At 40.5% G+C, this 72,089-nt stretch overlaps 1 protein-coding gene across 4 annotated transcripts; it reads left to right on the top strand.

The window, feature by feature from the left end:
* The first annotated feature begins 23,714 nt into the window (after nucleotides 1–23,714).
* rhoh (ras homolog family member H) lies at nucleotides 23,715–53,222 on the top strand. 4 transcript variants are annotated; one of them, XM_060831139.1, is made up of 2 exons: nucleotides 23,715–23,995; nucleotides 51,936–53,222. In XM_060831139.1, the coding sequence occupies exon 2, from the start codon at nucleotides 52,100–52,102 to the stop codon at nucleotides 52,664–52,666; it is 567 nt and encodes a 188-aa protein (XP_060687122.1). In that variant the 5' UTR covers nucleotides 23,715–23,995; nucleotides 51,936–52,099; the 3' UTR covers nucleotides 52,667–53,222. The 4 variants fall into 4 exon arrangements, with proteins under 4 accessions (XP_060687122.1, XP_060687145.1, XP_060687130.1 ...); XM_060831162.1 differs by lacking the exon at nucleotides 23,715–23,995 and adding an exon at nucleotides 27,989–28,049; XM_060831147.1 differs by lacking the exon at nucleotides 23,715–23,995 and adding an exon at nucleotides 51,352–51,445.
* Nucleotides 53,223–72,089: the final 18,867 nt, after the last annotated feature.

Below are 72,089 nucleotides of genomic sequence, written 5' to 3'. Positions count from 1 at the left end.
CACACTCTTCTCTGATTCTTTAACTCAGAAAATTATCTTGCAATTACCACTTTAAACAGCCCTGATGAAAAGTCATCGATCTGAAATTTAAACACAATTACCGCCAAATCTGGTTTTATTTCAAATGACCAAAATCTGCAATATTTGCTTTCCTAATAAGTGTGTTTACTCACACACCAGATGGTGCTGCACTTCATGCGAGATTATAATTGATATTTCATATTCTTGTCATGTAAGAGAAGAGAACTTAATGTCAATAGAAGGCCAACAGTATTGCAAGATCAAGTTGTTGGCTGTCAGAAAGTTTATTAACATGTTTCCAGTTATTGCTGGGTAACTGCCTGGTTGATCTAATTGAGGTTATCTCTTCATTCTCCTGGTGATCAGCATATGCCAAAATGATGAAAGTAACGGTAACAATTCTGTAAATTTTCACATTTTACGAACCTACTCACCACAGGATGAAAGTTTATTGTGAATTAGATGTTAAAAATACGCAGAATGATAAACAATCGCATATTTAAAATAGACACAAAAGCAGTGACACAAAATAAGTAAAAGGATCTACAGGAATTTTAAAAGAGTGAAAACAGGCAGCAGGAGGTGACCGGTGGTGAGAGTGGGAGCAGGCAGCGCAGGGTGGGCAGCAGGAGGTGACTGGTGGTGAGAGTGGGAGCAGGCAACCCAGGGTGGGCAGCAGGGGTGAGGTCAAGCCCTGTGAAACGTGTGAGCCCAGTTTGGCCAGGCACTTACGGACTGTGATGTTGAACTGTTAACTGTGTTCCTTTGTTTTTCTATTTTTGTTCGTTAGAAGGACTGTGATGTTTAACCTGTTTTCTGCTTTGTGCCAAGATTCTGTACCTAGGTACCTTTGTACGAAAGATGGTGCCATAAGTGGTGACCTGTAAACTTTTCACTGTACTCATTTCACAATAAACCAAACTCAATTTGCAAATTTAGCTCCAATACCAAGTAAAGTTTAATCAGAGGAAATCAATGAAATAACCATACAAATACAAACATTAACAAACTAATAAAAGGCATAATTGACAGTGCTATCAAATGACACTTACTCAACAATGACCTGCTGACTACGTTCAGCTTCGCTTCCAACAAGCCCACTCAGCTCCTGACCTCACGACAATCTTGGTCCATATATGGTCAAAAGAGCTGAATTCAGGAAGGGAAAAGAGGGTGTGGCGAGTGATAGTCATGCCACACAATTGTCAGATTTCGCTGCTCCACGGATGCTGCCTGAAACGCTGTGCTCTTCCAGCACCACTAATCCAGAATCTGGTTTCCAACATCTGCAGTCATTGTTTTTACCTAGACAATACCACCTTCAGTAAGAGAGAATCTAATCATCCCTTGATACTCAATGGCATTAACATCACTGATACCCATTAGAATGTTATAAACTATAACAACTACTTTTGTTTTTACAATGATACACATCAGAAAGTTGATGGGGAGTGTGGTGGGGTGTAGAATTCATTGACTGGAAACTCAGTTGGACTAGTAATATTGGTATATTGGCTACTAGAACAACTCCAAGGCTTAGAATTATGAAGCGAGTAACTCACCTGTTGGATCTCCAATGCATGTGTACCATTTATAAGGCACAAACCTGCAGTATGATAGAATACTCTTGTCTCGATGGTTACAACTTCACCGTGCACAAGAATCCCAACATTGTCCAACACAAAGCTGCCTGCCTAATTGTCATCACTCCACTGTCTTTAACATCCACGGCCTTTACCATTGACACTCAGTGGAAAGAACATGTACATCAACAAGATGCTCCACAACAACCTGCAAAGGATCCTTAGACAGTATCTTCCAAAGTCATGACCTCTACCTTTTAGAAGGGCAAGGGTAGCAGATGCACAGGAATATCACCACCTAAACGTTTCTCTCCAAGTCATACACCATTTTGACTTGAAATTATATTGCTCTTCCTTCAGTGTCATTGGGCCAAACTACTTTAAATCTTGCCTAAACGTGTGATGGGTGCATCTACAACTTTTAGACTGCAATGGTTCAAGAATGCAGTTCACCAACACTACTCAACAGCAGTTAGTGATGGATAATAAATACTGGCCCAGCCAGCACCCCTGAGAATTAATAAGAGAAATGAGCATAATTCAGTGATATATTTTAATAAAAATAAAAGTAGTGGGTATATTTAGAATGAAGGAAGGCTGAATACCGTGAAACAGTAGAGAGTTCAGAAAAAAAAGGTTGTAAAAGTAGCATCTGAAGTGAATGATGCCATTCAATATATAAATAGAACATTGAGTACAATGGGAATTCTCCAGTAACTATCCGATCATTGGAACTCCACTGGAATAACATAGATGTTCAGAGAAATTCTGCTACAAGATGCTTAGATCAATTGTCAGAAAGCTAGAAAGCCAAAGAATCATGGATGCTGGAAATCAGAAACAGAAATGGCTGGGAAAGACCAGCAGGTCTGGCAGAATCTATGGAAAGAAAGTGGAGTTAATCTATGGAGAGAAAGTAGAGTTAATGCTTCAGGTTCAGTGACCATTCTTCGGAACTGAGAAAAGATTGTTCTAAAAAAGGGCCACTGCACCCAAAACATCAATTCTGCTTTTTCTGCATAAATTCTGCCAGAGCTGCTGAGTTTTCCCAGCAGTTTCTGTCTTTTTTCAGAAAGCTAGTTTTCTTTGTTGTATTTAGTTCTGGTAATTAGTTGCTGATGACATAATTAATTGGTCTGACTAGGAATAATTGATGAGCACAAATCAATAAGCATTAAAAATTAGGACACCAATTCCTTTAGAGATTGTGTCATTTTGGCTATGTTTATCAATTGAGCTTTTTTCATACTATTTTGCAATGAGTACGTTCAACGGGTAAGTTCCCCATATTTTGCGTCAGTACTTACTATTTTAGAAAAATATTAAATACATTTATAGGAAAACAAAAGAAAATAATGTTCAAATTAATCTTACTCTTCCTAGCTGTATTTTTGGGAGAAGGTTGATCTGTCAGTCTTACCTTGCTAAAGGTTGGAGTAAAGATAAAAATCATACATGTTAGCATTCCCAAACATACATAAAATGTTTAAATATGCCATATAATTAAAATATGAAGTAAATGCCTTGTTGTGATTCAAAAAGGTATAATTAGTACTCCTACCAAATGGACAAATTAATGTTAAAGTAGTTACAAGGCTAACAACCAATGGTTGATGCATTATTTTTGTCAACTGAATGAAGCTTTGAGTTTTTAATTGCCCAATCTAGCTGTGGTAAACAGATATGTCATTTCTTGTAAATAGTCCAATTTTTTTCTTACATCAAGTTCTGAAGCCATTCCCAAAATGTGTCATTTTGCAAAACCAATGTCTAGACTTGATATCAACATTTCATTCATCATTGCAAACTTGTGAAGCTTCGTAAACATTTCAAAAACCTATTTGGCAGGTAAAAAAGAAGCAATGGCCAACGTAATTTTCTTTTTCTCACTGGTTTCACAGATAACTACTTCAAAACATAACAGGTAAAGCAGCGAATTCAACCAATACACATAGCAAGGTATTTTTGGAGATGGCAGTCAGCTGTGTGATATTGCTGCAATGCTTCAAATCCTCATGTGTCATGGAGGTGTTATACTATAGGACTGCTTATCGTCAGGGCATTTTCAGTCTGGTTTGCCATTCCTGATAGTGGAATAGGAAGAGGGCACTATACTTCTATTTTCTTGTTTGCAATTCCAAGTAAAGTATAAAATGCTAGCAGCAGACAAAGGAGACATGTGATGATGTGACAGGGGAAGTTTTTCAGTGGTGAAACTCACCATCAGCTGAGAAAGCTGCAGTTATGGATGGGCAATCAAAGAACCTCCCAGACAAACTTGAAGGTTCTACATCACTACAACTTTTCTCCTCAACTCTACTGTCATTACCAGAACACTTCTCAGCTCAAAAGTGGCATAAATGTTTTTTTAAATTTAAATTTCAGCTATAAATATTTCACATGACACTGGTTTCACTATATTCATATGTTCATCATCTTATTTGTTGCATAATGGCATACCTTATAGTTGTCATATGTTGATAATTACAGGATAGGGACATTTATTGTGGAAGAAATTATGAAGAAATTACCTTTGCATTCACACTCTGCCGAATACTCTTGTTAGTGTCCAGTGTTATACTCATCATTCTGTGAGCAGAACTTGCTGCCTTAGCTAACCCTACCTTCTGTGCATTACAACAGATCGAGGGATAACTTATATCACTGTAGCTGAACTTAAAAGCCTACAAAGATTCTGTCAGCAAACACAATAAAATGGACCCACATGTGGATAATATTGTCCTTTAACCTCTCGTTTTAGGCTCATTTTCTTACTTTGATTGACTCATCCCACCCATACCCAGGAAACCAGCTGCTTCTCTCTTCCACTTTTCCATACCCCCAATCCAACACTTCATCCTCCCTTGAATCCCTCTTTTCATTCTCCCATTCCTAACCCTATTCCACACTCTTGTTGGTCCAGAGCCTCCATGTCAGCTGCCACTTTCCTGCTCCCTTCCGAGCTTTATAGTTTAACAAGGTAAACTGCTGACCTCACACATAACTACACAAAGCTGACTGCTGTATGCCACAATTAAATCATTGAAATCATAGAATCAAAAATGTTTACACTATAGAAGGAGGCTATTCAGCCCATTGTGTCTGTACCGGCTGCAGAAAGAGTAACACAGTTAATCTCACTCGCCAGCCTTTTCTCTACAGCCCTTGAGATTCATCACATTCAAATATGTATTCAGCTCTCTTTTGAAATCTCCTATTGAATCCACCTCCACCTCTATACCAGGCAGTGTATTCCAAATCCTAACAACTCTCTGAGTCAAGAGGTTTCTCCTTGTATGAATATGAATCAGTTACCATGGGGATTCCCAAAACCTACAGACTTTATCTTGAAGGCAGGACATAATTAAAAAATATTGTTACATTGATGAGAATTTGTTGCATGAAAATACACCCTGAGTGAGGCCCTGTTGCAGACAGCATGTTGTTGACTTAATCACTCCGCTGTCAGGAAATTGAAATGTTAGCTTTCACCTAACTCAGACAACACACAAACCACATTTCCTGCTCTTGTAGGTTCCGAAAAATCCCTCACTGTGAGCGTAGTGTCGCTTCAAACTAATCTGTCTACAAAGGGGTTTGTACATTTTTCCTGATGGGGAATTGTGTAGTTGTGACGATATGTAGTTGTGCTACTAATCTTGCAGTAGCTTGTACTTCCAAAATAATGTAATTTAAGATTATAGAGTCAAAATACAGAACGTCTACTAGCACTAACTAGCATTACATATTTAAAGGAGTCTATGTTTAATACATACATCACTAGACTAATACTCCTGGTAACCTAGCTAATGTGTTCAAAGTTTTCTTTTTCTCTCTTCCTCAGAATTGTCAGTGTCATGTATCATGTCACGGACATTGTCTCTCCATTTTGGACAGTTCAGATACTGATCTTTTGCGTCACAATTGAAACGCATGTTAACTATTCCTTCGAATTCAAAAATATGAACTGAGATCAGGAGTGGGCCACTTGACCCATCTAGATTCTGCTCCACCATTTGCTAAGTTCATGGCAGACCTGATTGTGGTCCCTGATACTCTTTGACAGCCTTGCTAGTCAAGAATCTATCTAACTCAGTCATAAAATTTTCAATGACCCAGCCTCCACTTATTTCTGCTTAAGAGAATTCCACAACTCACGACCCACTGAGAGAAACATTTTTCTCATCTCTCTCTTAAATACTGCCTGTTTGTAATCCTTCCACTGTATCAATGTCTGTGTCCAGTACATGGACCCATTTCAAAATCTGGTAATCATTGACTGCTTTATTCTTGGCATAGCTATAAAATGTCACAGTTTTCCCATGAAGGCTGAAGGAAATGTTCAAAGCAGCAGCATCGTTCTTCTTTCAGAACTGACCATCTGCTAAGAACCAGTGGCCTGTCCACAAGAGACACCTTAGCACAGATGAGTAACTTAACTGCTAATACTGATCCAGAATCCTCAAGTTAAATTAATCAATCTTTTCCACTATATTTTTGGTGTTAAAGTCTGCGATGGGTTCTTTCATGCGTTTACCATCCATTTCGCAATTTATTCTAGTCTGACCATGCCCCAAAGCCATTAAACAAATCAAATTTCTTGTAGATTTCATACAATCACATTAAGAAGAGATCCAAATCTTCATTATTATCCAACTGACATATTACACAAAACATTTCTCAATCTATTGTCGATCTTGGATTTTAAATCAACTTGACATATAAGATGAATATTCAATATAGTACTTCAATGGAAAATTGCATTTTCTCCATGCTGAAAATTCCCTGCCTTTCATGTAAAATTTGCTCAACCTTTTCTTAGTAATAAGAAGTCTATTTACTTCAGTTGTTTCAACATTTTCGAGTAGTTGCCTGGTTGGGTAATTTCCATGACTTGAAATGATGTAATCATATAAATAATGGCTGGTTTAGCTTCAAACTGAATAAAAAGGCTACTTAAATATTCAGAATGGTTCAATATGGTCACTAACCATAAAAATAAACATCAATTTTATTTATAATGCAACATTTGGTTAAGATGGGCATGTTCGGTTGCTCAGACACCCACCATGCTGCACGAGAAATCTAAATTAATGTTCTCAATCTTTTCCATATCTCACAAACTGGAATTGTAAATGCATTTTAGTGTTCTGATGTAGACTTAACCCACAAGTGAGGTCACAAGACAGAGAGCATCTCAAAATCCTCAACAAGGAAAGGAGAATTGGGAGAGTGCAGAGCAAGGAGCTGGGGTTTGCTCACAATGAGATGCAAATGTTTGGAAATAAGGTAGTGAGGTTCTATATGCAGAAGTTAAACCTTAAGGAGAAAATCAGAAATCATTTTCTTGATGTTAAGGTTCTGATTTTTTTTCATTTATGTCCAATTTTTCCACATTTCTCATTTCCACTGCCAAACTGTTGTAGTTAGTTTGGTCATCTTCCCTACAACCCCCACTCTCATCCACACTGACAGCAAAAATCTCAAACCTCTTAGACAAATGCAAGGGCTGAAGCTCCTTCACCACTCCCTCCTGAATTCCTTTACCTGTGTTGCTCATAGTCACACCCTTCTGTCACTAGTTAAAAATCACATGGCACCAGATTATAGTCCACTATTAGTTTTCAGGTGGTTGTGGGTCCTTCTGTCCCTGACCACCAACCAAATTCAAAGTAGTTAATCTAAGGGGTATGACTGTCTGTTGAAATATTAGAAAATTCAGACTCCACCTTATCAACTCTGAGCCAGATTTCCTCAAGAAGATAACAGTTGGTACAGATGTAGTCACTATGAACCATAACAGTGATCCATCAGCTCTACTTTACAGAGTTACAACACATTGCCTAACTTGGCATCTCTATTTTAATAACTTAATTCTTAATTGGATTTTTAAAGATTTCATACTGGTCTTTGAGAAGACCAACAATAGCTTTGCTTACTCTCTTCCAAGTACATACTTTTGGAAACTTTTACTGTCTGCTTATATTACTGGAGAGCTTTCTCCTATATGACGATTTTCTCCCTCTTCATTGATTTGTTTTTGGGTTTTTTTTTGTTGGTTAAGCCAATATGACCAATCTTCTGACTTATTCGTAATCTTTGAAGATTGTACAGCACTTCTTTCAATTTTATAATATCGTAAATTTCCTTATTCAGCTGTGGGTGCTGCATCCTTCTTAAAGAGTCTTTTTTTTCTCACTGGGATATATCTTTGCTGAGAATTATTTAATTATCTCCTTAAAATTTTGTTTACGCATCTCTACTGTCTCGCCTTTTAAATGAGTTCTCCAAAATGCTTTGGCGAGCACTGACTTCATATTCTTATAATTATCATTATTCAGATTCAGAACATGACTCTTAGACCCACTCTTCTCTCTTTCAAACTGAACATAAAATCCCATCATGCTAAGATTGCTATTGCCTTGAGGCTACCTTATCATACTGTTATTCATTAATCTTGTTGTTTTGCTCATTGCCAGGTCTCGAATATCATGCACCTTAGTTGGTTCTAGAATGTAGTAGAAAGTGAGGTCTGCAGATGCTGGAGATCAGAGCTGGAAAATGTGTTGCTGGAAAAGTGCAGCAGGTCAGGCAGCATCCAAAGAGCAGGAGAATCAACGTTTCGAACATAAGCCCTTCTTCAGGAATGAGGAAGGTGTGCCAAGCAGGCTGAGATAAAAGGTAGGGAGGAGGACTTGGGGGAGGGGCATTGGGAATGCGATCGGTGGAAGGAGGTTAAGGTGAGGATGATAGGCCGGAGAGGAGGTGGGGGCGGAGAGGTCGGGAAGAGGATTGCAGGTCGACAAGGCAGTGCTGAGTCTAAGGGTTGGGACCGAGATAAGGTGGGGGGAGGGGAAATGAGGAAGCTGGAGAAATATGCATTCATCCCTTGTGGTTGAAGGGTTCCTAGGCGGAAGATGAGGCGCTCTTCCTCCAGGCGTCATGTTGCCATGGTCTGGCGATGGAGGAGGCCAAGGACCTGCATGTCCTTGGCTGAGTGGGAAGGGGAGTTAAAGTGTTCAGTCATGGGGCGGTTGGGTTGGTTGGTGCGGGTGTCCCAGAGATGTTCTCTGAAACGTTCCGCAAGTGGGCGGCCTGCCTCCCCAATGTAGAGGAGGACACCTGGAGGAAGAGCGCCTCATCTTCCACCTGGAACCCTCCAACCACAAGGGATGAATGCAGATTTCTCCAGCTTCCTCATTTCTCCTCCCCTCACATTATCTCAGTCCCAACCCTCGGACTCTGCACTGCCTTCTTGACCTGAAGTCTTCTTCCTGACCTCCCCCCCACCCTGTCTCCGGCCTATCACCCTCACCTTATCCTCCTTCCAGCTATCGCATTCCCAATGCCCCTCCCCCAAGTCCCTCCTCCCTACCTTTTATCTTAGCCTGCTTGGCACACTTTCCTCATTCCTGAAGAAGGGCCTATGCCTGAAACATCGATTCTCCTGGTCCTTGGATGCTGCCTGATCTGCTGCGCTTTTCCAGCAACACATTTTTCAGCTCTAGAGTGTAGTACTCTAAGAAATAGCTTCAAACACACTTTAAGGGCTTATTTTCCAGGATATCTTTGCCAATCTGATTTGTCCAATTTGCATATGAATTAAAGTCATCCACAATTTTTTTTCATATAGCTTCCATTTACTTCTTACTGTACATCTGTCCAACAGCATAAATACAATTAGGTGTAAGATCATAAGACATAGGAGAAGAAGTAGGCCAGTCAGCCCATTGGGACACCTTTCAACAAGATTATGGTTGAGCTGATAAACTTCAACTCCACTTTTCTGACTTTCTTTCATCATCGTCAATTCCCTTCCTGATCAAAAATGGATCTATCTCAGCCTTGAATACACTTAACTACCCAACTTTACAGCTTTCTGTCATAGAGTTCCACAGATTCACTACCCTCTGAAAGAAGAAATTCTTCCTCACTTTTGCTTTACATGGGTGACTTCTAACTTTGAGATTATGCACTCTGGTCATGGGCTCATTTACAAGATGAAATAACCTTTTTGCATTTACCCTGTCAAGTCCACTAAGAATCTAGTATGCTTCAATAAGGGTGCTTCTCAGTCTTCTAAATTCCAATGAGTGCATATACCCAACCTTCTCAACCTCTCCTCATAAGATTATCTCTCCACATCCAGTCTCAACCTTGTGAACATTCTCTGGACTGCCTCCAATGTCAGTATATATTTTCTTCAATATGGGGACAAATATGTTGATGTTATTTCAAGTGTGGTGTAACTGATGTGTTGTACAGTTTTAGCAAGACCCTCATCCTGATTTTTATACTCCAATCCCTTTGAGATAACGGCCAACATTTCACTTGCCTTCCTTATTACATGCCGAACTTGAATATTAGCTTTTTGTGATTTATGCACAACGTCAACCAAATCCGTCTGTGTTGAACTAATAAGTATGTCTTGGCTGAGGAAAGTGAATGTTTTATCACCAAGTTTGTAGATGATACAAAAATAAATGGAAAGGCAAGTAGGAGGACACAAAGAATCTGCAGAGGAATATCAATAAGTGAATGGGTGAAAACTTGGAAGGTAGCCTTTAATGTGGGAAAATATGAGGTTATACATTTTGGCAGGAAGAATAGAGTAGCTTAATATTATTTAACCAGAGAATGATGGTAGAAAGCTACAGCACCAAGGGATTTAGGAGTCCTTGCTCCCTAAAAACCATTCCCACAAGTGACCTTGTTCCTTTCCTATTTCTTATCTCCATCTAAACTGATTCTACATCTTGCTCTGACCACACAGCAGTTACATAATTAACAAGCTGACTCACTAGCAAATTATGAGTTACAAAATTAATATATTAAAAAATACTCCTATCTTCTACTAACCCTACTCAGAAGATAGCTGTCATCAGGACCCGGCTCTCCACTTTGGCATTTGGAATTTCTTATACTATTTTATTTGTGTCTTATCTTGTTCGTATATTATTTTAAATCTAACTAATATGGAAGATGGACCGCTCATGAGATTTAACCAAGGAGTTTCCTCTGAGTCTGTCATTTGCAGACTATTTGTCTGACTTGTGGGTTATTAACATATCTTATCAAGGGTTTCTTTGCCTGCTGGAATGATCTACAAGGATACTTAGCCTTTTTAAAACAGAAAATATTTAATTTACTTGCACAAGTAATCTGGTCTATCTCTCACACTGAAGGCAAACTGAGAACAATTTCTATACTGCAGCAACTAACTTCATCAGCTGTGAAAGTTCCAGGTTGAGAGTCTCATGTGGGCCTTAAATCATGTCCATAAATTATATCCTGTACCATTATTTGTCCATCTAATCAACTGTGATGGGAAACAGTGCAAATATCCAACAAAATTGTGATGAGTGTTAATGGTGATAGTGTAAATATTGAGCATGGTGACAGGGTTGCCAATGAATTGAATTAGTTTGTCTGAATTTTGTTGAGCTTCTCATGTGTTTACGTGGCTTCATTATTCAAGTGAGTATTCTACCTCATTCTGAACTTCAGCATAATAGATTTTATTTGATAATGCCTCTATGCAGCATGTTAGCTAAATGTTTTACAGCTGTCATTTAAATACAAGTGGTTGTTGCAGCTGCTGGAGAAGCTTTTATGTGTCAGGAAACTAGTTCTTATTTGCAGAATATTTCATGTCTTGTAGTCATGGTTTCGATAAGGGGTGGTTGATTAAAGTTCATAGACAGTCATGACTCCAAGACATACATGGAGGGAACAATGGTGGTATTGAAGACCAAATGGAGATGGTTACACTTTCACTTATTTATGTGGTAATTGTTGGCAACTATCTGGTACACATGTCATGTGCCCCTCATTAGCCTAATTCTGAATGCTATGACAGCTGAGATGGTATATACTGCTTCATTATCACAGGAGTTGGAAATGGATTTTGACACCTATAGATTGGTTGTTGAGAAACTGTATTCCTGACAGTATGAAAGAGAGAAGATTACAATGAATTAGAGGTGGATGAGCTGAGGATACTTCTTCAATTTAATAATATCCCACTGTTGATGTCTGATTTGTTTCACAAATCCAGACAACACAAGTTTTCTGTACAACAACAGTAGCTTTATTTTCGGACAGCCGGCGAGAGATTCAAAATGTCCCCAAAGTAGCCGTGTGCCTGCTTCTTCACAAATCTCTGCCCTACGCACAGAGACAGTATAGATTAATGTTGGTAATTATGAATTTACAAAGCCTGATGAATGTTGATATACCGTGATAACATGTGAATAGATTACAGAAAATGATTATCGTATTATTCATGATTATGTGTTGATGGGAAGAGATTAAGGCAGAAGGGTTTTGCCTGCTGTAAATGGGGGATTCACATACCTGTGCTAATATGGAGGGGAAGTAAGACAATGGGAGCAGGAGGCAGTTTAACAGGGTTGTGGCCAAGGCTATCAATCTTGTCTGGAAAGGGAAATACCTCTGTCTGAGGCTACAGGGGAATCTGCAGGTGTGGCTCCACTAGGCTCCATTTCTAAGATCCAGTTAGCCTCCCCCCTACTGAGACATTCTGTCTGTATTGTAAGAGGGCAGGCTTTCAGTTGATACTGCAGTAAGTCCTTTGGTAGCGGAATGTTTAAACCTTGAGTCCCCAACGTGTCCTGAAAGAGACGTAAAGCATGGAACTGAGCCCTCTGTGGCATTTTAACTTCAGCATTCCATGCTTTTGATCACTTGATGATCAACCAGGTCTCCTCAGAGCCTATTGTGAAAACATTCGGCAACAGTGGCCAGAAGCACTGGAGCACTTGAATGCAGGAGATCACAATTGGTATTACAACTCCAATATATGCCAGCAGGCCTCCCAATCCTGCAGGAATACCCCCTAGTGACCATCCTCCCATGCCATAGCTGAACCCCTGTCGATAGTTTGGAGAGTCTGGATTTCTGCGTGATGTGTTTAGAGAGATCAGTGATGTTAGTGGACTTTTCAGGGATGTAGGTGCATCATTCTACCCCAATGATAGCACAGGTACCACCCTCCTTGGCCAGTAGGAAGTCCAAAGATACTGGAGGGCCACAGTTCTAACTGCAAGTAATTCTGCATTAATTTCAGTTAGGGCACTAGCTGTATCATGGGCGACCCTTTCCCATACAGTCCTGAGCTGGCTACGTTCTTGTGAATGTAAATAGATTCCTGTTGAGAGGGAGAACATTCCCACCCAGGGAGGAACCTGACGAGGGACCTCCTGGATCTCGAGGGTGAGGGCAGGTTGCTCAAAACCTGAATTCAAGGTGCAACGTTCCCCAAGTAGCACAACCCCTCCCAATCTGAGGGAAGCAAGAGGTAGGCTTTCAACCCGCAAATGAAGTATGTGTCATTGTAAGCTGTCAGGGTGGAAAAGTCACATCCTCCCAACCCCCCACAGCCTGTTGGGGACTGTATAAAGTACCGATATTCTGTTAAGTTCTGAATAGGTTCAGCCAGGGGATGGTAGAGGAGCATTTACTCATTTCCACGTAAGTGCCTTTGGTGGACTTCCCTTGCCGCCGGAAACAAATGGTGTAGTCAATGGTGTTACTGAGAACTACAAGGGAGAGGATAACATGCAATTGGTTATAATTAAGGTGATACCAGCCCCTGAATGAGGTCAGGTTATACCCTGCCAACTGCCACTCTCGTGCATCATCAGTGTTAGCAAGATCACTGGGAAGGTTTTGATGCAGTAGCCATTCGGTCAGTTCATGCCAGCGAAAAGGTACGGGCCACAAAGGGATTTCCCCCCACATATGGGCACATACCCAGCAGTGGGTATCCCTCTCCATTATGCAGGCTGTCTGATAGGCTCGGTGCAAAAAAGTATTATGCTGTGGGCGGTCATTTTGGGATCCATCTATTCTCAAAGCCCCCTCTCCCAAAGTCACCAGGTCACAAGTATGGACAACATTGTCCCTAGTGGTTGTCTGCTTCCATGCTGACTTTTTTGTAGTTGGTTCTGTGTATCCACCCGGGATGGCCTTATACTTTCACAGCCGTGGGAGTGGCTAGTAACACCTGGAATGGTCCTTTCCATCTTTGTCCCAGCTTCTTTTATTCCCAGTCCTTTATCAGGACGAAATTCCCTGGCTCGACAGCAGGATCGTCCCCTTCAGACAGATTGTCGCTTTCTCTGTATGCCTGGCCTACCTGTGAATGCAAACTTTGGAGAGTATTGGTTCACCCCTGTAGGAACATCACCATCTCCTCTCCCAGGGTGTTCATATCTAGTCTCTCAGGGAAGGGTTGTTTTTGGACTATTCCAGGTCCCCGTGGAGTCCTCAAAGGCTTCCCGTAAAGCAGGAGACAGACCGGTCTTGCTAGAAGGGGTAACCCTCATGTGGAACAGGGCTAGAGGAAGGACCTTCAACCACCTTGAGCCTGTTTCCTGTTTTGGCTTCACCAACTTGTTTTTTAGGATACCGTTTGCCCGTTCCACCATTCCAGGTGCCTTTGGGTGGTGGGTACAGTGGAATTGTTGTTTAATCGCTAGTTCCCTGCAAATCCCTGGTTAAGTTTGGCTACGAAGTGTAGCCCATTATCTGAGCTAATAGTCTCCAGGAGTCCATATCGGGGAACTATTTCCCTCAGCAGTATTTTCACTCGTGTTGCAGACATGTTGTCTGTCGTTGGGATTCCCTCAATCCATCAACAGCTTGTGTTCGTTCTCAGCTGTCTTCTGGAAGTTGGCATGTCACCAAGTCTGTAACAAAGTGCTGACCATCCCCTCATTGCCTAGGTGTGTACAGTTATGAACATAGTCTATAGGACACTGTCCCACAGAGATCATCCAAAGTTTGGTATGGGCATCAATGGTGCACCCCATCTGTGACCACAGTCTATGTTCCTCTGTAGGGGCGTCCCACTGTAAGTTATGTATCTCACGCAGATCTGCCATACCCATCCTCATGCTTTTTGTAACCGGATATAGCTACGGGCCCAAAGGAACTAGGAGAGTGGGGTATAACGTTACCTGTTTGGTGGCGGCATCTACTTGTGCGTTGCCCTTAGACACTCTGTCAGTTGCACCAGTGTGGGCTGATTTGACCACTTCTAGGCTGGAAGGTAACTGTAAGGCTTGTAAGAGATTGTATACAAAAACAGCGTTACTAATGGGTTGCCCCATGGAGGTTAAAATCCCCTATGTTCCCATAGGGCGCTGTAGTCGTGGGTGACGGCAAAAGCGTAGTAAGAATCTCTGTAAATACTGGCCGAACACTCGCCTGCCAGGATGCAAGCCCGAGTGAGGCCAAACAACTCAGCTTTTTGTGCTGATAGTGGAGTTTTGAAGTCTGCGCATTCAAACACCTCATCATCAGTAGCAATTGCATATCTAGAGTATTGCTGACTGGCAGGTGAAATATAGGAGCTGCCATCCACGTAGAAGGTGAAGCCTGATGTTTAGGGGGCAGGTCAGCTAAATCGCTACGAGCAGAGGTGAAAAGGTAATTCCTTAGCAGGCAATCATGTTCGGGAGATGAGAGGTGTTGTGGGGTTCCATCAGGAAGGTGGCCGGATTCAGGGTGGTGCGATGAGAGAAGGTCAGTAGCGGGTTGTTGAATAGGACTACTCTGTATTTGTTCCGGCCTGTGCATGTGTTAAATGTTGAGTCTGACAGGAGGTGAGAAGGTCAACAACAGAGTGTGTGGTTAAAACCCCCACTGGTTGGTGCAGGGTGATGTTTGAGGCAGCTGATACAAGGACATGTATAGCAGGAAGTACCTGCGAGCAGGACGGAAAGCCGGCTCCAGTTTGGTTGAAATGTATGCTTCCTGTCTCCGTGAGTTTGGTTGAGGACAATTGTGGCACATTCATCCTTAATGGTGACAAATGGTTGGAACGGTTGATTGTACAGGGGTCGGCCTCGGGCTGGGGCTTGTAGAAGGCTGTTCTTTAATTTGATGAATGCCGTCAGCTGTTCGGTTGTAAAGGTGAGGTTGGCTGGCCGGGGGGAGGCATTGGTTGATGCCACTGGAGTCAGTAGGTGAGTATAAAGGGCGACATTAGGAATTCATTTCCTACAGAAATTTAGAAGGCCGAGGAAGGCCCATGTTTGTTTAAGTGTTGTGGGCGGTAGGGTTTCTGCAAAGGGCCGAATGCGTTCTTCTGTCAATTTCCGTTCCCCTCTGGACAGAAGAAGGCCCAAAAATGTCACCTCCTTTTGACAGCGCTTGACCTTTTGGGGCAGAACCACATACCCAAAGGGAGTATAAAAAAGTTCTGTAATGCTGTGGCATCCATCTCGCAAGTAGACAGGCTGTTACTGGTGGCAAGCATATTGGACAACAGTCGATCCTTGTGGGAGTTTCAGGGTCCATAACTGACTGTGGAGGGTTTGTGAGAATAGGGTGAGTGAGTGGACAAATCCCTGGGGAGGCGGGTCCAAGTATATTGCTGGCCCCAGTAGGTAAAGGCAAATAAATACTGAGAGTCTGGATGTAGTGGAACGGAAAAGAAGGCCTGCTGTAGATCAATGAAGGTAAAAGTGCTGGCATCGGCAGGTATGCAGCTTAATATGGTAGCTGGGTTTGGGATGAGGGGTGTAACGGTGCCACAAACGCATTGATCTTCTTCAGATCCTGCACCAACTTCCAGTCCCGTCGGCCTGGTTTGTGCACTGGGAAGATTGGGATGTTGCTCAGTGATTTATACGGGATACCTTGTGCCAGAACAGAGTCAATGAGGGTCTGGATTCCCCGTTCTGCCTCTGGTTTAATGGGACACTGTGGGATTGAAGGCAGGCTCTGGTTCACTTTTGGTTGTATCTGCATGGGAGGGCAAGAGGTGCAGCTGACTTCATTGTTAGAGGCAGCCCCCTGCTGGGGTTCAACGTCCCTGGTTGGGTTCTTAGAGGGTGCGTGGCAGGTCAGGATGCCAACCTTCTGTTGTGGGAATTTCCAGTATTTTCAACAGCCATCTGTGAAGTGTTGCCATGGTCCCCTGGTGTCAGAAGTGAGTTGTGTCATGTCAGGGTGTAGGCAAGGTGGCCCACATCTTTAGGTTTAACCGTGGGCTGACGTTTCGGGTGATGTGTGGGGCTACCAACCCCGTTTGCTGCCACAGGTAGTATGGGATTTGAAAAAGATAAGCAGAGCCTTCCTTATCTTCAACCTCACCGATAATCAAAACGGAGGATTCTATGCCCTCAAGCGGCGTGTAATACCGGCTATGTTCTGTGGAGCATCCAGTGGAGTCATAGCAACTGTCTCATGGTGGGGTCCGGGGTTGGAACAGCGGTATGAAGGCAGATTGTTCAATGCTGAGCCCCCACCACTAGCGGACCGCTAACTGGGGAGATTGCGCCTGGCCGTGTATTCCTATGATGCAATGCCCTCATCCGTACAGGCGATCTCGATCCCTAGGGGACAAAGCAGATCCCTGCCTGCCAGGGTTCCATCTGATCTTAGCTGTCACTGTAAAGGAAATCAAGCAGGCTCATCCGCAGACCTCAGCTTTCACCGGAACAGCTTTAGGATAAACACCACTAGTCCCTTGAAACCCAGCAAGTGCCACAGTCTCACCTGATGGCTAGAATCCCTTATCCCTCACAATTTTCTAATTGAGGGTGGAATTAATTGCCCCCACATCTATCAGAAATAGGATTGCTATTCCAGCTATCCAGAGGATAATGTTGGGTTCCGGCTGAGGGAATGTGCTGATAACTCAGAGGTTACTGTTTGGGAATCAGGTGAATGGATTGTTTGAGGTGAATCGAGTCCGAGTGGCCGATCCTGGGGGAAGGGGGCATTCAGCCTTCCAGTGACCGGGCCTCCCACAGTTGAAACACTGGCCTGGCTGCCCCACTGGGAGTCAACCCTGTCCCCCTCTTATCCAGAGTGCATCAGTGAACTCCCCTGGTGGCCCCTCCAGGGTCCCCGTGGGGAGAGGTGGTTTGGTCGGTGTCGTTGGATCGGCATCTGGGGGAGAGTTTGTGCCCAGGGGATATCCCGATTCCAGGGGAATTTGTTAGTACTGACTGGGGGTGCGCGGCACTGGGGGGAGCAGCTGAACAAACTGTGTTATTGGGTGAGATTTGGAGCGTGGTTTGAGGTCATTCTGGCCTCCCCAGTAATACATAAGGGCTCTTCTCATCTTCTCACCTGGTGTTTTCAGACCAGTCCATGTTATTCGTGGATATCATGTCAGCAAGACGTGAGGAGACACATCGTGGAACCATTGACTTAAATAATGTTGAGTCCTTCCCAGAGTTAAAAACTTGATCCCCAGCAAGGGCCCCATAGCTGTCAACAACGCTCTCCCAGAGGTCTCCCCTGGACTCCCCCACCATGGGTCTGCAGTCTAGGACCTCGTTAATGTTAACAGGCTGTTGCAGGGCGCATTCTAATGACTGGACAATTTGATTCACTTGAGTGTCGTCTTTGAATCTGTCATTTAAATTCTCGTAGGTGAGGACTGGGCCGTTTCCATCACTCTCACCTATCTGTTACTGCCATTTAGTTCTTTCTTCCGGTGACAAAGTCAAGCAGCAAAGGGCAAACAGATTGTGGGGTGTTGCATTGTACATTTGAATGGTGCTCCGGATGTACTGAGCACATCGGGCAGGCTTATCTTTACGGTCTGGCACCTGACTCATAATCATGATTATCTTTTGGGTTTCCACAGGACATAAACCCTGATGGTGGGCGGCTCATCTTCCTCATCTGCTTTGGGATTCAGCAACTGCCTGATGCCTGATGGGTGACATAGGTCTGGGGGTGACGTGGGCATGGTAACCTCCAGTGCAGAGATCACAGAGTGCCACGGATTTCCTAGCACGTGTTTTAACCCTGTTGGCTATGACAGGGTTATCGTACTCGGGTGTGGCAGTAGGGAAGGGTGGGGGGTGTTTCAACTGGTGGTCTCGGCACACAGGGATAGCATCCCCATTCCTCCTCTATCTCTGTGTCATTCCCTCCCTCCTCAAACAGAGTCGGTATGCCAGACCTGAGCTCAGGATCCCAAGAAGTGCTTTCATACTCCTGGCAGTAGTGCCACTTTAACCCCTCCAGTTTATCTTCCCCAGCTTTAGCCTCTTTGCGCTGTTTGTCCTGTTCCCTTTTTTGCCACCATCCACCCATTCACATTCTGCCTTTAACGCCTCCCAGCCCTTCGGAGTCCCATCTGCTGTTAATACTTCTATCTCCCTGTCGCAGGCATTATTTCTCCAACTGGCTGGTAAGGTGTCCTGCCATTTGTTATCAGCCCTCTCCTTCGGATTTCCACTTTTTCTCACAGTTTCTGTTCCAGATCAAGTTCACTGCTTGCTCACAGGCACCCACGTCCCAAGACCCTCCAGAGGCCAAATCTTGTGCCTTAGTCGTTTGTTCATAACTGCACTTAATTTTTGGATGTCTTTTTCCTGATGAGGCCCCCTTCTTGACCACATCAAGTGATTGTCCCATTTTAATGTTCAGATCTACTATGAACAAATTTCCACCGGGCGCATTGTAAAACGGGATGAGAAATTTACTGAGCCTGCTCTCTTCTCTATAAATCAATTTCCATCGGCCATATTCAAAAGAGGCAGCTCCCAAACCAGAATTTGCACAATATAGAGTAGCCAATGTCAACCTGCAGTAATTTAGAGCATTTGGACAATTTTCCTACCTTACAAGCAGATCCGGGTGGTGTGTGTGTGACCTCAGGATGATGGAGAGGTTGGCTATCGTGGTGCCACTATTTAAGAAAGGTGATAAGGATAGGCCAGGGAACTGTAGACCAGTGAACCTGACGTTGGTGGTGGGCAAGTTGTTGGAGGGAATCCCGAGAGGTACAGTTGGTAAGTTTGCAGATGACACCAAAATTGTAGGTATAGTGGACTGCGAAAAGGGTTACCTCAGATTACAACAGGATATGACCAGATGGCCCAATGGGATGAGAAGTGGCAGATGGAGTTTAATTCACATAAATGCGAAGTGCTGCATTTTGGGAAAGCAAATCTTAGCAGGACTTATACACTTAATGGTAAGGTCTTCGGGAGTGTTGCTGAACAAAGAGACCTTGGAGTGCAGGTTCATAGCTCCTTGAAAGTAGAGTCGCAGGTAGATAGGATAGTGAAGAAGGTGTTTGGAATGCTTTCCTTTATTGGTCAGAATATTGAGTACAGGAGCTGGGAGGTCATATTGCAGCTGTACAGGACATTGGTTAGGCCACTGTTGGAATATTGCATGCAATTCTGGTCTCCTTCCTATCGGAAAGATGTTGTGAGACTTGAAAGGGTTCAAAAGGATTTACAAGGATGTTGCCAGGGTTGGAGGATTTGAGTTATAGGGAGAGGCTGAACAGGCTGGGGCTGTTTTCCCTGGAGTGTCGGAGGCTGAGGGGTGACCTTATAGAGGTTTACAAAATTATGAGGGGCATGGATAAGGTAAATAGACAAAGTATTTTCCCTGGGTTCGGGGAGTCCAGAACTGCGGGCGGCACGGTGGCACAGTGGTTAGCACTGCTGCCTCACAGCGCTTGAAGACCCGGGTTCAATTCCCGACTCAGGCGACTGACTGTGTGGAGTTTGCACGTTCTCCCCGTGTCAGCGTGGGTTTCCTCCGGGTGCTCCGGTTTCCTCCCACAGTCACAAAGATGTGCGGGTCAGGTGAATTGGCCATGCTAAATTGCCCGTAGTGTTAGGTAAGGGGTAAATGTAGGGGTATGGGTGGGTTTCGCTTCGGCGGGTCGGTGTGGACTTGTTGGGCCGAAGGGCCTGTTTCCACACTGTAAATCTAATCTAATCTAATCTAATCTTAACTAGAGGGCATAGGTTTAGGGTGAGAGGGGGAAAGATATAAAAGAGATCTATGGGGCAACTTTTTCCACACAGAGGGTGGTACGTATATGGAATGAGCTGCCAGAGGAAGTGGTGGAGGCTGGTACAATTGCGACATTTAATAGGCAGTTGGATGTGTATATGAATAGGTAGGGTTTGGAGGGATATAGATCAGGTGCTGGCAGGTGGGACTAGATTGGGTTGGGATATCTGGTCGGCATGGACAGGTATGACCAAAGGGTCTGTTTCCATGCTGTACATCTCTATGACTCGGAGCAGTCTGGAGTAAAACACTTCCGGGGCCCTTACCACTCGGTTGTGCCCAATTCAGATTTTCATGCCACTGATTCTGCCCTGTGAGACGTTCCCTATGTTAAGGTCCAAGTCACAGCACCAAATGTTGATATCTGCTTTGTTCCACAAATCCAGACGACATAAGTTTTCTGTACAACAGCAGTAGCTTTATTATTGGATAGCTGGCGAGAGATTCAAAATATCCCCAAAGTAGTCGTGCGTCTACTTTTGGTGACACTTCTTCATGAATCTCTGCCCAATGACAGTATATTTTATAGGAATTAAACAAAAGGTTTATCAGTTACACAGGCGGCTGTCATCACATAGTTTAAAGTAGGTAATTATGAATTTACAAAGCCTGGCCAATGTCGATGTCCTGTGATAACATGTGAATAGATTACAGAAATGAATTATCGTATTATTCATGATTATGTGTTGATGGGAAGAGATTAAGGCAGAAGGGTTTGCCTGCTGTAAATGGGGATTCACATACCTATGCTAATATGGAGGGGAAGTAAGACAATGGGAGCAGGAGGCAGTTTAACAGGGTTGTGGCCAAGGCTATCAGTCTTGTCTGGAAAGGGAAAATACCTCTGTCTGAGGCTACAGGGGAATCCGCATGTGTGGCTCCACTAGGCTCCATTTCTAAGATACAGTCAGCCTCCCCTTACTGAGACATTCTGTCTGTATTGTAAGAGGGCAGGCTTTCAGTTGATACTGCTGTAAGTCCTTTGGTAGTGGAATGTTTAACCTTTGAGTCCCCAATGTGTCCTGAAAGAGAAGTAAAGCATGGAACTGACTCCTCTGTGGCATTTTAACTTCCTCACCATGATTGTAATTTTTGGCTTCCTACAGCCACAATCATATTCCTTTGTTCAAAATTTGACTCAAGCCATTGGACAATTTGTCTTATAGTTTGGCTGTTGCTCAATGTCACACTCAAATGCATTCTGCCTTGAAGACTGAACACATTGGAGATTTTGTTTCAAGCAAACACAGGCCTAAGGGGTGACATAGCTTTTAAGGATTTGAACATGATAGATATGGTGAATATAGAAGTGTTGTTTATAAGAAATGGGGACAGCAGAAGACTGTATGACCCTTGAAACCCACTCTGCCATCTAATACTCTCATGGTTGATCTTGTGCGTTAACTTAACTTTGCCATCTGATTCATTATCCCTTAACTCCCAAGATCACCAACATCAATATCAACATTGTATATATTTAAAGGTAGAGAATTTCAAAGCTTAATCCTCTGAATGAAGAAACATCATCTTTTCTTCAGTTGGAAATTGTTAAACCCTTATCCTCAGACTATGCCACCTAGCTCCAGATTCTGCAGCGAGTACAAACAGCCTTTCAGTATTTATTTCTGTTAGACCCTTTCACAATTTCAACTTGTGGAGAAATCCAAAACTAAGGCTCATAAATATGGAACAAAACAGAAATTGCCAGGGAAATTCAGTAGCTCTGGCAGCACCTGTGGAGAGAAAGCAGAGTCAACATTTTGGCTCCGGTGAACCTTCCTCAGAACAGTTCAGGCCCTTTTTTTTCTGAAGAAGGGTCACTGGACCCAAAACATTAACACTGTTTCTCTCTTCACAGATGCTGCCAGACCTGCTGAGTTTCTTCAGCAAATTTTGTTTTTGTTTCAGATTTCCAGCATCTGCTGTTCTTTATCTTTTTGGTCGTGAATATGGGATATTTCTAATAAATTGAATGCAAAATTTCCTGGAAAGAGCCTAAAATGGAGGACCCTTCAGGAGTAGTTAAGGTACAGTGATTAGCAATGCTACCTCACAGGACCAGGGACTTGGGTCCAATTCCACCCTCAGGCAACTGTCTGTGTGGAATTTGCACATTCTCCCAATGTCTGCCTGGGTTTCCTCTGAGTGCACCAATTTCCTCCCACAGTCGAAAGATATACATGTTAGGTAGATTGGCTGTGGTAAATTTGCCCATAGTGTACAGGTTAGATGATTTAGCTAAGGGGAAATGTAGATTTATAGGGATAGGGTGGGATGTTCTTTGGGGTGGGGGGGGTTGGTATGGGCTGAATGGCCTGCTTTCACACTTGTGGGAATTCTAAGGCAAACGACACAGATGTGTTTAAGGCAGGACTTCCCAAACTCTGTGAGATATAGCCTTGAATGTTCGTACTTGCTAATTAAACATTTTCTTTTTTAAAAAAGACCAAGTATCGTTGCAAATATCATTCCAACAGGCTAAAATACTCTTGATCAGACATACTGATGACCCACAATAGCCAGACAAACAGGTTACAGTTGACAAATGCAGCTTATTTTAATAATGAGGTGGCCCAGTGAAAAGGTAGGTGCATTTTACTTAAAAACTTAGAGAATTAAACAGGGACCTTTTTCTCCCCTGATCTAATCCTTTCCCCTACCCATACTGTCACAGCTCTGGGATCACAATGGGAAAACAATTGGAGAACGTTGACTGACAGGGAATCCAGATAAACAAATCAGGGAGAAAGGAACCTATATGAATAGGCTTTAATAAAATAGAATGGAACTATGTGTGGGACATAGACACTGATATGACGTGTCGGGCCAAATTACTTTGTTTATGTGCTATAATTTTAGGTAGCATCTAATCACCCTGTTGAGAGCTGTTATTTCACACTTCTGTAGCAGTTAGGACTTCAAACCAGAGGTTCAAGAGGTAGGGATACTGCCACTGCACAACATGAGCTCTGTGCCGTGCTTCCATGTGTCATTCAATAGTGCAAAAACACGTTGAGGAAAAGGTTTAAAGTCAGAAAGCTTGATGCACGCGTACTGATCACCATTACATTTTCAATGCTGTGAATGGGCAGAAATCAGTGAGCTCCATAAGGGGCCAAGTCAAAACAGTGAGACATGATTCTTCTAGGGGGATTCTGCAGCTTTATGAATCAGGATCACAACTACCTCTGCAGTTTTGTTGTCCTTTAGGGTTGCTGCGACATAGCAACCACAAGCGGGTACACTAGGTGAAACTACAACCTACAGCTCTTTTGATTTGATACTTCTGTGGTACAGGATGTCCTCGGTGGAGGTTTGTAGCTAACTCAGCTCCAGTCTCTGAAACGACCTGACCCCAGTGTTGTTGAGGATGTGTTGGTGAGCGTTGAGAACCACTGCTCAAATTGAAGAAGATTCTGTTCGGTGTAACAGATGGATACTTCGTGTCTGTAAACAAAAGGGCAAGCTGAATTTGCGAGCAGCTAGTGGCGATTTGAGAGGATTCAGTTTATGGGATTTGGAAGCGACGCTGTTTTGTATCAATCCGACGGAGCCGAGGAAGGGGGGCGAAGGCTGAGGTAGGTTGGCGCATGAAACCCATTAAAACAAAATCACTGGGCTTTCTTAAAGAAAATAATAACCGAGGCATTGTAACTGTCCATATTCGCGGCTTTTAAATATTGACTGGTTCCCTCAGAAACATTTAGCCCATTTAGTAAAACGCTCAATCAAAAAGAGATAAAGAAAATCTCAATGAAAAGCTTCCTCGAATAATTCAAAATCAAAAATGTTAAAAAGTGAACTTTATTTTTGTTTAGGTTCAGATGCGAGGAAGTGTTTGTTCAATTGACGAACAATGAGCCTGAGAGTTTCAATCAGTATAAAGAGAGCGTTGTCGCTCTCCTCGCTGTTAATTCGCACAATGTACATTTCAAGGGAAATTTAAATCCAAAATCAAGAAGTTTCTCTTGGCTCTGAAAATGGTTTATTCCTTAGTATAGACTCCCCTCGTTCTTTAAAGGCGGCCATTTCTGAGTTCCGTTGCATTTAATCACAGGAAGGGCACAGGTTTTCACACTTTTTAAAAATCAAAATGTGATCAATAAACACATTAAAATATCAGCAGCGGAGGCAAAATAACCAAAGGAATCTTTTTGCCGAATTTAGCAGCAAATTAAACCGTGGTGAGGAAATTAACGTACTTATGAACTATAATGCTCCTTAGGAAAGGTGGCAAAAATGTGATAACAATGTGACCACCAGCAATAATGTACAGTAGTAAGTGGAAGATGTCGCTACAATGTGTGGCAGTCTCCAAGTACATCTAAGACAAAATGTTTCTAATGTACTATGCACAAAAGCTACCCAAATAATTATAATGGGCGACAGGGAGAAAGGACCTAAAAAAAAACCCCTTCAATATGAGTGAGCACGGGTCTGATATTGTAAATGAAAGTGCGGGCTGGACTTGGTAACATCCCAGATATTTTTGTTTGCAAAAGTGTTGGGATTTATTGCTGTGTTGGCTATTTTGTTGAAGTAATCTAACTAGGTAATAAGAAGAGAAATTGCTGGAGAATTTCAGCAGGTCTGGCGGCATCTGTGGAGAGAGTCCACTTACCCTTCAGAGAAGAAAATATTTCATGCAGTGTTTAGAGAGATACTGTGTGGGAAGGAGGCAGCATTGTTGCCGTAATGATTTCAATCAACTTTGAATACTTAGGTCTTAAAATACTGCAATAAATGTATTTGGCAGTTCAGATATGATTACAAATAATATATCGTTTTCGATTTCTGCGCGCTCAGTCTTTGAAGGAAAGCTTGAAAATGGGCACTTGGGTGTGAATTGTGCAGTGAAGCATTCGGGCAATAGGCCTTTCACAATCGGGGTGATGATGTTCTGCAAATTAGACCGCATTGGACAGGTTGACAAGAAATCAATTAACTTCTCAGTGAGAAGATTGAATTGCGAAGCAATAAAGCAAATGTAACTATGCACAATTGTTTTAATTTGCAGCTGGAATATTTAAAGAGATTTTAAAACAATTAATTAAGTTGGAAACCCTATTAGAGAATGTAGTGAGAACTCGCATTGAATTCCAAACCCAGATTTATTTAGACCAAGGTCGCACAAGCAAAACAGTAATTGAAAAGAAAAATTACAAATTTTTTTGGTACATAGTTTTAAAACTTCAGCAATAAACATCTGTTATATTACTTGATACTTAGAGTAACCAGTGCTATATAGGAAGGCATCAATGAGAAAGAAAATAACTTCAAAAACTTTTCGAGGAAAATTAGTTGGGTGCAGAAAATACATTTAATGTGTTTACCCCCATTTGTCAGAGACATGATTGTACTGTGGCGGTGGTTTGTTACGTATAAAATTCCATGAGCTGCACACAGGCAAAAACGTGGGTGGCACTCATTGCTATGCAGTGTACTATCTAAAATAAATACTTGTTCCATACAGCCAAAAGAATTATAGGACCAAAATGTATCAAGTGATTGAGATTTAAGGGTGAACAAAAGAAAAAAAATGTTGCCGGCTCATTGATGTTTGTCAAGAAATGAGTTTCCTCCATGATAACTGAAGGAAACAGCTGTGAGACAGCTAACTTGTCCAGGGCCTCCATTTTCTGTAAACCTTGATTCTGAGATCCTTCTGGAAGTGCTTCAAACCCATAATAAATGGGACCTCATAACTGTTGGTAAGGATAATATTTTCATTTTGTTCATGCATGACCTTAGAATGTAAGTATGATATCAAAATGATATAATTTTACTCAGACTCATACATGTCTACAAGCACAGCAAGAGGCTGTTTGCTCTATCGTGTCGGCGGTCAACCAAATCTCTGACTACTCTAATCCTATTTTCCAGCTTTTGACCCATCGCCTTGGAGGCTATGCAACATAAGTTAAAATCTAAACATTGTTTAAATATGGCAAAAGTACGTAAACTAACCAGCTTTTCAGGCACTGAGTTCGAAACTCCCACCACCCTCTGAGAGAAAAAGAATCTCCTTAAAACCCTCTTAGCCTTCTACCTCGAAGCTTAAACCTATGCTCCTGGTTTATTTTATTTCTTCAACTCACTTTTCCATTGTATATCTTAACTATATGTATTGGGTCATTTTAATTATCTTGCTCCTTCCCCTTTACTGTTTTATTCACTATCATTTACTTTTAAGTTCAAAAACAAGAAGTAAACGTTAATTTTCTTCAGTTCTGCATTTTCAGATATTTTTCTTTCTTCTTATATCCCTCTATGGAAACTTGTTTTATGCTAGAAGATAGTTCCCATAAGCATCAACCACCTCTGGTCAGTAATTATTCTTTCTATGTGAATGGACACAATGAGTGTTAGCTATCTACGTGATCCTCTGAGAATGCTATTGTCCTCGTCCAAACCAAATGTGGCACTTCACTGCAGGGATCTCAGAATTAGTAATGGGCTGATGGCATCCTAGGTCATTTTCCATTTCCTTTGACCCCCAATTCTCTGCCCCAAACAAACAGATCCACATACTACGCCAGTGGTGTTTCAGCTAAATGCTTATCTGTTGATGTGGTTGGGATCAGTTAACACACTGAATAGGGTTCATTTGGCAAAGTTAACTTGTTCCAGGCAAAATGTCTGGAGAATGCTATCATGTAACCTTTTGGAATATTTGGTTTCTGAGTAATTCATGTCTGTGCCATTTCAAGATCCGTAAGTGGAAAGACCCCAGATAAACACCAAAATATTGGTCAGTGCATTAAGAACAGGAGTTGGGATGTCATGTTGTGGCTGTACAGGACATTAGTTAGGCCACTTTTGGAATATTGCATCCAATTCTGTTCTCCCTGCTACAGAAACAATGTTGTTAAACTTGAAAGGGTGCAGAAAACATTTATAAGCATGTTGCTGGGGTTGGAGTGTTTGACAATAGGCATGAATAAGTTGGGGCTATTTTTCCTGGACTGTCTGAGGGGTGACCTTTATAGAGGTCATGAGGGGCATGGATAGAGTGAATAGCTAGGATCTTTTTTCTGGGTAGAGGAGTCTAAAACTAGAGAGCATTGGTTTAAGATGAGAGGGGAAAGATTTAAAAGGGACCTGAGGGACAACTTTATCATGCAGAGGGTGCTGCGTGTATGGAATAAGCTGCCTGAGGTGGTAGGAGCTGGTACAATAACAACATTTATTAGGCATCTGGATAGGTTTATGAATAATAAGGGTTGAGAGGGGTATGGGCCAAATGCTGGCAAATGGGACTAGATTAATTTAGGTTAGCTGGTTGGCATAGACGAGTTGACCGAAGGGTCTGTTTCCATGCTATATATCTCAGTGACTGTGTAAAACTGTTCCGTAGATCATTATAATAACTGAGCATGAGCAGAAATGGTAGAGTTTAATTTTGATTTAGTACTAAGTGGAAGAATAATTATTGTTAACGGTTCTGGTCAAGTGAGCCACCCACGAAACATTAACTCTGATTTCTCTCCTTGGATGCTGCTAGACCTGCTTTTCCAGCAATTTCTGTTTTTGTTTCTGATTTACAGCAGCTGCGGTCCGTTAAGGATTTTATATAGGAAGAATAATTATGTTTTCTTTCATGACTGCTCTTCAGTAACTTGTCACTAATATGTAAGTAAGTTTGTTTGGTAATCTTTTAAGTTTGTTTACTTTTTATGACAATAATCAATCATTCTGTATTAACATAATAATGTAAGTAGTAAAGTGATGTTATGGTTATATTCCCAGTGTAACATTCCAGTGAACAAGAACTTAAATTTAACATGTTAATTTGATAATTTGAATTCACTTTTAAAAACCTAGAAACAAAAAGTAAAAATGATGATAAAGCTGTTGAATTACATAAAAAATCTAATTAATTAATACCTTTTAGAAATAAAAGGCTGCTATCCTTGCCTAACCTGATCCCTGGAACCACACTAACATAGCTAACTGTCCTTTGAAGTCACTCAGTTGTTTCAAACTTCCAAAAACAGATGGGTTGTCATGATAGCATGATAGATTTTGATTATTTTCCAATTAACAGCTTTTTCTTTCCAAATTTAAACTGAATTCAAATTCTCAAATTTGCTGGGCTTTTAACTCTTGGCATCATTACTTATGAGTGAGGACAGTAAATGTCCCATTAGCTGAGTTTCACTTAGGTATACCTTGATGTTGACATCACCCAAATTCACATGTGAACACTCTTTTTCAGGAGATGTGAGAAGGTGTCAGAGGATGATATTTCCCAGTCTGAATAAATATGGAATTAAAAACTCATCTCAGTAATTTGATTTGATTAGATTAGATTCCCTACAATGTGGAAACAGGCCCCTCAGCCCAACAAGTCCACACCAACCCTCCGAAGAGTAACCCACCCAGACCCATTTCCCTCTAACTAGTGCACCCAACACTATGGACAATTTAGCATGACCAATTCACCTAACCTGCACATCTTTGGATTGTGGGAGGAAACCAGAGGACCCGGATTGTTAGCAAGATATTTCCCAGTTCAGTTACGTGTTCTGAAAAAGGGTCAGAATGAACTTGAAACATTGATACTATCTTTCTCTCGACAGATGCTGTCAGACTTGCTGAGTTTCTCCAGTACTTTCTGTTTTTATCTTAGCTGTAAAGTCTCCTGGAACTTACTTGATTGTAGGAATGTTCATTGATAATTGATGCTACATGGAAAAGATTTTTGTTTCGCATTTGAGTCAGTTGTGATTTTACAATAATTCTGGCTGGCAGAAGACCCACCTGCACAGGTTACGTGTTCTCACCTTCAATAGCTGTGTTTTCAAATATCTAGTCCCTAAACACTGGAGTTGCCAACTGAAATAATTCAATTTCTTCATAGTTCTCTGCTGCTTTAGGAATATCCTTGAAATGTTTGACCCCTTCAACCAAACGTTTGGTGACATATTCTAATATCTCCTTCTTACACGCAGTGTCAACGTTTGTCCAAGTTCTTTTTATTCTTTCCTGGGATGTTTACTTCATTGGTAAATATAGCATTTGTTACCCAGGAACTAAATGGCTAGTTGGCCTTTCCGAGGGAGGTTAAGTGTCATCTCCATTACGCTGACTTTGGTATCAATTATAGACCAACCAAACAAGGGATTTCCTTCCCTAAAGGATGTTTGCACACTTTCTTTTAACAGCAGGTTTATTACTTGAATTCATATTCCATCAGCTACCAGAGAATTGGTCAGTGCCTCTGGATACTAGTCCAGCAACATTAACATTCCCCCACTCTGTCCCCCCGATCATAATTCTGTGAAGCACTTGGGCATTCTAGTAAAATCTCTAGTTCATGTTTCACTAGGTTCTTCAGACTGCAGCTGTCATATTTCATCATTCAGCCATAGTGAAACTGAAGCTGTGAAATACAACCTCATGTTGATTTCACACATAAGTGCAACTTAAGTGGTTTCGTATCTAAAGTATAGCAACTATTTGCATAAGTGTTCAGCCAAAATTGTGTTGATCCTAAGAAACCTAAAATTTTGAGCTCATTCTTGAGCAAACTAATATTTGATGAGGCGTAAACTTTCAATAATTTCCAATGTGGACCTGATAACAATCTTGTGGATGTTTTGTTCAGAAATTGTAAGTTGGGTAAATTATAATAAATGTATTAAATATAAAGTTATATGACAACCATATCCATTATTTTAGATAACTGTATAGTCACTATATTATTTAAAGTAATATTGTCAATTGTACACTACAGATTGTAATGGTGGCTGAAGAAGGATAAAATACTAATTTTGCACTCACCAAACTGCGGTATACCCACCAAACGTAATGGGTGGCAACTCACAGGCTAATGAGCATGCAGTCTGAATTTTTATCCCAACTTGTGTAAGAATCATGTGATTTTTTTTTGTTTGCAAATCACGTTTATTTGGTGTGCTGACATAATGTCATTTTTGTGACAGATATAGTACTTTCTTTTAGCAACAATGAGGGCTAAATAGAAGAGTTTAACAGTGGAATGTATACCCACTTCAGTTTAATCAGGCTAAATTTGGTGTCAAATTAAACTCTATAGCTTAATCTATGTTTATATTAACCTCCAGACTCAACTATTCCAATGGTTATCTGGCCAGTCTCTCATCTTCTACTCGATAAAAGATAATTTAACGTTCTACTGCACATAGTCTAACCTGCACCACGTTCTGCTTACATTAACCCTTCCCTATTTTCCTGGTGCTGGTGGACTTTAAATTCAATTGACAAACACTGAAATTGAAAGCTAGTTTCTGAAATGGCAGCCATGGAGTTATCATCAGTTTTGAGTCAAAACCCATCTGTTTCACTATTATTCTTTGGTGAAGGAAATCTGACCGCCTACCTGGTCAGGCTGACAGATTAAGATTCCAAATCTTCAGTAATGTGGTTGACTCTTGTCTGCCGCTGAAATGAAAATCACTCAGTTCAAGGGCAGTTTGGGATGTACAACAAACATTGCCAATAATTTCCACATTTCGTGAAAGAATGAGTAAAAATTGTTGAAACTGTTTTGTCTTAGTGTGTCCCTTATTGAAGACACAATGAGATAAAAGACAGAAAGGGCATGTTTCCCACACTTTAACAACCCCTGGTAAAGTCAATTCTCCTAATCTCTTTCCTTACTTTTACATTGACTCACCAGAGGTAAGGAGTTTTGTGATGTTAGAAACATCTATTAAATATGCTCTTCTCCACTATTGTAAATCATAAGAGTAACGTACTACTCTTGGAATCATTGTGGTAATTCAAAGCGACATACATTGAGGCTTTAATGCCCTATAATTTATTAAACACACAAAATTGCATATGATGCAACAAACTCAGCCAAGTTTATGACTTGTACAATATATTATTACTTCTTTACTTTTGTACTCTGTACCCTTTTAACTCAAAATTTTAATAGTCCTTTCAATGGCTTTATCTACTTGCACTTACACAGACAAGGGTTCATAAATTTGAAGCACTGCTTTTATTTGTTGTTTGGTATCCTTTCTTTTGTTGGTCAAAGCATTGGTCCAAGAATCGGGAGACATTTGTTAGGCCACTGTTGGAATATTGCATGCAATTCTGGTCTCCTTCCTATTGAAAGGATGTTGTGAAACTTGAAAGGGTTCAGAAAAGATTTACAAGGATGTTGCCAGGATTGGAGGACTTGAGCAATAGGGAGAGCCTGAATAGGCCGGGGCTGTTTTCCTTGGAGTGTCAGAGGCTGAGGGGTGACCTTCTGGAGGTTTATAAAATCATGAAGGGCATGGATAGGATAAATAGACAAGGTCTTTTCCCTGGGGTCGGGGAATCCAGAACTAGGGGGCATAGGTTTAGGGTGAGCGGGGACCGATATAAAAGGGACTTTAGGGGCAACTTGCCTGTATGGGATGAGCTGCCAGAAGAAGTGATGGAGGCTGGTACAGTTAAAATATTTAAAAGGCATCTGGATGGGTATATGAATTCGAAGAGTTTAGAAGGATATAGGCCAGGTTTTGGCAACTAGATTAGGTTCAGATATCTGGTCGATATGGACGAGTTAGACCATAGGGTCTGTTTTCATGCTCTATATCTCTATGACTCTATGTTAATCTGCACTATTCACTGCCTGTATCATTCCATTCTTCATTTTCTTCACAATAATTCATATTAAATTACATCTTCAACTTATCTTCCCATTCTGCAAACTATTTGACAGTTCTGCTCATTGATTGGCAAGTATTTCTGTTCTATCAATAAATTTTGAACTGTGTTTCCTACATCAAGATCTGAATAATCTACATGAAAAAGTAAAGTCACCATTGTCTTTTCAAATTGTAGGGCTGCTGTTTCATTTGAAAGAAATAACTGGTGTAGATTTAACCCGAGGGTCACCACACTTCAGGCAATGGGAGCGGCTGAGAAGGTCAGCCCTTCATGCTAACCTTTGCATGTGTAGAAGTTGAATCCATGTTATTGTCGTCACTTCATATTACAAACCCACAGCTAAAACCAGGGGCAAAAGTAGATCCAGTATGAACCTAATCCCCTTACTTGTTTACCTCATCACTTTGTTTCTGGACCAGTGACCTTGTTTTTGTCCACGTAGCTATGACTCCTTTTATATCATGCTTTGAACTTTTCTCACAAGCCTATTCTGAGATCCTTAGCAATGCTTCCTGAAAATGTGCTACTTCTACATTATTCCTTTTATGAAGCTAAATAGTTATCTCATGAAACATGACTTATACTATGCTGGCTATCCTGGATTAACCTATCCATTTCTAAATGCTCACTTATTATTTCTAATGATCTTAACATTTAAAAAGAGTTGATACAGATTTTATTTTTTTTAAACAAATACTGTATCCTTTCTTTCCAATGTTTCACTTTCAAATTCACAGAAATTATCAGGAACCCTTTGTGGGGATTTGGATGTAGGAAACATTTAATAAACGCAGCTAGGGGGGGATGTTATCTTAGATAGACTAGTGGCATTAAATGAACCATAAGGATTAGATTCCCTACAGTGTCAAAACAGGCCCTTCGGCCCAACAAGTCCACAATGACCTTCCGAAAAGTAACCCACCCAGACCTATTTCCCTCTGACTAATACACCTAACATAACGGGCAATTTAGCACATCCAATTCACCTGACCTGCACATTTTTGGATTGTGGGAGGAAACCGGAGCACCCAGAGGAAGCCTGCACAGACACGGGGAGAATTGCAAACTCCACACAGACAGTCGCCTGAGGCTGGAATCAAACCTGGGTCCCTGGTGCTGTAAGGCAGCAGTGCTAACCACTTAGCCACCGTGCCACCCCAAAGCACAAAGAAATATATTTTTTTCTATTTCCATTCTTTATGCTCATTATTCTTTACGAGGAAACAAATCCTTCTATTTTCTATCATTCCTAATTTAGGACCTTACAAACGAGAGGTTTGATTGCTGGGCTGTTTTGAGGAATTGCAAAAGAATATCCTAGGAATTTCCTTCTGATTCTGCGGTCTCATGATACTACAGAATCTTAGAATGACAGAAGTGTTGTAACTCAGAAGGAGACCATGCAACCCAATGCACTTGCACTGACTCTTCAAACAAGCATCATGACCTAATGCCAATCTCCTGCTTTCCCGCCATACCCTTGCACATCACTTCTATCCAAACAGTCAGTCGTTCAATGAAGCCTTTTTGAATCTCTCAATTGAACTTGCCTCCACTGCATTTCCAGGCAGTGCAATCCATACCCTTACTACTCTTCATGTGGAATACCATATATACTTGAGTAATAGTCGATCTCATGTAAAGGTCCACCCCCTATTTTTGGCCAAATAACCTCAAGTTTTCCAGGTATCTCGTGTAAAAGTTCTTCACAGATAACAGATCAACATTTATGAGTCAGTGTGCCGGCCGTCACGTCCTGCTCTAGCCTTCCAGTCTGCTGGTTGTTCCGCTCCACTCGCGGTCTCCCAGTCCGCTGGCTTTTGTGTTCTACTCTGGGTTTTCATAATTTGTTTTTTTATTCGTTTACAGCTCAATTGGGCTTCTGCTAATGATATGGTATGAATTTTGATGAACATGAATATCAGCTGCCAAAAGTAGTATCTATGTAAAAGTCAATTCCATAAATTTAACCGAGTATTTATGTTAGTTGTTTTTTTTCGCAAATCACTTTAAATCTGTGCTCTCTTTACAAATGGGAACAGTGTCTCCCTATCTACTTTATCAATGACCCTACTAATGATCTTGAAAACCTCTGTCAAATCTCCTCTCAGCCTTCTTCTCTCCAGTGAGAACAGTCCCAACTTCAATCATTCCTCATAACTAAAATATTCTCATTCTTAGAACCATTCTTGTAAATTGTTTCTGCATTATCTCCAATATAATCACATCTCTCCTATAATGTGGCAACCAATACCCTAGCTGAGGTTTAACAAGTATCTTTTACATAAACATTTTAACATTTATTTGTATTTTACAGCCAGTTTTTGTGAAATGTTGAATGATGCTTAAAAGGGCCGGCTTTGGCTTCATAACAATAAGATTTGCACATTACATTTATATTTTGATTATAATTCTGGTCAATGATTGATTATAATGTCAATTTTTAAATCAATATTTACTGGATGGAATCAGATGAATTCATGATACAGAAATAAGCCATTCTCTATCAGTTGTAAAGTGCACGGCAGCTTATTCCCACTTTCTAGTTTGTAGTCTATAATTCTTGTAGGTGATGGCATTTCAGATGCACATTCAGGTACTCTTAAATGCAATAAGGTTTTACATTAATAACCTGGGTTCCAAAACAAAAGAATTGACCTGAAGCTTTAAATTTGGTTTCTTTCCACAGCTACTGTCAGATTTTCTGAATATTTCTAGAATTTTCTTGGAAATTACATTGTTGAACTTTCTGCATATCTTTTTACCTAAAGCAGTTGTTTTTAATGTTTTTAGAAAAGTAATTAGCCTACTTGAGGTTTTTTGGTTCGGTGTGGAACTGTAAGCACGTAGAGAGCTATCCTCTGGAGTGAAGCACAGGCCTCAGCCTGACTATGATCTATGCTCTGCGCCTAGACAAGTAGCCTGGTACAGCTGCAACACAAAATTCTTTGGTAGAATGTGCTGACAATGATAATTTCAGCTCAAAGAAAGGTATCACTAAACTGAATGTCTGACTTTGAGATTTAACATTGATCGTGATAAACAAGTTGATCTTTGAAGCTTTGAAACGTCCTGAACACAGGAGCCACTTATACACTGAGCATAAAATGCAAACGACCAGTGTTAATGTCTGTGGTCGCCATTTTGAAATGTGAAAATATTTCTGTTCATCGGTCACCATAAACACTCTGCTGTGTCTCGGTATGTCTTACATTCTTGTGCATCTTCCTGGCTACATGCCTCCCATTGCCTACTTGATCCCATGTGCTACCTTATAAGATGAATATAATCCAAAATGTGTATCGCTGATCTTAAAAATTGAAGCTGACTCCTAATGTGAGTATCATGAGCTGAAAAATGTATGGATCTGACTGATACGCTGAGTACAGTTTTTAAAGTGCACATTTTGCAAACACAAACAAGGATCATGTTATAAAATGGGTTGACTTAAAATTGGATTTTATAATCCATAAGTCATTTTATATGAAGTAATTACATTTTTTGACTATTTTCAATGATATGCAGACTACCTCTAAAGGTCTGGAAGGCTGGTTCGGGATGCAGTGTATGCCAACAGTGCGGTTTCAATTCCTGTATCTGCTAAGATTACCATGAAGCTCCCACCTTTTCAATCTCACCCCTTTACTGAGGCACAGTAACCCTCCACCACCAGTTCCCTCTCTCTCTCTCTCTCTCACTGATGAGAGGGCAGCCGTCTGGGACTATGGCAACTTAGTGGACTCCTAATCTCAAAAACAAATCAAGAACTCTATGAAATTATGTTGATTTGTAAATTTATAAAACTCAATCCTGAACTATACCAAAAATGGGGGGAGGGGGGGAGCCAGTAGTCGCTTTCATCTCGGTGTATCTATACATCCATATGCAAGAAGTTTCCCATTTCTGAGCTGTCCTCCACTTGTGTCTGGTCCTTTATTATTCTGGGGTTACTTTACAAATCAGAAAGTGCATTTGGGAAGTTTGGATGTATGATGTCTAAATTTCTGGCACTTGTCACTGGTGGTTAGGGTTATCAACTCAGAACTTAGTATTTTGCATTGCAGACGGTGAAATAGTCTTCAGATGCCGCAAGTTTATTTTCTAAGCTGAACAATTTTGGGTCAGTTGTGTTACGAATAAATATAAAGCCATTTTGAAGTTATGAGCAGACCAATTTGCAGCTTGACTGTACGGGTAGGGATAATGAATGAACTTAATACGGGTCAGCAGTAAATGGGGTGATGTTCTATGACTTATAAACTTGAGCCTTCTTTGATTTGTAGAACAGTATAGAAAGAGGCCATTCAACACATCATATCTTTTCACACTCTGCTAGAACTATCCAAATTCCCCACAGTAATTTCTTTTTCCTTCAAGAACTTATGTTTTAATGTTATCAATGAATCTGCTTCCACCCTCCTATCTGTTCACAAGTTCCAGATCAAAACAACTTGCTGTAGGAAAAAAACATTTCCTGTCACACCAGGTTCTTTTGACAATCACAAAAATCAAAACTTTTGGTTACTGACCTTTCTGTTTCTTGGGGCAGTTTCTCCTTATGTGCTTTTATAAATAGTTTTCATGACATTGAACACTTTTATTAAATTGCCAGTTAACTTTTCTAAGATAAACCCAAGATCTCCAATCTCTTTGGGTAACTGAGGTCCCCAGAACTGATACCTTTCTAAGGAGTAAAAACATAAAATTCTGCAAATACTCATTACGTCGTGAAGTGTTTGTGGGGAGAGAAACAAAGTTAACATTTCATGTCAATGACCTTTCACCAGAATTGCAAAGAATTAGAACTGTGACAGGGTTATCAGCAAAGGGGAGGGGGAACAAAATGGAAGGTCAGTGTTGGGGTAGAAGGCAGGAGGAAGTAAATGACAAAAGGAATGATGGTACAAGATGAACGGAAATGGTAATGGAACAATAAATAGAAATTGGTCCAGATTTTGTTATTCCAGTTCACATTTCCTCTAGGGGAATTCAGAAGATTGTGACTTGAGCTTTTGCAACTTCTGCTTTGCTGTCCTCGGAAGCTAGCATGTGTCCCATCAGGGCTAAGTTGGAAGCCTGCCAATCTTTATTTTTATACTATCCAGGTTCATTGTTATCACCTCCTTTCCTGCTACCTTGGCTGTATTTTTCAATTTTTAGTAAAGACCTGTCTTCAACTCATAATGGCAGGATGTGATCAGTATTCTGTGCTGGGTCCTCAACATTTCACAACTTATATCAATGATTTGGACATGGGAATTGAAGGAATAGTAGCTGAATTTGTACATGACTCAAAGATAGGTAAGAAAGTGTGTTGTGAAGAGAATATAACAACACAGATTAATATAGTTAGGCTGAGTGAATACAAAAATCTGGCAGATATACTATAATGTGGAAAAATGTGAAGCACTTTAGAAGGGAGAATAAAAAAAAAAGTACTTAGAGTAAATGGGGAACGATGGCACAAGTCTGAGGTGGAGAGGGGCATGGATTTTCCAGTGATTGAATCATCACATGTTAGTATCCAGGTCCAGCACATAATCTGAAAGGCTAATGGATGCTAGCCTTTAGTACATGTGGAATCGAGCATTAACATAAGGATCAAAGACAGAAAGTGTTGGAGAAACTCATTAGGTCTGTCTGTGTCTGTAGAGAGAAAAACAGAGTTAATGTTTTGAGTCCAGTGACACAAAACTGAGTTTCTCCAGGACTTTTTGTTTTTGTTTCAGATTTCCAGCATTGGCATTTATCTATTCTTGTTATTGAAATAAGGACGCCATGCTTCAGTTATACTGGACCTTGGTGAGAGCACCTCTTGAGTACTGCGGGCAATTTTGGTTTCCTTAATTAAGGAAGGATGTGAATGCTATGGAGGCAGTACAGAGGAAGTTAACTAGATCATTTTCTGGAATAAGTAGATTGTCTTCTGAAGACAGGTTGGACAGGCTGGGCATGTTTTCACTAAAGTTCGAAATAGCGAGAGATGATTCGATTCAAATATACATGATGGTCAGCATGGATGAATTGGACTGAAGGATCTGTTTCCATGCCGTATTACTCTATGATTCTATCCTTCATGGTCTTGAAAAGATGGATATGGAAATATGTTTATGAACTGGGGGACACTAGTGGTCAACCTCTTAAGACAGGCATGAGGGGATTTTTTCTCTGAGGGTTGTGTGACATTTGATCTCTGCCTACAGAAAGCAGTAGCAGTGGGGTCATTGAATATTTTTAAAGGTAGAAGTAGGTGGATTCTCATTAGAAGTAGATGGAATGAAATGGATCAAATATTATCTGGGATAGATGGAAATTGCATTAAAATCCTAGTACTCTCCTCTTAAGGGCAGAGTGGGTTTACCTACATCAAATACGCTGTGGTGGTTCAAGACAGCAGCTCACCACCACCTTCTTAAGGCCAACTATGGGCATGTAATAGTGCCTACATATCATTTGTGAATTTTTAAAAAGTGTGTAATTTGGAACACTGATAGATCAGCTGTGATCTTATTGAAATGGTGGAGCAGGCTTGAAGGGCCAAATGGCCTACTTCAGCTTCTAAATCTCATGTTTTGTAGCTCAGTCTTGATGCCTGTCTTTACAAGAAATCGAGGTCTTGTTTTTGGTCATTAATCAACCGAACCATTTCTTTGCAAGCTCTTTTATGGTTCCCTTTTTATTTTTACAGCTACTCTATTTTTATGCTCTATCATTGCCTGACATTAATTTGTTCTAAACCACTGCATTTTCTATATTTAGCTCAGTATTTCTACTGTATAATGAATCTTCCAATTATCAGAAGCCTCCATTTTCTGTCTCATTTTAGCTTCTATATATTTTGTAAACCAGTCAGCTATAGATTTGGATGTTCTTTCATTTATCCTCATTAAAATGTGTCCACTCTGTACCTAAGTCGATTCTCCTTTGAAGGATTCCCATTGTTCAATTTAATCTGATAATTACACATTGCTAGACTAGGCTTTGTATTTTTACAGAAGCTATTAAAAAGCCATTTTTTTTCTTGAGGTGTCGCTCATGGCCAATAAGACACAGGAGCATTCCTTGAATAATCTGGGACTGGTTTAAAGAAATTCTCAGGAGTACAGACTGAGGGAAATTGGTTCACATTAAGGGATCGGATATTTACTTTTAAATGTGTGCATGCTGTTGAGCAATGAGAGCAACAAAATGTTTACAATTCTAACCTCACTGGCCATACCAGCACATTATTTTGCCGGAGTCATTGAATAGTAATCAGAGAAAAAAAATTCTTACAGCATTTTCTTCTTAATCAGAAAAAATGAGCCCATCTGGAGCACATATATTGCCATCCAGATTGGCATCACAAAATTCAGCACTGGAAATTTTTGTTCTGTATATTTCAATATTACCATTATCCATTAAACCTGGCTGGATACTAAATAATATTTTATCAAAAATATAAATGCAACAAACTCTGCTCCCAAGTCAATAATGCCATTTCTCTTCCCGCTCACTGCATGAGGCAGAATCAGAACATTTTTACCTTCAAACCAAAGGGACAGTGAGATGAACTTCTGCTTTCAGATCTGCTGCATCAACAACTACCTAATTTCACCTCTGAGACAATCTTGTTTCCATCCCTGCCTCAACTCAGCTGCTGCTGAAATCTTAATCCACCCTTTTGCTAACTCTTGACCAATCACAAATATCTCACCCACCAAAAACCTGGGTTCATCCAAAATTTTGCTTTTATGCAGGCAATGCTCTCTCTGAGTGGTGTAGTTACACTGCTGCTCTGAGAGTTCACGCATTGTGACCGGCATGTCGACCCCATTTGCAGTGTGGACTTCTAGTTCTGAGAGTTGCAGATACTTGCAGTGTTAACCATAATGTTTGCAGTGTACACAATGAACATTGGGCATACTTTTGTAAAATGCCGTTGGGATGTTTGTCATGAAGTGGCACTGTAGACAAAAAAGTAAAAATAAGTAAGAGAGAATTACAAGTTGCCTTAAAAGAAAACTAAAAACCTTTTAAAGAGAGACTTAATTTAATAAAATCAATGACTTAATATATCTCAGCAATTCTTCAAATTGCTTCATAAAATTGAATGACTTGAAATGTAATGACTGTTGTTATATTAAACATAACATTGCCCAAATTACTTCTTCATTAAGGAGCTGGAATTACATCTGCTCATATATGCTCAGAATTTGCATCAACTAAATTTGAATAACTGACTTTCTTTTATACTGGCAATGTTCACATGAGAAAACACAGTTGTGGGATACATATTCAGTGCTAGTTTACCTCACAAAGTAGGCGAGTTAGAACTGCCAATGTTGTATACACTTCGTCTTTATTAAGATAATGTGCTTGCAAAATATGTCATAAGAACATTTGGTGGAAGGGTGTTTGGTTGACTCTTTATAGCCGAGTATCACAGCCTTTCTGCCTTCATTTCCTAGCTGGGAAATAAAGGATATTCATGAAAATTTCAAGGACACATAACTTATTCTTTTCTATAAACATTGAGGCTCTTAGACAAGTCTTGAATACCTCTCCTGGGCGGCTCCCTGAGCAAGCTGCAAAACCACAGTAAAACTCAACCACTTCCAACAATGCAGTGACTGACTAGAGTAACATTTTCTTTAAAATGTCTATTCACTTATGTATTTTCTGAAATCGTTGAATGTTGTGATTGGAGGAAGAATGCATCCAATTATCCAGTTTTGAATATTGCAGAAAAAAAGACATGTTCATGAAGCTTTTCATCATGTACTCTACAAGACAAACACAACAATACCAAACTTGAAATGATCACAATAACTTATACTACAGGAAAAAAGGATGCTGATTAGTTGGCAAGTCTCTTTTATTGGCTGAAGTATTGCCATAGAAAAAACTACTGAGTAAACTATAGGCTCCAGAAGCTTCCTGGTAACTTTACATTAAAAAGGGACAAGGCTTGAACATATTCTGTTTGTTTTCAGAGAATGTGTCACTGCACATGAATGTGTGGTGCTTCTAGCTAATATAAATGAGCCACGTTGCAAACTCGACTGATTATCTTAAGTTGTTGGCTACATTAGCAACTATTGCCCAATCTATGAAATCACAGCTAAGAGTCGCCATTTTGCTTAGGATTTTAAAAGCACATCCTATTTGAGTATAATCTGTATTCTGCTTATGTGGAACAACTTCAGGAGCTTGCATTTTGTTTTGATAAGTTAATTGCAGTGACATATGGCCTATGTAATTAGCATAACACCAGAACCAAAATTGATAAATGATTTGCTCAATTGGGTGTGAAGCTAAGTGCCTTTTTAAACTGTTGACAGCATCCTCTTTTTGTCGAAATTTCCATTTGTATGACCACTGCATAATAATAGCTTGAAATTACTTGCTCAACCTTTTCAAATTTTTGAGATGCTTTGCCTTTCCAGGATTATTTGAGACAAGTTACACTTGCCACGTCCAAAAGTGACGACGTTTGGCTTACATACAATCAACATGATCATGCTGAACAGTCCTGAGTATGCTACAGTAGTCACCAGTTTAAGATAATCTTTTGAGATCATAATGTGACTGTCCTGAGCTTGCTAGAGGTGACATGCATTCATGTACAGGGACACATTCTCCAAAAACAAAAGGAATATATACAAACCTTCCAACATTTTTGTATTTCCAGTGAGCGTGAGAAGCCTAGAAACAACATTGTTGTTTTCTCCATTGCAACACCTCAGCCAATCGAGGTTAACTTAGTGCTAAGAATCCTTTCCTTCCATAGCATAAACTATTCGGATTATATGCAATTTGGCACATTGTGTTTCCCTGATGATAAGCTTGGGCAACTTGCTCCTCCTTTCAGCCTTATCCAGATTTCTTACTGCAACTGTGGTTCTGCTGTGAAAAGTCTGAATCAAGTGGTTCAAATGTCTTGTTAATCTCCGTTTCTGACAACTGTTGGAAGGTAAATAGAGTCTGTTTCCTAATAGTCATGTTGATTGGAGTCATCATCTAATTGTAATTAATGGATAGGTGATTGTACTGGAGAATAACCTGCAGATTAGGCTGATTCTCCAAGTATGAGACCCTGGTTGCTATGGATTTTTCTAGATGCAAATCAGAAGTGAACATTACTGAGTAATTTACTTTAATGGTGCTATTCCTGTAATGTTTTGCTATTTGAGAGCTTGACATTTACCTCATTATCTTTTGTAAACCTTTTATGTATTTCATAAGTACATAAGAATTAGAAGCAGGTGTAGCCTATTCAACCCACTAAGCCAGTTCTGCTACTCAATGATATAATGGATAATCTCCAATCACAAAACCTCACTCCTGCCTAATCCCATAGTCCTTGATTCTCTTAGACTCCAAAAATCTATCAACTTGAACACAACTAACAATTGAGGAGCTACAGCCCTTTAAGCTAGAAGATCCCAAAAATTCTCCTGAGTGAATAAATTCTCCTATTTTCAGTACTAAATGGCGAACCTTTTGCCCTGAGACCAAGTCCTTAGTTGAGTCATTTAATTCATAACCTAAATAAAATATGATAGAGATGGCAGGTTGGGTGATGTGGTGCAACTGCAACAGGTGGAAGCCTCTGAAGTGAACAAATCTGTAGAAAACTTTGGACTCGATTTGAGGAGCTTCAATCTGAACTGGAGACATTACACCTCATCCATGAGGGTGAAACTTACTTGGACACTTTACTTCAGGAGATGGACATGTCCCTATATTAGGTAATTCAAATTTGGTCAGTGATCAGAATCAGGAGGCTGTGATTGGAGGTGAGGCATTATAGGGACCCAAGAGAAAGCTCTTGAGAAGTCTCTGTCCCAACATTTACAAAGTTCTTGCAAACGGCGTGGGAAAGAATTCGGACTTGAGGGGGGATAAGCGAATTGACCATGGTACAGGGAGTCATTCAAGTGGGGGTAGAAAATAGGAATGTAATCATGGTAGGGGACAATGCAGTTAGGGACATAGATACCATCTTTTGTTTCCATGAACGGCAGAGGACATGAATAATATTTCAAAAATACTAAATAATCAAGGGGCAGAATGGGGAAGGAAATAAATATAATAACTATAACTTGGAAAAATAATGAGCCTAAAGGTTAATGAGTCTGACTGGAGATTATAACGATTGTAACAAGGTCAGCCAGGTGAACCTCATTAAATATGAGTTCCCTGATTGGGTCTGTTAACCTGCTAGGGCTTTTGTCTGAAACATCAATTTTTCTGTTCCTCGGATGCTGCCTGACCTGCTGTGCTTTTTCAGCACCACTCTGATCTAAACCCTGAGAGTTAAGGACTGTCAGACATCCTGACACCATGACAGGGAGCTGCATCAGTGTCAAAGACTCTTCACATGTAAATAAGGAGTGACTTGGTGATGGGAGAACGGCCTCTGTGAAGATAGTTCAGTGGTGGCAAGAGAAAAGCATGCTCCTAAAACACTTGTTTGCAACAGTCATCATTGAGGTAAAAACAATGACTGCAGATGCTGGAAACCAGATTCTGGATTAGTGGTGCTGGAAGAGCACAGTAGTTCAGGCAGCATCCCAGGAACAGTAAAATCGACGTTTCTGGCAAAAGCCCTTCGTCAGGAACATCATTGAGTTGTGGTAAGCATTTCAGGCGTCATGCCATTATATTGGAAGTTTCACTTGTTTGATCCTGCTGTTGTAGACTGGGTCCAGTATGTGGAAAAAAAACATTACTTTTTCTGGGGAAATGACATCGGGAAGATGAAAATCAACGAATAATTCTCTTGTAACCTTGCAGTTTTTTCCGATATTGGCAACCTAACCTTCCCTGAGGCACTGGATACTAAAATCTTTCAAGAGTTAATGGATTTCAAAGTTTGGGAGAAGATTTGTAGATCGGGTGCTCGTTGTTGTGGTTCTGTTCGCTGAGCTGGGAATTTGTGTTGCAGACATTTGTCCCCTGTCTAGGTGACACCCTCAGTGCTTGGTAGCCTCCTGTGAAGCGCTTCTGTGATGTTTCCTCCGGCATTTATAGTGGTTTGTCTCTGCTGCTTCCGGTTGTCAGTTCCAGCTGTCCGCTGCAGTGGTCGGTATATTGGGTCCAGGTCGATGTGCTTATTGATTGAATTTGTGGATGAGTGCCATGCCTCTAGGAATTCCCTGGCTGTTTTCTGTTTGGCTTGTCCTATAATAGTATGTTGTCCTAGTTGAATTCATGTTGCTTGTGATCTGCGTGTGTGGCTACTAAGGATAGCTGGTCATGTCGTTTCGTGACCTGGACCCAATATACCGAACACTGCAACGGACAGCTGGTAATGACAACCGGAAGCGGCAGAGACAAACCACTATAAATGCCGGAGGAAACATCACAGAAGCACTTCACAGGAGGCTCCCAAGCACTGAGGATGTCACCTAGACAGGGGACGAAATGTCTGCAACACAAATCCCAGCTCGGCGAACAGAACCACAACAACAATTAATGGATTTAATTAAGAAATATTATCACTCCAAGCTTCCTCCAATTCTGAGATGGTATTGACTTTACTTGGCCATTTGAGAATTCAGGGAATCGATATCAGGATTCTTGACTAGGTTAAGATGAATAACAGAGGCATGTGAATTTTAATCCTTAATGAGACACTGAAAGACCGTTTGGTATATGGGATTAACGATGTAACCATGCAAATGTGCCTACTAACTGAAGCCCAACTGGACTTCAAACATGCACTGTAACTGGCTTTATTATTGGAAAATGTGGCATGTGGAACACAAGAGTTTCAGGGTATTCCGATGGAAGTGGATACCCTTGCCAGTCCAAATGAGCTTGGGGAACACCACTTGAGTGAAGGCAATTGCATATCCTATCATATCTTGATCAGAGGGACTTTGATCAGCCCACAGCATAACCTGAAAACAAAGCCAAGCCTCGGCCATCTGGTTAAAATTTTCTTCAGAATCCCAGCTGGCAAGTCATTGTAGTTGCTGCCAGTATGCGGACACAGACAACAAAAGAGTCCCTGGACTTAAATTTAATAAGAGAACTCATATAGTGGTATACAGCAGAGTATGCAATCTGGAAAGTCCACCTACATCTGGTTTGGAACAGTCAAATTGCCCAGCAACATCCAAGTCAGAACTAATCAAAATAAACATCTGGTTAAATGGTTATCTGGTTCTCATGGAGGTCAATAATAACTTGGCCATTTCAGTGACTGCAGAACCAGTGTTTAACAAGTTAAGTTTGTGCAGAATCTCGGCTATACTGAGAACCTATACCGGGAACCTTTACAGATGAAGGGTACAATTTCAGTTCTGGTCTTTTATGAGAAGCAGCTGGTTCAGTTACCACTGATTGTAGGAAAAGGCTTGACCCCAAGCTTGATGGTTGAGAGAGATTCATCTAGATGATCTCAACATTTTTCCATTAAAAAATGGCTGTTTGAGTGAAGTCCTAATTAAATACCCAGAAGTTTTTCAGGAAGGGACTATAAAAGGAGCCAAGGCCGCCTTGCATATTGACCAGGAATTAATTCCATGATTCTGCAAAGCCCACCCAATGCCATTGGGTGCCTTATGGGCAAAAGTACAGGCAGAAATTAGAAGGCCAGAAAGCAAAGGAATCATCAACCCAGTCCAGTTTGGGCCATCATTTATCAGCAGGGAATTTGAATATTTCCTTAAGTTGAAGGCTGGCCAATATATAAGTACAACTGCATACCATTCATCATCCATTGGTCTGGCTGAAAGAGCAGTCCAAGCTTTGAATTTTGGTTTAAAGAAACAGCCGACAGTTTCACTAGATAACAAACTGTCAAGGTTCCTAATTGATTGTAGAATCACCCCCTCATGCAACTACAGGGATAGCTCAAGAAGAGTGGCTAATGTGGAGAAGACTCTGCACCAGGTTAAATCTGATCTTCCTGAACCTGGTACCGAGTCTGAATTGGCATCAGGAACACCAATGCTAGGCACAATACTCTGCTAAGTGAGAGAGAAGTTTACTTCAGGGACTAAGTTTAATGCAGGAACCTCGGGAATGGCTATGCACGAGTGAGGGGCATGGTTGACGTGAGGTCAGGTCTAGTGACTTAGAAAGTTTGGCTGGGTGTGATGGTCCTGAACAAACATGTAGACCGTATGAAAACTGCAAACTCACAAATGGTGCAGGAGCAAACCTTAGCTCCTCAATGACCTTTCCGACTATTCCTGAACACATAGGCCCATATCAGAGGTAGGGTTGGAGGAATCTGACCCAGTGCTAAAATGCCCTAGTAGGAGCTACAGAAAAAAAGAACAGGTCTATGTCCTCGGACTCAGAGGGGGTGGGATGTAGCCATGCGGACCTCATAGAATATGATTTCCCTAGTTGGGGCTGTTAATCTAGTCCAATCAGGGAGCCCTGGCAGAGATATGATAAGAACAGGAGTATCAAAAATCTTGTTCACTCTGAGAGCTGACTCTGAGGGATCTGGATCAGTGTCAAGGACTCTCCACTTGAAAATGATGGGTGACTTGGTGACAGGATACTGGCCTCTGTGAAGTTATTTCAGAGATCTGTGACCAGTGGTGATCCCAGCAGTGGGATCAGTGCTGGGGGCCCTGTTGTTTGTAATAAATATATAAATGATTTGGAGGAGAATGTAGGTGGTGTGATTAGTAAGTTTGCAGACAACACAAAGATTGGGGGAACTATGGACAGTTAGGATGATTCCCAGAGGATACAAAAGGATGTAGATAGACTGGAGACTTGGGTGGAGAAATGGCAGATAGAGGTTAATTTGGACAAATGTGAGGTGAAGCATTTTGGAAGATCTAATGCAGGAGGGAAATATATAGTAAATGGCCAAAGTCTTTGTTGCATCAAAATGCCAAGGCATCTAGGCAGACGGATCCATAGTTCCCTGAAAGTGGCAATACAAGTGGATAAGATGATCAAGAAGGGATATACACAGTTAAAAATTACACAACACCAGATTGTAGTCGAACGGATTTATTTGGAACCACTATCTTTCAGGAGCGCTGCTCCTTCATCAGGTGGTTGTGGAGGTTAACATCATACTCTCAGAACGGTCATGCTCACATAACCTGCACAACCACCTGATGAAAGAGCAGTGCTCCGAAAGCTGGTGCTTCCAAAAAAAATCTGTTGGACTGTAACCTGATGTTGTTTTAACTTTGTACACCCCAGTCCAACACCGGCACCTCCATGTCAAGAAGGATATGACATACTTGCCTTCATTGGTTGGGGCATAAACATTGGCAAATCTTGTTTTAGCTGTTCAGAACTTTAGTTAAGCCATATTTGTGTGTGGATCTAGTCACCACATTACCAGAAGGTAGTGTGGAGGCTGTTGGAGAGGGTACAGAAACGATGTACCAGGATGTTGTCTGATGTGGAGAGTACTAAGTAAAAGGAGAAACTGGACAAATCTTGAATGTTGAAGGATGGTCGATCTGATGGACACAAAATTATGAGAGGTATGGATGGATGGAGTCTTTTTTGCCAAGGTAGAAATGTCAATTATTAGGGGACATAGGTTTAAGATAAAAGGGGAGAAAGTTTACAAGAGATCTAAGAGGCAAATGTTTTACACACAGAGTTGTAAGTGCTTGGAGTAGAGGGAAATGCACTGAGTCAAGGCAAAAGGCTTTTAATTTAGGAAGGTACCATGTGTTGATGTAGACTTGGTGGGCTGAAGGGCCTGTTCCTGTGCTGTACTGGTCTTTGCTCTTTTGAGTCCTCTAGCATGTTAGGTTGCATCCAAGGATTTTAATGGGAGTAGCTACAACATAAGTAGCTGTAGGAGCAAATTACTGCAGATGCTGAATCTGTACTGAAAACAAAAACAATAGAAATCACAGCAGGTCAGACAACATCTGTAGAGAGAGAGCAAAATATAATTTTAAGTCTAGATGACTCTTCATCAGAGAGCTTTGATGCCATCTGACTCACTGTGAATTACAGCATTTTTTATTTTTAGAATTAGCTGATGAACTGGTAGTAATCTTCCGGAAATCTTTAGATTTGGGAGAAAAGGTCCCAGTGGTTTGGAAAACTGTTAACGTTAATGCTCTTATTCATAAAGAGAGGGAGACAAAAACACATACAACTATAAATAATAGTTTAACATTTATCATTGGGAAAATGCTTGAGTTTAATGAAGAATCCATGAACAGTGTATTTAGAAATGCTTAATACGGTCAAACAGAGTCAGCATGATTTCATGAAGGGGGAATTATGTCTGACAAATTTATTAGTGTCCTTGGAGGAAGTAACATGCAGGACAGATAAAGGAGAAAAAGTAGTTATAATATATTTGGATGTTCATATGCTATTTGATAAGGTAATGCACATAAAGGTACTTAATAAGACAAGATCCCATTGTGTTAGAAACAGTATATTACCATAGATTGAAGATTGATTAAGTATTTAAAACAAACCGTTACGCTATGGGAGTATTTTCAGAATGCAGTCTGTAATTAGTCAAATGACACAGGGATTGATGCTGGGGCCATACGTATTTACAATGTACTGTATATCAACGACTCGGATGACAGAATTGAATGTATTATCTCCATTGTTGCTGATGACATAAAGATAGATGGGAAGGCAAGAATTGAGGATAACGCAGAGTCTACAGAGGGTTATAGACAGAGGAGCGAGTGTCAAAATTACACTGGTGCTGGAAAAGCACAGCAGCTCAAGCAGCATCCAAGGAGCAGGAAAATCGACGTTTCGGGCAAAAGCCTTCCATCAGGAAGGGCTGATTATTCCTGATGAAAGGCCTATGCCCGAAACGTTGATTTTTCTGCTCCTTGGATGCTGCCTGACCTGCTGTGCTTTTCCAACACCACTCTAATCTTGAGTCTGATCTCCTGCACCTGCAATGCTCACTTTCACCTCGAAAAGCAAGTGGCCAAAACATTGGCTGATGAAATATGATCAGGGAAAATTATGTTTTGCATTTTAGCAGGAATAAGAGAAGAACTGAATATTATTTAAATGGGGAAAGATGTCTGAAAACTGCAGTACAGATGGATTTGAGATCCTTACATATAAATCACAAAAAGCTGGCATCCAAGTAACAGGGTAGGCAAATGCATTTGGTTCAAAGTATGGACTATAAAAATAGGGATGTCTAGCTAAAAATGTACAAGGCACGAGTTATACCTTACCTGGAATAACATGTAAAATTTTTGCCTAAGGAAATATATACTGGGATTGGAAGAAGTCCTGAGAGGTTCACTAGACTGTTCCTGGGTATGGATGGAGGTGTTGAGTAGGTTGGGCTTGTACTCATTGGAGTTCAGAAGAATTAGAGGAGACCTTAGGCACAGGGTAGATGTGGAGAGATGTTTTCCCTTGTGAGAGAGTCTAGGACCAGAGGGCATGTTTACACAGTTAGGCATTATGCTTTCAGGTCAGAGATGAAGTAAAATATTGTGACTCAGAGGAATCAATTGTTAGAAGTATTTATTGCAGAGGGGTATTGAAACTATGTTGTAGTATGTTCAAGGCTAAGATAGCAGACTTTAAATCAGTAAGGGATTCAAAGTTTATCGCAAAAGGCAGGAAAATGGAATTTGGGATAATCAGATCAGCGATGGCATTATTGAATGGAGGAGCAGCCTCAATGAGCTGAATGATCTACTTCTTATAGTTTTATGGAAAATAATCCTAGACACCCAGCCTGTAAAGGTCTTTCAGAAGCTTATATTTTAATAAGATCACCAAGCCCATTCTATTCATTCTCTAGATGTAGTCTTTCTAAATATATAATTGCAGAAAGATTGAATTACTCTTGTACCCAACCCACATCCCAGAGAGGCCATTTATTGATTTATTCTTTCATTTATTACACATAAAAGATCTCGGGCAAAATTAACTCTGGCAATATTTTACAAAACAGGTTTTGTATTGCTATAGTGCCTTTTCATATGTCTCGTAAATATTTGAAAGAATTTTCCTACAATGAGATATTTTGCTTTTCTCAGGTATGTACAAATCCCGCAGTTTGTGGCAATACTACAGTAGATGTGTCTATGGGTGGAACTCAGGTTACCTGGGACTCTGGGGCAGATCAGAAAATGTTTCATTTCATGAAATTCTTGTACTTTTGTAGCAACAGGCAGATGCAGAGTTAATTGACTACTTGGTGGCAAACCCTCCAGACCATTCGGACTTGAGTGTTAGGTATATATGGCTGTCAGCTCGTGACAGAAGTTCTGTATCTGCCTCTGATGACCTAAGATTATCATCAAGTTGGAGTGCACAGGCCAGCAGAAATATTTGGGGGGCCTTGGCAGGTGCAGCCAGGTCTCACTGGTTGTTGATCCTAGTTTGACCTTTACATGTGGCACCAAGGAAAACATGTCTGTCAGAGGCGCTTTTAATCAGCATTACAGCTATTCACATATCTAAGTGTTGGCACTGGACATTTGCTGGTGTACATTTTTAAAGAGAGCGGCACAGTGGCACAGTGGTTAGCACTGCTGCCTCACAGTGCCAGAGACCTGGGTTCAAGTCCCGCCTCAAGCGACTGACTGTGTGGAGTTTGCACATTCTCCCTGTGTCTGCGTGGGTTTCCTCTGGGTGCTCCGGTTTCCTCCCACAGTCCAAAAAAAATGTGCAGGTTAGATGAATTGGCCACGCTAAATTGCCCGTAGTGTTATGTGCAGGGGTAAATGTAGGGGAATGGGTCTGGGTGGGTGTGTTTCGGTGGGTCGGTGTGGACTTGTTGGGCTGAAGGGCCTGTTTCTACACTGTAAGTAATCTAATCTAATCTAATCAATAAACAGCCCCATTTTACCATAGTAAGGACAATTCGCCTCTGTCAGTTGGCACATAGGGGTAAATGAGAATGGGCATATATCATCTCAAATACAACTTTGTATCCCTGATATCCTCTGCGATGCCTTCCTTCCTTCCAGGTGCTCGAACTAAAGGAATTCCTTTCAGTAGGTGTTTCCAGAGCTCTGGACCCTGCGGTTAGAAAGTCTTTCCATTATAATGTGCATTAGTCCAAATTCAATCCATGGCTAAGAAAAAGGCAGCAGTAGATTCAGCTCATTATGTAGCTTTTCTAAGAAAATGATAATATTTGTATGGAGAAATATAATCTGAATTTAGAAAGAAGTATGTTAATACTAAAATTTCCCTAAAATTGGCTACGTCACTAGAATGTGTCAAGAACTGCTGGGAGCTGTGTTGTCATGTTTGTTCCCAAGGTTACCAGGAAGGAAGAGTAATATATATATAGAAGTGAGAAGAAACAAGAATCATTAACGGAACAATACTAGATACATGCAATTCTATCAGCAAAACTGTGGTGAAAGTTAGTGACGACGCTGAGTCGATTATTAGAGCAAAACCTGCAGCAAGGACTAATTCAAGTATGTTAAACTAACGTATGATTTTTCTTTTAACTTTCATGGATTCCTGAAAATGTCTTACCAGAGTGACAGTATAAAGCATTGAAGAAAGTTTTGTTGATCCAGAATGTGCTGTGAAATTGTAACAATTTTTTAAAAGCAGCCTTAAACATTTTTGACGTCTAGAACACAGGAACGCTTCATTCCAGATCTGCACTAGTTGTGTTACTGTCTTCTGTGTTTTAAATCAAAACGCATTACTCTGCCTTTTGCTCCAAGTATTCTTTCCTAGAACAGGAAAAATTGTAAGTTTCCCTTGCCTTCTACAATACCTAGACTCTTAAAATCAAATGTTTGTATCAATCTATTGTTAATTTTGAAGTAAAAATAATTTTGAAGTGGAAATAAGTAGTGTTAAGCTAGCATCTGAAATAAAATACTAGTTAATTTTTTAGGTTTGACATTTTATCAGAATTTTTTAATGATAAATATCTCCTTTCTTGTTTTGCAGGTAAAGGAACGTTTTGGTGGAACTCTCTGAACATCCTTTCGTACTGAACTGCTCCATCAAACAGAAAAAGCATTTTTGGAAGGATCTGTGCTCCTGCTGTGAGGGATTGAGAAGATCTGCCAAAGATACTTGTGATTTATTTTACATAGCAACTTGGAGGCATCATGAGCTCCATAAAATGTGTTCTTGTGGGTGATGTAAAGGTGGGGAAAACAGCATTGCTGGTGAGGTTTACATCAGAGACTTTCCCAGATATGTACAAGCCCACAGTTTATGACAATACAGGAGTAGATGTGTTTATGGATGGAAAACAGATCAGCCTGGGACTCTGGGACACATCAGGAAATGATTCATTTCAAGGAATTCGACCACTTTCTTACCAACAAGCTGACGTGGTGCTAATTTGCTACTCTGTAGCAAACCCTATGTCTTACTTGAATGTTAAAAATAAGTGGATGCCAGAAGTCAGAAATTTTTTGCCAAAAGTTCCAGTATTGGTCGTTGCTACACAAATAGACCAGCGTGACGCAGGCACTTTTCGCACCATCACACCTGTTGATGGGAAGAGGCTGACAAGAGATATTGGAGCAAGAGGTTACCTGGAGTGCTCAGCAATTTCTAACAGAGGAGTACAAGAAGTTTTTGAATGTGGAGTGAGGACAGCTGTCAGATACTTAAAAAAACAAACCAGGAAGAAGATCATTGACCTCAATAAATGTGTGATAGCCTGACTTCCATTAGGCTGGTATAATTTGAAATAACTGTAACTTTTCAATTTGTCAACAAATACTAAAGGTGCTGTCATCTAAACGGCTTTCAACCTGACTGTGTTGACCATACAATATGGGTACGAGTTGGCCTTGTCAACTGATGCTACTGTATCTATATCAGTCATACTGATTCATTTCTACTGAAGTAATGGATCCCAGTCGGGAACGCTAACTGGAAAACTGAGGAGGACAAACTGATTTCAGCATTGACTGTCATGAACTTTTAGGAGTTCAAAATATAGTGCTGTTTAACCATTATAGAAAGATGGCTGACATTCTTGTTTTTGTGTATTTAATTTGAATTGAGTGCCACCATCTTGCAAGTTATTTTAAAAACGACATATGAAATAAAACTGTAACTTTGCACTCGCTGGTAAAGTACATCAATCTCAGAGATCCAAGTAGGAGTACATCGCCAGTACTCACTTCTGATGTCTATAATATTTAATAATTTTATACTTATTTCCATACTCATTTCACTGATCTCTGATGAGAAGCATGTAGAAGTATTATGCTAAGATTCACATATAGCAATTTTCCATCAGTTTGCAGAATATTCATCAATAAATTAATTGTTTTTAATGTTCAGACTTGGTTCCACTGTTTTCTATGGTAGAAGGTAAGATTCAAATGATACACTGCTACACAGATCATGTAGACGCAATGGGTCAAATGGCCTCCTTCTGTGATGCCATTCAGAGAAAGAATAAAAATTGGACTCTGAGTCTGAAATAAATTTAGTTATTTTTCAATTGGGGGATCCTGGTAGATATAAGAGTTGCTGGATTAGAAACTGGGGAACTTAGACAGGAACCACTTCTGCTTATATTCGAGTGATCCTTTTTGAAACTGCATGTGCGAGTGAGATCAGGACAGGATCCAGCTCAGTTGTACTGTGTTCCACGGTCAAGCAGCTTTTCAGTGTTTGCTGGATCCCATATAGTTAAAAAATGCTCAATGGATAAGATTGGGCGGCACGATGCACAGTGGTTAGCACTGCTGCCACACAGCGCTAGGGAGGTGGGTTCAGTTTCAACTTCGGGCGACTGTCTGTGTTGAATGTGCACATTCTCCCTATGATCTGCGTGTGTTTCCTCTGTGCAATCCGGTTTCCTCTCATGATCCGAAGATGTGCAGATTAGGTGGATTGACATGCTAAATTGCCCATTGTGTACAGGCATGTGTAGATTAGGTAGATTAACTGTGGGAAATTCAGGGTTACAGAGATAGGATGGGGGGGGGGGGGGGGGGTGGTGAGTCTGGTTGGGATGGTCTTCGGAGAAGAGTTAGTGTGTCTTGTTGGGCTGAATGACCTGTTTCCACATTGTAGGAATTCTAAGATTAACATCCTGACTGCTCAATAGAAACAACAATGATTTTTATTAATGGACCACTTTTACTCGAGAGAAACATTTCAAGGTGTTTGACATAAGACATAAACATTAGAGTTTGGATAACCTCAAGTTTACAGGAATAGAAATCGGGAGACTTGCTAAGAGTGCATTGGAATAGTCAAGAGGTAATAAAAGCATGAACGATGGTGAAGCAGCAAATGAGCTAAGGCCAGGGTAGACATGGCTGATGTGACAAAGACACAATTTAATGATGTTGATGATATAGTTTGAAGCTTATCACGGGGTAAATTATGATGCAAGCTGGTAGATCTTGTATAAAGTATTGCTGAAAAGAGTCATCTATAAACAGTCAATAGGGAAGATACATGGTTATGAACTAGTAAATGGGTATAAACAAGGAAGCAGAGGCTGTTGGAATGAAGGCAGTGTTGCAATGGTAGGAGTTACAGAGTGATGTCCCAGAGGCTTGATCTGAAATCCATCCTATTCCAGATATATGTCATTATATAAATGTATATAAAATATTTGTAAAGAAATTGTCAATATATCATAGCTAGATTTGCAGTTACCTGAAATGTCAAGTTGAAAGATCTTCTCACTCAGTCATCAGCCAAGATCTTAGAATGAACTCAAAACAGGCTTTATGTCTGGTTGGTCCTACATAAATAAGTGAAGGATACTGCCTACATTGAAAGTAAAACATCTGTTTAGAAAGCTGAGAGCAATCTAGGGACATTAGTTGTTTTTTGCTTATTGACTGCTCAGTAATTCTACATGATGTGACAATAACTGAAGAATGTTGCATGCTGGATTCACACAAACAATATCAATATGCCAAACTAATTTGCAGACAAAAGTAGGCACTGAGCTATACTAGGATACTTAGTTGAAACCCAGTTATGACTAAAGAAGTAGGTTTTGAGAGGGCTTTGAAGATGGGGTGGTAGGGTTATAGGTTTTAAGAAGAGATTTGCCAAAAAAAGCTAACAAATCTTATTACTGTCCTGAAAGGGGAGCGCTGACTAAAATCTATGTGAGACTGGAAACAGAAGCATGTAAGGCTGATGAAGTTTCAGAGGTAAGGCGGGTGAAATAATAGCCACAGGCCAGCATCCTGTCACTGAGTCACCCTTTATTTACATATACACAGTACATGGGCCCTGACCAGTCAGCTGAAAGTCGGTCCCTAGAACGATGAGATTATCTGAATTTACTGTTTATTTTATTTTTTATGAACAGAACCTCAGATACTCCTTTTTTCTAACCCATCTCTTTTTATTTGATCTCCTGTTTTTTTCACTCATGTTTATATATTTTTTTATTTTTCCCCAGCACCCATGGTGTGTGTGTGCAGGTGTGAGACAGTGAGAGACACAAAGTGCATGAATCTTTATTCAATTTCCACCACCAGGAAGGTAGGAAAACACCCGGGTGGCCAGTGACAAGCAGTGCCTTCACATCAAAGGGCAATGCTGTGTGAAATTTCCTGTTTATTTTTTATTTCTTCTTTTTTAAAGGGACAACCTTTTCATGCAAAGTGATCATGGGATCATGTGTATTCACTTGAGAAGGTGACTGGGACATTGATATCTTAGCTGATAGAAGCTCCTGTAGTAATGCTGCAAACTCTCTGTGCTGCTTTGAAGTGATGAACTGGACTTCCTGCTCCATTAGACTTGAAAATTTCCTGTTTATTTTTTTCTCTTTTTTGTCTTTTTTTTCAAGCAGTGCCCTTCACATCAAAACCACTCCAGTTTATTTTATCTCCTATTTCTTTTTTTTCTTTTTTTTATAACCCCACACTACCGCCTAACTGCGGTAGTGCTTATTTTTTCCCCAGCACCCATAGTGTGTGTGTGCAGGTGTGAGACGCAGTGAGAGAGACAAAGTGCACAAATCTTTTTATATAATTTCCACCACCAGGAAAATAGGAAAACACCCGAGTGGCCTGTGAATTTCCTGTTTATTTATTTATTTATTTATTTTTCTTGGTCCAACTCCTAACAGGGAAAACACCCGAGTGGCCAGTGACAAGCACTGCCCTTCACATCAAAGGACAATGCTTCCCCCTGTTATATTTTTTAAATTTTTTTTCCCTTTTTTTATTTTTTTTCCCCCACACTACCGCCTAACTGCGGTAGTGTTTATTTTTTACCCCAGCACCCATAGTGTGTGTGTGCAGGTGTGAGACACAGTGAGAGACACAAAGTGCACAAATCTTTATTCAATTTCCACCACCAGGAAAAATAGGAAAACACCTGAGTGGCCTGTGAATTCCCTGTTTATCTCTTTTTTCTTCTTCCTAGGTCAGCTGTAACACTGACTTGACCTGGGCGAGGCCCAGGATGCAGCTCCAAAACTAGGCCCGGGACTCCAAGCTCTCACCTCCTTCCACCTCCTTCTTCTGTCTTCCTCTTCTTCTTGCACAGCTATACACTGCCATTGGTCCAGCCCAAGTGATAGGGAAAACACCCAAGTGGCCTGTGACGAGCAGTGCCCTTACCTTTCTGTTTTTTTTTCCTTTTTTCTTTTCTTTTTTTTTCTTCTTCAGTGCTTATTTTTTTCCCCAGCACCCATAGTGTGTGCGCAGGTGTGAGACACAGTGAGAGACATAAAGTGCACAAATCTTTATTCAATTTCCACCACCAGGAAAAATAGGAAAACACCTGAGTGGCCTGTGAATTCCCTGTTTATCTCTTTTTTCTTCTTCCTAGGTCAGCTGTAACACTGACTTGACCTGGGCGAGGCCCAGGATGCAGCTCCAAAACTAGGCCCGGGACTCCAAGCTCTCACCTCCTTCCACCTCCTTCTTCTGTCTTCCTCTTCTTCTTGCACAGCTATACACTGCCATTGGTCCAGCCCAAGTGATAGGGAAAACACCCAAGTGGCCTGTGACGAGCAGTGCCCTTACCTTTCTGTTTTTTTTTCCTTTTTTCTTTTCTTTTTTTTTCTTCTTCAGTGCTTATTTTTTTCCCCAGCACCCATAGTGTGTGCGCAGGTGTGAGACACAGTGAGAGACACAAAGTGTGCAAATCTTTATTCAATTTCCACCACCAGGAAAAATAGGAAAACACCTAAGTGGCCTGTGAATTTCCTGTTTATTTTATTTTTTTTCTGCCCATGTTGTGTGTGTGTGTGCAGCTGTAAGATACAATGAAAGACACAAGGTGCACAAATCTTAGCCTCTTGTTTATTTTTTTTCCCTTTTTTTCTTTTTTTTTCTTTTTTTATCTTTTTTTTATTAATCCCCACACTACCGCCTAACTGCGGTAGTGCTTATTATTTTTATCCCCAGCACCCATGGTGTGTGAATTTCCTGTTTATTTTTTTTTTCTTTTTTTTATTCAATTTCCACCACCAGGAAAATAGGAAAACACCCGAGTGTCCAGTGACAAGCAGTGCCCTTCACATCAAAGGGCAACACACTCCTGTTCTTTTTTTTTGGTTATTTTTTTAAATTAATTTCCTGTTTTTTTTTCCTGTTTATTTTTTTTTCTTTCTACCTTTATTTAATTTTCACCACCAGGAAAATAGGAAAACACCCAAGTGGCCTGTGACAAACAGTGCCCTTCACATCAAAGGGCAATGCTAATCTAATATCCTGTTTATTTTTTTTCTTTTCTTTCTTCTTCTTTATGTTGTGTGTGTGCAGGTGTGAGACACAGTGAGAGACACAAGGTGCATGAATCTTTATTTAATTCCCACCACCAGGAAAATAGGAAAACACCCGAGTGTCCAGTGACAAGCAGTGCCCTTCACATCAAAGGGCAACACACTCCTGTTCTTTTTTTTTGGTTATTTTTTTTATTAATTTCCTGTTTATATCTGTCATTCAGGGTTCCCTGATTGGCCCAGGTTAACAACCCCAATCAAAGATCTCACAGTCAATGAGATCCACCTGACCCTCGCTCCAATCCACAAGTTGCAGAAGGAAGTGGAGATTAACCTTTCGATTTCAATGTGCCTGGAGGCAGAGGCAGACAGTGAAAGTGACTAATGAGCAGTGCTTAATACAGGATGGGAATGGATGGCAGAATTCAACAAGACTTGCAACTTATGAGAGATGCAGGACAGGAGAATTTGAGTCTAGAATTTGTGAAGATGTGGTCAGGGCTTTCACAATTGGACTCATGGTAAGAATGGAAATTGTCAAAATATATGCCTTCATTTTGAAAACAGAAATTCATACATCCAAGAGGAGAACCATTAAAATGGTATCTGCACTTGAATCTGCATTCTTGCTGCAGTTAATGACTGAGTTGCCAAGCAATGTGTAGGATCTTGAGCAATCTACGTTCCTCTAAAAAAATTCACGCTCACCTAAATAAAGCGATGTGTTTTGCCTTTGGAGCAATGCAAATCAAGAACGTTAAACAAATACCTAACGTTAATGGCAGTAATAATTCAGATAGCAAAAGAGATCAGAATGGGGTTAAAATGAGAGAAAGGTAATAATTAACAACAATTTAATACTGATGTTTCATACTGTACTTTACTTCTGAAACCCTTTTGTGTAAGGAACAAGGCAGTTAAGCCACAAATGCATAAAGGGGAAGTTTAAGTTTCGGTGATGGTGCTCACATTCTCAAGTTTTATTGCTGCAAAACAGTTTTCATCTCCCTGCAATCTTGAAACTGTACATCTGTGGAATCAAGATAGCAACTCCTCTGTACAATCGAGGCCCCATCCTAGGTATAACAGCTGAAACGTTTCTCTTGATAACCAAGATCAAAGCAGCTCCTGTTTTCTCTCATGTGGAACATTGTTAGATTATAACTAATGTTTAAGTTCTTGCCATCAGATAATGTACTCTTTTGATTTTACAGAAATAACTTGCATTTGTTTAGCATATTTTAATGTAGAAACCCATCCCAGGGATGTCCACAGAGGTATAATTGGACATTGACCCAAAGGAGATGTACTGACCGAAAGGAGATGTACTGACCCAAAGGAGATGTACTGACCGAAAGGAGATGTACTGACCCAAAGGAGATGTACTGACCGAAAGGAGATGTACTGACCGAAAGATTGCCAAAGGGAAAGAAACCTAGGAGAACCTTCAAACAGAAAAGGCAAATGGAGAGACAAGTGAATTTTGTAAGACAATTTCACAACGTAGCATTGCTGTTGATATGTATTGTTGTGATGATGCATGAGAGACCAGAATTTGTCAGCAAACAAAGTAGAGAATTTTATCTAAAGTTTACAAGGTGATAAGATGAAGTGAGACTTTGAAGCGATTTAACCAATGGAAGGAACATAAATTTTAAATTTCAGTTATTTTGTGAGCAGGAACCAATGTAGGCCATTTAGTATGAGGAATGACAAGTTGAGCACACCTGGAGGACATGCTGATGGACAGAAGGACAGGGTTAGAATGTCAAATGTGGCAATTACAAAAGTGTAAATGGAGCTTTCAATAGATGGGCTGAAATAAATCTGCAAGCAAATAAATCAGGAAAGCAAATGCAATAAAGGCTGTAAAAGGCTCTGGTCAGACCGCATTTAGAATATTGTAAACCATATTGGGCACTGTATCTAAAGAAGGATGTATTGGCCTTGGAGGAGGTCATGAATGATCCTGGGTATGAAGTAAGTGTCATATGGTGAGTGATTGCGGACTGTAGGTCTGCATTTGATGAAATTTAGGAAGATGAAGGGGATATGGTTGGAACTTTAGACCACTGAGAGGTCTGGATAGAGTGGATGTGGAGAAGATGTTTCCACTTGTAGGAAAAACTAGGACCTGATAGCGCAGCCTCAGTGTGAAGGGACAACCCTTTAGAACTGAGATGAGGAATGTTTGCAGCCAGAGAGTGGAACTCATTAACACAGAAGGCTGTTGAGGCAAAGCCATTGAGTCTTGGACAGAGACAGAGATAAATACGTTCTTTATTAATAAGGGAAACTGAGGTTTTGGGGAGAAAACAAGAGAATGGGGTTAAGAAACATATCAGCAATGATAGAATGGCAGAGTAGTCTTGATGGGTTGAATGGTGTAACTCTGCTCCTATATTTTATGGTCTTAAGGTCTAACATAATCAAAGTGAAAGTAAGCATCTTTTTGATGTTCAGTATCCTGAAATTACAAATAGGTTAGTTCATCCTGAGACAACAGCGAGTGTTGGAATTACTGCTGTAAGGGTCGAAGATGTTTAGCTGCACAAGACTGTCTCATTCCAGATATGGGCAAGCACTCTATTAGTAAATGAGCATTGCATGATTTCGTAAAGTTTTGGATAGATGAAGTTGTACTTTGTCATTCTACGTGTGGAAGCTGATCCTTTTTAGATAATGTCATCAAGGGAGAACATATAGATAAGAAAAGTGGATGGGTGGTGTGGTGGAGGTGTCCAAGGATAGTTCCTTGGTGGACTTTGGAGATAATGGAATGGAGGTGATTTGAGAGTTTCCGATTTCCCTTCATTTCACTCCTCAGTAGCCTGCCTTTCAGTTTGAGATTATAGTCCTTTATCCCATCTGGCACTGAGCAGGTTAATGAATAATAACCAAAGATTAGGTCAATTTTTTGCTGGAACCAGGGAACAGAGTCTCAAGATATGGGGTTGACCATTTAGCAATGAGATGAAGAAACATTTCTTTACTCAAATGGCAGCAAACCCTTGAAATTCTCACCATAGAAGGTTGTTGAAGCTGAGTCACTGAATATATTCAAGAAAGAGATTGACAATTTTTAAAGTTTTAAAGGTATGAAGGGTATGGCAGAAAGTGGGAATATGTCTTTGAGATACAGGATCAACCATGATCCAATTGAATGGTAGACCAGACTCAAAGGGCCAAATGGCCTACTTATGCTTCTAGTTTCTATGTTTCTATGTCAGGAATCTCCCACCAGAGGAACTTTTCGTTTTACCTGATCCAATTCTTTACTAATTTTAAATACCTCAATTAGATCAATTCCTCAATGTTCTAAATTCAAAGGAATACAAACTTACTTTATGCAATATTATGTGTTCATAATTTTACTTAGAGTCATAGAGTCATACAGATGTACAGCATGAAAATAGACCCTTTGGTCCAACCCGTCCATGCCGACCAGATATCCCAACCCAATCTAGTCCCACCTGCCAGCACCCAGCCCATATCCTTCCAAACCCTTCCTATTCATATACTCATCCAAATGCCTCTTAAATGTTGCAATTGCACCAGCCTCCACCACATCCTCTGGCAGCTCATTCCATACACGTACCACCCTCTGCGTGAAAAAGTTGCCCCTTAAGTCTCTTTTATATCTTTCCCCTCTCACCCTAAACATATGCCCTCTAGTTCTGGACTCCCCGACCCCAGGGAAAAGACTTTGCCTATTTATCCTATCCATGCCCCTCATAATTTTGTAAACTTCTATAAGGTCACCCCTCAGCCTCCGACACTCCAGGGAAAACAGCCCCAGCCTGTTCAGCCTCTCCCTGTAGCTCAGATCCTCCAACCCAGGCAACATCCTTGTAAATCTTTTCTGAACCCTTTCAAGTTGTTAACAACAATATTACTGAAATGAATCTGTATAATTCCTGGGTGGGAGTTGTCTAAACCTGCTGAATAGCTGTTATGCTCATGCCTACAACATGTGGACATTAGGGAGTGAAGGTCAGGGGAACAAAAGATAGACATAAGAATCAAAGGTTAAGATGAGGGATTGGTTGAGCAACTTGATGGTTCTATGAATAATGTGATGAATGGAGAACCCTAACCTAGACAATTAGGATTTTGAAAGTGCCAATGGAAATAATTGGGGAAGAGTTTTGTTTCTGAAACAGGTACAGACAGAAGTTGGTTTAAAAGGGGGATTTGGATGATGAGTGATTTAAGGAAGTTTCAGGACAATTTGCTTGTGATTTATGACTATATCATTGTGATGTCACAGGAAGCATCAATGTCAAAGGGATCATGAGAGTCAATATGGAAAGAGAGACAGACAGTACATAGTGAATTCAGCAAGGGGAGTTATAATCCCTATGGAGATTGAAATCTTAAAATGAATTTATTTGCAACTGACTTAAATATGAGTTGTTATATTAAGACTTTTACTGTAACAAATTAAAATCAACATAAATAAAAACCACTTAATCTAAAGAAAAGGTACTTTTTCATTAAATAATTAATACAGACAAGATATGTTTCATTCCTTTCACTGTGCATGACACCTCTGGCAGATATACAGCAATAAAGAATAAGTCCCAACAGGCCTGGTCTTATGTATGTTCTTTTGTTTGTAACTTGGACAAACCACAAAAATCTTTTCATCTTGTACTCATCAGGACAACTTGTAAAAATACCAATTCAAGGAAAAACCAAAATTTATACTGATAATTGACACTTAACTGTCAAACTTTATTTAAATTTTAAACCAAGCAAGCAGCCAGGGCAATCTGAGTCAATCTGACTGATTTAAAATTTAAACAAGGCCTGGAAGTTAGCTGTCAATCATTATTAATTGATGCATTTTCCCACGCACACCTCTACCAATCAAAGACCATCTGCCAAACAATCAGCACTCTCCTCTCGAGGTGTAAATATTGGTTTGCCCTTTAAATAGGTATTCTTGTGAAATGACTTGATAAGTGCAAGATGAATAGCTTGACAAAATGTGTATTTTTTTCAGCAATTCTCAAATTTAGGATTATTTGCTGGAAAATGTTTTGCATGTTTGTTAATTAATGGGGGAGAATGGTTTCAATGAGTACAGAAAATATAGAAGTTAACAAATATCCACTCTTTTTAAATATTTGGGATAATGTACCCTGAGAGGGCACAGATTTAATCTCAGTTGTAAAGGTATCAAATGCGACGTTAGGAAAAACCTTTTTCATGCAATTAGAGGGGGATGGTGGTATAGTGGTGAGCATAACTACCTTCTAAGCAGTCGATCCAAGTTCAATTCCTGGCTATCAAAATGTAGTTTTTAAACTGACTTTTATGGGTGGCACAGTGGTTAGCACTGCTGCCTCACAGCGCCAGAGACCTGGGTTCGATTCCTGCTTCAGGCAACTGTCTGTGTGGAGTTTACACATTCTCCCTGTGTCTGCGTGGGTTTCCTCCGGGTGCTCCGATTTCCTCCCACAGTCCAAAAATGTGCAGGTTAGGTGAATTGGCCATGCTAAATTGCCCATAGTGTTAGATGAAGGGGTAAATGTAGGGGAATGGGTGGATTGCTCTTCGGAGGGTCGGTGTGGACTTGTTGGGCCGAAGGGCCTATTTCCACACTGTAGGTAATCTAATCTAATCTAGAGTTCAAGTCTGAAATGCAGGGCCTCGATAACTGGTGGAGGGAGGTATAATTGAGGAATTCAAGAGGGTATTGGAAGATCACTTGAATACAAACAATGTACATGGATATCAGGAAAAAGTTGGAGAATGGCACTCAGTGAAAATGTTCATTTGAAGAGCCATTGTAGACATGATAGATCAAATTGCCACCTTCTGCCACCATAACATTTCTGTGAATATGAGGTGAAAACATATCAGTGTTTTGTTTTGTCATCAACATTTGTCAATGCTATCAAATGAACAATTAATAGTGACAGTCAGGGAAAAATGTGTAAAACTCTACAATATTTAGACTTCATAATTAAACCAAGAATTATAGCTTACCGTTCTTCCTTGGTTAAAAATACCATACCAACTAATAATTGTTTATATTTTAATCATTAACCAATGCATATAGTAGTCATAAAAAGTATCACTCTTGAAGGTCACTCTAACCTTTCTGTGACATTTAAAATCTAGTTCATGAATTTTAAAAATCAACACATCTAAACATACTTGTTAATTTCATCTAGATACAAATGCAAATCAACAGATCGATCCCTGTGTGTATGCAGTTTATAGATAAAATTGTGCTCCATGACTTGTCTCTGATTTAAAGGTTTGTGGTATTTGCCATAGATTTGAATAAACAATGGATAATATAAATTCACCCCCATTATCATGCCTAAGACTTATATGCAGTATGAGGAAATGCTATGCTTTTAGAAGTGCCATTTTTTGAGCGAAGCATTAATCCAAAACCTTGCCTAGCAGATCACGCAGATGTATGTGACATCACGGCACTACTTGAAATAGAACAGAAAGTACATTGATTTCTCAACCGCCTATGTGATTTACTGTCGAACTTCTTGATTCTAAACCTTTACAGATCACTGGCTAGCCTCAGCTGCAGTATTGTGTCTAAGTTCGGCACCACACTTTATAAAAATGTCTCCGGCTTAGAAAGGATGCAGAGGAGATATGTCAGAATTTATATTTGGAAGGAATGACTCCAACTGTGTAGAGAGACAGGAAAGATTTAAAAGAGCTGTTCAAAATTATGAGTGGTTCAGATATAATAAAGATTCGGCATCTTTTCTTTATACACATGGGTTAGTGATTAGAAGAATCAGAAAGGAGATGAGTTCTTTACAGTAGTGAATTGCTCGGTTATATATATTTTGAAAAGGTTTTGAATGCTGATTTAATAGCCAACTTTCAAAATAGAAGTGGAAAGATACTATAAAAAGAAACATTTTCAAGTCATTGGAAATTATTAGAGGAGTGAATATAATTGGATGATGTTATGATCCAGTTAGGGACTATTAACATTTAAAAATAAATTCAAATGGCTTGTTTTAACCAATAGAACTATGCCACAAGATTTTCTTAACAGAAGAAACTTTATTGTACATAAAATAAATGAACAAAACAAGCACAGTTAACTTAAACATACAATTTACATGCACGCAGGTTTACTTGTTTTCCCAAGAATCCATGTTGTAAGATTAATCAATATTTGAAGTTATTTACTTCTGTCAAGACCACCAACAAGTATGTCACAGGTCTCTGGATAAGCACTGTTCACCAACAACTACAAATTCTGTCATACACTGTGTATATAGAAATGAGTCAGGTGAAGGTCATTTATAGGAGCAGAAGAATTGACGTTTCGGGCATAAGCCCTTCTTCAGGAATGAGAAAGGTGTGCCAAGCAGGCTAAGGTAAAAGGTAGGGAGGAGGGACTTGGGAATGCGATAGGTGGAAGGAGGTTAAGGTGAGGGTGATAGGCCAGAGAGGGGGTGGGGGTGGAGAGGTCAGAAAGAAAATCGCAGGTCAAGAAGGCGGTGCTGAGTCCGAGGGTCGGGACTGAGATAAGGTGGGGGGAGGGGAAATGAGGAAGCTGGAGAATTCTGCTTTCATCCATTGTGGTTGGAGGGTTCCTAGGCAGAAGATGAGGAGCTCTTCCTCCAGGTGTCATGTTGCCATGGTCTGGCGATGGAGGAGACCATTTCTTGCAGTTGCAGGGGAAGGTGCTGGGAGTGGAAGTTGGGTTGGTTGGGGGTGTGATAGGGGAGGGGAGGAAAATATATCCTTGGTGGTGGGGTCTGTTTGGATATATTTCCCTCCCCTCCCCTATCAGCGTTCCAGAAAGACCACTCCCTCCACGATTCCCTCGTCAGGTCCACACCCCCCACCAACCCAACCTCCACTCCCTGCACCTTCCCCTGCAACCGCAAGAAATGCAAAACTTGCACCCACACCTCCCCATCTCACTTCTCTCCAAGGCCCCAAGGGATCCTTCCACATCCGTCACAAATTCACCTGCACCTCCACACACATCATTTACTGCATCCGCTGCACCCGATGTGGCCTCCTCTACACTGGGGAGACAGGCCGCCTACTTGTGGAACGTTTCAGAGAACACCTCTGGGACACCCGCACCAACCAACCCAACCACTCCGTGGCTGAACGCTTTAACTCCCCCTCCCATTCCACCGAGGACATGCAGGTCCTTGGTCTCCTCCATCGCCAGACCATGGTAACACGACGCCTGGAGGAAGAGTGCTCATCTTCCGCCTAGGAACCCTCCAACCACAAGGGATGAATGCAGATTTCTCCAGCTTCCTCATTTCCTGTCCCCCCACCTTATCTCAGTCCCAACCCTCGGACTCAGCACCGCCTTCTTGACCTGCAATCTTCTTCCCAACCTCTCCGCCCCCACCCCCTCTCTGGCCTATCACCCTCACCTTAACCGCCTTCCACCTATCGCATTCCCAACACCTTCCCCCAAGTCCCTCCTCCCTACCTTTTATCTTAGCCTGCTTGGCACACCTTCCTCATTCATGAAGAAGGGCTTATGCCTGAAACGTCGATTTGCCTGCTCCTTGGATGCTGCCTGACCTGCTGCGCTTTTCCAGCAACACATTTTTCAGCTCTGATCTCCAGCATCTGCAGTCCTCACTTTCTCCTAGAAGGTCATTTATCAGCAAGTCACATAAAATATTAGGGATAAGCAGAATGGCAGTTTGGAACATTGACTAGCTACAAGGACTGTGACATTTTTGTCAATAATATAGTGATATAACTGATTTAACTTCCAAACAAACTCAATACCTTAACTGGACCGAAACATTGGAATGATTGCCAAGTTCAAATGAATTTAGAACTTGGAAAATGTTCTTTTTCATATTAACATTTGCTGAACAAAACAAAAGCTTGATTATTAAATTAATGAGACCATGCAATTTTTAAGTCTGCCAAAGTTTGATAAAAGTTACTTTATTCTTCAAAAAAAAGGGAACTTTGACGATCTGTGTTTCCAAACAGGAAGTTGCAAATTTCAGAATCACTTTGTTATTTGCTGTATTATTTATTTCAGATTCCACCAGAAGTAAAATAAGAGAAATCGTGAAACATCATAAAGTTATCTCGCACTTGTTACCTGTATTCGGTGAAATATAAAGAAGTAGAGAAAGCTTTAAACAAATTAAACGGGTAAAGGATCAAATTTGGGAAGATTTGGTAAATCAAAGAATGGTGAGAAGGCAAGAGAGAGAGATATTAATGTGGGAAATGATAAATAGATTATGGCAGGAAGAGATTGGAAGTATCTATTTAAGATTAAATGACATAGAGGTTACATAACAATAAAATCTGAAGTCCCTGTATCTGAATGCATGCACCGTTTGAAACAATGATGTGGAGGAGCCGATGTTGGACTAGGGTGGACAAGGTTAAAAATCACACAACACCAGGTTAACAGATTTATTTGGAAGCACTAGCTTTCGGAGCGCTGCTCCTTCATTAGGTGGTTGGGGAGTATAAGATCATAAGACACAAAATTTATAACAAAAGGTTTCAGTGTCATATAATGATATATTGAACAAACCTAGATTGTTAAGTCTTTCATCTTTTAGAACGCAGGTTTCAGTTCATTAATATGTAAATCTCAGAACTTCTTTTAAGTCACTGTCTTGAGATAACTTAAGATTTTACAACAAAAGGTGACACCTCAGCTCAGACAATGCATTAAAGGTGTGAGGTTAGAGTCTGTTTGTATCCCAGTCTTGAGTCAGACTGGTTCTATTTTCAAAGTAGAATTTCCAAAATATTACATGTATTGATTGCCTGCAGATTGTGCATTTTTTGCGCAAAAAAGAATGTATCTGCAAATATAGTTCTGCAAATACAAATTCACCCCATAGACTTGTATGTGTATATGTGTGCATGACAGAGAGTGAGTGAGTATGTGTGTGCGAATGTGAGTGCATGTGAGAGAGTGTGTGCGTGTGTGAAAGCTTGGTAAAGTGTGTATGGGTGTGATGGAGTTTAAGTCTGTGAGAGGGTATGTGTGTGTGGGTGTGAGTGTGGGGGATCTATGTTTGTTAGTCTGAGAGAGAGCGTATGTATGAGAGAGGGTCTGTGTGAGTATGTGGTTATGTAAGAGTGTGTGTGTATGTGTGCTTGTGCTTGTGTGTGTGTGAATATTTTACCTGTAGTGCAATATGAACCCAAGATCCCAGTTGATGCCATCCTCATTAGTACTGAACTTGACTTTGCTTTGTTGCTTATCCCAAGGTCCTCCTTGGAGGACGGTCACCTGAAAACCCGAGGTCGAATGTCCCTGACCACTGAAGTGCTCCCTGACTGGGAGGAAACACACAAACACACACTCTCACGTGTGCTTACACTCACACATACACTCATATGCTCAGACTCACTCACTCACTCTCTCTCTCTCTCTCTCTCTCTCTCTCATGCACGCACACACACATACATGTCTATGGGGTGAATTTGTATTTGCAGAATTACCTTTTGCTCAAAAAATGCACAATGTGCAGGCAGTCAATGCAGGCAATCAATACGTGTAATATTTTGGAAATTCCACTTTGAAAATAGAACCAGTCAGACTCAAGACTGGGATATAGATAGACTCTGACCTCACACCTTTAATGCATTGTCTGAGCTGAGATGTCACCTTTTGTTATAAAACCTTAAGTTATCTCGAGAAGGTGACTTGAAAAAGTTCTGGGATTTACATATTAATGAACCGAAACCTACATTCTAAAAGATGAAAGACTTAACAATCCAGATTTGTTCAATATATCACTGTATGATATTGAAATCTTTTGCAATAAATTCTGTGTCTTATGATCTTATAATCCCCAACCACCTGATGAAGGACCAGTGCTCCAAAAACTAGTGCTTCCAAATAACCTGTTGGAGTATGACCTGGTGTTGTGTGATTTTTAACGTTTGGAACAAAACAGACTAATAGTTCAAATGGAAATGAATATGTACCATCTGTTATCTATAATAAAGACATAGCTGCAGGATAATAGAATTGAGTCTGAACGTTGAAGGGTACAGGATATTTAGGAAAGACAGGAAATGGCCAGGCAGGCGAGGGCCTGACTATGAGTGAGGCAGGTAGAGGGATTTAGAAGGGAGTGCTTAAGGAGCCTCAGCTCATGAGCTTGCCCAACAGGCTTGAAATTCTTGCCCCCTGTGTGGGCAAGAGCAGGGTCAGCAGGAAGAATGAACAAACCGACCATAGTACCATAGTACAGGGAGCCATTGAAGAGAAGAAACGAAAGAGAGTTGCAGTTGTAATTGAGGATACGAGAATCAGGGAAATAGACACAGTTTTCTGTGGTTAGGAATGAGATTCCTGAAGACAGCGATGGACTAAATTCAAAAGCAGAACAAAAAAAGATAACAATCTCTGGATTACTGTCTTTGAGCAATGAGCTAATTGGCACAAGGTCAACAAGATTCAAGAGGCAAATCTGTGGCTGAAAGATTGGTATGAAGTATTGGGTTCAAATCCATGGGACATTGGCACCGGTACTGGGGATGGAGGATGGGATGGGCTCCACTTGAATGATGCTGGGATCAGAGTTCTGGCAAATCACGTAACTGAAGCTGTAAATTGGGCTTAAAGTAAATAATGGGATGAGGGTTCAGTTGATGGAAAATGATTAAACCAAACTTAAAGGAGAAGGTAGGATTGCAAGTTAGTGTGGGACTGATTGTTACCAGAAAATAAAAGAAAGGGACAGAACGTATGAATGTCATATTGTGCCAAGGAACCATAGAAGTGTAGAGAAATTTGATAACAGAATGTAGCTCAGCAGTTAGCACTGCTGCCTCACAATACTAGAGTTCCAGGTTCAATTCCAGCCTTGGGTGACTCTCTGTGTGGAGTTTGCACGTTCTCCCCATTTCTGCGTGGATTTCCTTCGGGTGCTCCAGATTCCTCCCACAGTCCAAAAATGTGCAGGTCAGGTGAACTGACCATGCTAAATTGCCCGTAGTGTTAGGTGCATTAGTCAGAGGGAAATGGGTCCAGTTGGGTTACTCTTTGGAGGGTCAGTGTGGACTGGTGGGGCCGAAAGCCTGTTTCCACACTGTAGGGAATCTAACCAAACAAAATTAATGGCTTTGTATTTTAATGCATGAAGCATTCATAATAAAGTAAATGAACCGATGGTGTAAATCGGGGTAAATGAATTTGATCCCCTGGCCATTACGGAATCATGGTTACAATGAGATCAAAACTAAGAACTTAATATTCAGGGATATTCTCCTTTTTGAAGAGACAGGAGGGATGGAAAAGGTGACAGGCAAACACTGTTAATGAGGGATTGAAATGAGGAAATTATGAGAGATGAGCTAGGCTCGGATGACGTAGCGTCAATTTAGGTAGAGGTAAAAAAGAGCACGAGAAAGAAAACATTTGTTGGAGTGGTTTACTAACCCTCAAACAGTAGCTAAGCTGTAAATCAACAAACCATAGAATGACTTAAAAGGAATAGAGCAATAAATATGGGTGGCTTTATACTTCATGTTGCTTGGTTAATCAAATTGGAAAGGGTAGATACAACATGGAATTCATGCAGTGCATTAGGGATAGTTTCCTAGAACAATATATAATTGTGTCAACCAGTAAGCAAACTATCTTGGATCTGATAATGATCAGATTTAATTTAAAAATTGCCTTAAGAGTAAATGATCCCCTAGGAAATAGTGATCATAACATGATAGAGTTCAATACTCAGTTCCAATGTGAGCAACTTGGGTCAGAAACATCTGTGTTTAACAATAATAAAGGAAATTACATTGAAATTAGAGTTAGCTAAAGTGGACTGGGCAGATAGTTTGGCAGGATTGATAGTCCTGATGAAGGATCCTACCCAAAATGTTGACTCTCTTGCTCTTCTGACGCTGCTTGACCTTGCTGTGCTGTTTCCAGCTCCACATTTTATTGAGTCTGACTTTTCAGCATCTACAGTCTTCACTATCTCCGAAGAATGATAGTAAGAAAGCAACAGTGGACATTTAAGGAGGTAATTCATGACTCTCAGCAAAACTACATCCCAGGAAGGAGGAAAAACTTTAAGCAAAGGATAAACAAACCATGGCTGACCAAGGAAATTAAGGAGAGTATTAAGTTGAAAGAAAATGCATATAAAGAGGCAAAAGTCAATGATAGCCCCAAAACTGGGATAAATTCAGAATCCAGCAAAAGAGGACTAAAAATATAATAAAGGGACAGAAATAAACGATGATGACAAACAAGCAAGGAATACAAAAACCAATAATAAGTGTTTATTTAAATATATAAATATACAAAAAGAAAGAAAGTGGTCACAGAAAATGAATGTGAGGAGATGGTTTTGGAGGGGCAAGGAAATGGCAAAGCAGTTATGTAGATATTTTGCATCAGTCTTTGCAGTTGAAGATACTCCAAACATTAAAACATTAAAAAATACAAAAGAGAATTAAATACCTTCAGCATCACTAAATAAGTAGCATTAGACAGACTAATGGGGCTAAAGATAGTTTTATCCCTTGGCCCTGATGGCTTGCATCCTATGATTCTAAAAGAGGTAGTTATAAATACAGTGGGTGTATTGATTGTAATTTTCCAAAAGTCCTTGGAATCTGGAGAAGTACCAGAGCATTGAAGAATGACTAATGTGATGCCCCTATACAAAAAGAGAGGGAGGCAAAAAGCAGGAGTTATGCACAGATTAGCCTAACATCTATTGTTGGAAAAGTATTAGAATCACTTATTAAGGAAACAATAGGAGCACATTTGGGAAATCACAACCTAATCCAAAAGAGTCAGCATGACTTCATGGAAGAGAAATGGTGTCTGACTAATTTATTAGAACTTTTTGACAAAGTTTCAACCAGAGTAGATAGAGGGGAATCAGTAGATGATAAGTATTTAGACTTCTAGAGGATGTTTAACAAGGTACCTTGTCAAAGATTAAGTCATAAGAGCCCACGGTATTGGAGGTAGAATGTATGGATAGAGAATTGGTTCATGGCCAAGAAAGAGGAACTGGGATAAGGAGCTCTTTTTCAGATTGGTGACCTGTGATCAGTTGGGTTCATTGGAACCACAACTGTTTACAATAATATTAATGATTTGGAGGAAGGAAGCGAATGTACTGTAGCAAAGTTTGCTAATAACACAAAAATAGGTGGAAAGGCAGGTTACAAGAGGGATGCAAACAGCCTACAGAGAGATATTGACAGTCTAAGTTAGTGGGCAAAAACCTGCTAAGTGGAGTTGTTGCACATGTGCTTCCTTTGGAACTAGGGATTATACATCAGCTAGACAAATGGTACATCTGAACAGGAGCATTTTATTGATGACACTCACACCTCCATAATTGGTTCTAGACTGATCCCAAGCCCCTCCGGCTCACCTGATCAGCTCTCTTAAAGAGGTAGCAACCCCACTACCT

Source organism: Hemiscyllium ocellatum, chromosome 1, assembly GCF_020745735.1.
Source record: "Hemiscyllium ocellatum isolate sHemOce1 chromosome 1, sHemOce1.pat.X.cur, whole genome shotgun sequence".
Classification (NCBI taxonomy): Eukaryota; Metazoa; Chordata; class Chondrichthyes; order Orectolobiformes; family Hemiscylliidae; genus Hemiscyllium; species Hemiscyllium ocellatum.
This window is presented reverse-complemented; position numbering and strand designations above follow the sequence as displayed.

Coding starts and splice junctions, on each gene's coding strand:
- rhoh (XM_060831139.1), top strand. CDS start 52,100: ATGAGCTCCATAAAATGTGTTCTTGTGGGTGATGTAAAGGTGGGGAAA.